General features: G+C 37.0%; 5 protein-coding genes across 12 annotated transcripts; 2 read left to right on the top strand and 3 right to left on the bottom strand.

Moving 5' to 3' along the window:
- Positions 1-2,614: 2,614 nt before the first annotated feature.
- Positions 2,615-5,253, bottom strand: LOC137806706 (uncharacterized). The gene is made up of 2 exons (XM_068606948.1): positions 3,613-5,253; positions 2,615-3,156 (listed from the first exon to the last, which is right to left on the bottom strand). The coding sequence occupies exons 1-2, from the start codon at positions 4,975-4,977 to the stop codon at positions 2,797-2,799; spliced, it is 1,725 nt and encodes a 574-aa protein (XP_068463049.1). The 5' UTR covers positions 4,978-5,253; the 3' UTR covers positions 2,615-2,796.
- A 15,737-nt stretch (positions 5,254-20,990) lies between these two features.
- LOC137806709 (arogenate dehydratase/prephenate dehydratase 1, chloroplastic) lies at positions 20,991-30,888 on the top strand. 6 transcript variants are annotated; one of them, XM_068606955.1, is made up of 12 exons: positions 20,991-21,158; positions 21,425-21,717; positions 23,832-23,902; positions 23,983-24,075; positions 24,176-24,376; positions 24,739-24,819; positions 24,906-25,001; positions 27,819-27,896; positions 27,970-28,059; positions 28,138-28,205; positions 28,712-28,793; positions 30,447-30,888. In XM_068606955.1, the coding sequence occupies exons 2-12, from the start codon at positions 21,444-21,446 to the stop codon at positions 30,501-30,503; spliced, it is 1,191 nt and encodes a 396-aa protein (XP_068463056.1). In that variant the 5' UTR covers positions 20,991-21,158; positions 21,425-21,443; the 3' UTR covers positions 30,504-30,888. The 6 variants fall into 6 exon arrangements, with proteins under 6 accessions (XP_068463056.1, XP_068463054.1, XP_068463053.1 ...); XM_068606953.1 differs by having other exon boundaries at positions 21,019-21,158; positions 28,706-28,793; XM_068606952.1 differs by lacking the exon at positions 20,991-21,158 and having other exon boundaries at positions 21,197-21,717; positions 28,706-28,793.
- A 602-nt stretch (positions 30,889-31,490) lies between these two features.
- On the bottom strand, positions 31,491-34,647 carry LOC137806710 (lactoylglutathione lyase GLX1-like). 3 transcript variants are annotated; one of them, XM_068606959.1, is made up of 9 exons: positions 34,507-34,647; positions 33,963-34,066; positions 33,751-33,875; positions 33,482-33,546; positions 33,185-33,397; positions 32,551-32,598; positions 32,333-32,440; positions 32,069-32,221; positions 31,491-31,751 (listed from the first exon to the last, which is right to left on the bottom strand). In XM_068606959.1, the coding sequence occupies exons 2-9, from the start codon at positions 34,049-34,051 to the stop codon at positions 31,710-31,712; spliced, it is 843 nt and encodes a 280-aa protein (XP_068463060.1). In that variant the 5' UTR covers positions 34,052-34,066; positions 34,507-34,647; the 3' UTR covers positions 31,491-31,709. The 3 variants fall into 3 exon arrangements, with proteins under 3 accessions (XP_068463060.1, XP_068463059.1, XP_068463061.1); XM_068606958.1 differs by having other exon boundaries at positions 34,467-34,553; XM_068606960.1 differs by lacking the exon at positions 34,507-34,647 and adding an exon at positions 34,384-34,454.
- Positions 34,648-48,714: 14,067 nt separating this feature from the next.
- Positions 48,715-49,641, bottom strand: LOC137839134 (uncharacterized). Its single transcript, XM_068648260.1, has one exon. It carries the CDS (start codon positions 49,639-49,641, stop codon positions 48,715-48,717), a length of 927 nt encoding a protein of 308 aa, XP_068504361.1.
- Positions 49,642-56,359: 6,718 nt separating this feature from the next.
- LOC137806711 (5'-adenylylsulfate reductase 3, chloroplastic-like) lies at positions 56,360-58,297 on the top strand. The gene is made up of 4 exons (XM_068606961.1): positions 56,360-56,634; positions 56,713-56,827; positions 56,937-57,762; positions 57,850-58,297. Exons 1-4 carry the CDS (start codon positions 56,424-56,426, stop codon positions 58,078-58,080), a joined length of 1,383 nt encoding a protein of 460 aa, XP_068463062.1. The 5' UTR covers positions 56,360-56,423; the 3' UTR covers positions 58,081-58,297.
- The last annotated feature ends 13,345 nt before the right edge of the window (positions 58,298-71,642 follow it).

A 71,642-nucleotide genomic window follows, 5' to 3' on the forward strand; every position in this document is an offset into this window, starting at 1 on the left:
GTCTTCATATATTTCGCCTTCCAAAACTCTAGTACTCTGAAAAGTTTTTCATGGACAGCTTCCTACAGATCAACATATTCAGCATAAAGGTTTGCAAATATGCTTTATGTGTACACTTTGTTAAAAGCACGAGGAATCTATTCAGCATTTATTTTTTTAATGTTCTAATGTTTTGCATATTTGGAGTTGGGTTCGGCAGATTTTTCTTACTCCTGAGTTCTCTAATAAGGAAGATCTTCTTTCTTTTATTAAGAGTGATGGTAGTTCTTTGGTTAAATTGCTTAAGCTAGTTGTGATAACTTTTTCTATTTATATGATATGGCGTAGCAAAAAGTATGCTAGATTTCAGGATAAGATTAAAGATTTAACTTGTCTCGTGAGAAATTCGTTTAAAGCTTCAATGAAAAATAATATGTTGGATTTCAGCGTCATTAAATTTTTTTTTGTATTAATACTCGTACTGGTAAAGTTCTTCGCCCTTTTCTTGTTAGATGGGATTTCCCTTTGCCAGGGTGGGTTAAAATTAACACTGATGAGGCTACTAGGGGATATCCTGGTCTTGCTACTTGTGGAGGTGTTTTCTATGGGAGTATGAGAGAGTTTATTGGGGAATTCTCTACATTTCTTGATGTTCATAATATTTTGGTTGCTGAGTTTTATGGAGTTATATATGCTCTGGAGGAAGTTCAAAAGATGAGATTTACTAATGTATGACTTGAATGTGATTCTACCTTGGTTTGTGATACGTTTATTGGTAAGACTATTGTTTTGTGGATGCTTCGTAATCTATAAAATACTTGTCTTAATTATTGTGTGAAAATCAGGTTTAGGGTTATTTTTCGTGAAGAAAATGTGTGTGCCGATAAGTTGACTAATTTAGAATTTATTCATAGAGAAATAATAGGTTTTCCATCTAGTATGTTCTTAGAATTTTTTATAAATAAATATAGTCTACTTAGGTATCGTTTTTGTTAATATATGAGTTTTGATCTAGTTCTTCCAAAGTTTTATTGTATTTTTTTTAATATTTTTTTGTGTGATGACATATAATTGTTATTATTTGGAACTAGCGGGAACACAGGCACTTCAGTGCCTGTGTATCCGCATTTTTTATTTCTTTAATATTTTTTATATTTTTCAAAAACAATTTCTCTTAGTAACATTAAAATGAGAAGTTAGTAGTGGAGAGAGAAATTGGGAATTAGGTAGAGAGAAAGTGGAAAGTAGTATATGTGAGTTATGCGTAGTGGAGAATCATAAAATTTGTTTCTTAAATCAATTTTAATAAAAAAAAAATCAATTTAAATCAGAAAAGTAACGTACCAAATTTCCACCCTCCTGCTAAAGTGGTACACAAAATATTACAAATATCTTTAATTTTTTTATTTAATAGGGAAGAAGATCTTTAAAACAGAAAAGTAAGTAATCAATCTCTCCACTCTCTCCAGTTAAATAATAACAAATAAAATAAATTTTAAAATTAAAAAATTATTTTATTAATTTTTGAAATTATAAAATGTCCAAATAACCAAAATAAATTAATACAAAAAATTATTAAGTAAGGATAAAATGGAAAAAAAAATTAAGAGCAGTTAAGAGGGGAATAAGAAATGACACAATGACCATAATACAATAATAAAATTAAATATTAATATAAAGATAAAATAGGAAAAAAAATTAAGAGCAGTTAAGAGGGAAATCCCCTTTATATACAGGTATAGATGTCAACATATATATATATATATATATATATATATATATAATATACTAATAAAAATAATTCATTATATTATAAAATTATAAAATTTATATACATAATATAATTTACATCGATTATGTATATAAATTCTATAACATATATCGAAAATATATATATATATATATATATATAAATAAATTTTATAATATAATATAATTATATATAATAATAATAATATAATATAATTATACATATAATAATAATAATATTAGAAATATATTTATATATTTATAATAAAAAATTATTAATATTAATAACATAAATATTAAAATAATAATAATAAATTTATAAAATAAAATAATAATTACAAATAATAATATTAATTAAAATTAATTTTTAAAATAATGATATTAAAAAAATTAAAAAATTATTAAATAATAATATTATTAATAATAACTACTTTAATCTTATTTGTATCAAATATTTATATTTATAATATTATTAATAATTAATATAGTTATTTATATAAAAAAAATATAACATGATAAAAAAAAATATAGTTATTTATATAAAAATAAATAGATTTATATCCTTGTTTTGTAGCATGGTTTCTGTTAAGCATGCTCTTTAGATATAAAATATGAAAGTTTTGGAATGATTGTACAGCTGTAGTTGAGGGTGATATTTTTTTGGATACCAGTCAAAAGTGGGAAGGCAAGAATGTTATGTTAGTTTTAATATTTGGATTTTTGGCAATACCAGTTTATTTATCCGTCGCCAAGACAATCTGTGATTTCTGGTCGTTCACGCTGAGAGAGGATTGGAAAGCAGAACAGTGGAGAAGAAAAAACCATATAAAGAGCTGCTATGGGCCCTTCCCTACCAACCCAAGCAGTATATGCACAACTAAAAAGGTGAAAGAAAAGAATCAATGCATGTAATGATTCAACGAAGACAGCTAAAACAAAACCGTAAGCAGAGAAATGAAGGCTTTGAACACCATTTCCCCCCACGCCCCAGCTGAGAAAAAAATTAGAAGGATATCATATCTATCTACAAATTGGATGCTAAAAACCACCTAACTAACAATCATTCCTTTACTTAGACTTTCTCACGGACTTGGATTTCTTCATTTTCCCCGATTTATCATCCACACTCGTCCATCTATACCCCGCAGGAATCGCAAAAGGGTCCGAATCCAATGCCACGGAGGAGGAACATCGCTGCTGTTGCTGTTGCTTCACGCTGTTACTTCGTCTCAGCCACGAGGATTGTACGGACGAGGAGGTTCTGTTTTCCGCTTTGTTGTGTTGCTCCTCTCCTCTGATTGCGGCTGCGCCACTGAGCAAATGTCTGGGACTGGAGAATGGAGTGTAGAACTGCTCCAGAGGTTGCAGCTCCACGAACTTTGTGAAAGTAATCACCACCCTCACTGTAGGGACCACCGGTATAGCCACCTGACCCACACCAAAACCACAATTATTATTTACAACGCCAAAGTATTAATCCTCACCATTATTTCACATGTCTCCTACATTTGCATGTGAAAGTATTAATCCTCACAATCTTAGGTGAGTGTTCTGTTAGTGGTGGACAAATCACGGTCAACCCCCGACATTGACTTCCCTATGGACTTTGGCAATAAAGGTAGGGTCATCCAAGACCACGTCATCATCGTGTGGGACCATGCTGTTGTCCTCACATCACTGTTCATTGAAATTATTACTCATAACCCACTACACTGGCCCCACCCAAATTCTAATTCTCAGGGAGGGATTCTTCAAGTCAGGCCCACAAAAAATTACTACTAATAGGCTTAACAACGGTCTAGCCGAAATAGAAACAGGGTTTTAAAATAATTTAATTATAAAAAGACTAAAAAATATGATATTCGCGTCATGACATGCCCTTACCTTAACGGGAAATGTTCCCGGCGGGAACGTCGTCGTGAGTATCTCTCTCAGCCTCCTCACTGCTTTCACCTTATTGGCGAGTATGTCGAGTAACGGCAGAAGCTCCTCCGTCTTCAACGGAAACTGCTCCGTTAGCCACACTGATGGCCGTAGGCTTCTAACGTACTCTTTTTCCTTGGTCTGTGGCATAGTCACGCTTGCCGAAGGCCTTCGCGGAGGTGGGACCGTTACGGACGTTAGGTCGACGCTTTTCCTTCCCATTGGGACCCACTCTCTCTCTTCTCGAACAAAGCTACTGTGTCTTCTCTTGTCTGGCATTGGGCACCCGAAATTGGGATTCTCTGCAACGAGAAAACCGTCGTCGTCTTCGTCAAGTTCCAACGGCAGCACCTGCTCACTTCCTGCCACGTCAGACTCACCGCCAGCAACTTTCCTTGACCGGAAACTGAAAACAACGTTATGCATTTCGTACACCTTCGCCTTCCATTCTCCTACGCTCTCTGTTTTCTCTTGCCTTCGCCAATTCATTCTGCCTACAAGCTCTGCCTTCGTCACGTCCATGCCAGGACGGTAGACGCTAGTCTGCGAGCAGAATCCGGCTACGTCGGACTCGTTCATCGGTCCGCCGGCGTTCTCAAAGGCATCGAAGATTTTGCTGTCGTCGCGGTTAAGAACGAGAAGCGAACCTGGCGGGACATCGTGCGCGTGATCTCCGTCGCCGAGGAAGAGGAAGCTCTGGTCAGCGCGCTGGATTTTGAGACCGTCGAAGCCGGCGAGGGAGGTGTCAGCGCGGAGATTGCCGTCGCGCTTCCAGATTTTGTAGGTGTCGGAGGGGGCGATCTTGCCGACGAAGGGAATGACGGAGCTCTCAAAGTGGAAGGAGATCTCCATGTAGAAGTCGCGCATTCCGCGGAGCACGGATATGACGCGCGGGAGGCGGCGGCGCCACTTGGACCAGGCATTGCGGTGGTGGAGGCGAAGGAGGACAAGCGCAATGTCGGAGGCGCGACGACAGAGAGCCTCCTGCAGAGCGTTCCAGCCAGCGGAGTTCTGGAGTGAGACATCGGCGCCGGCAGTGGCGAGGGCGCGGGCGGCGAAGAGGTCGTTGAGGCGGACGGCGAGGTGGAGAGGCGTTTCTCGGTAAGGAACGTCGCGACGGTCAAGGAAGGCCGAGATCTGATCAGCGATCTTTTCCTGCGAGAGGGAATCAGATTCGGTTTGGATTAGGGAAGGATCGGGGAGACGCGGGAGTGAGGAGATGATTCTGGAGAGAGTGGTGTGATCTGCCAAAACGACGGCGTGGTGGACTGGACTGTGGGCGTAATTTTGGGGTTTTATGCTGGGAGGAGTGTTGGACTTTGCCATGTTAGAAGGATGAATGAAGGCTTAGGAGGTTTATGTTGCGGTTATGATGGTAGCATGGATTATCTGAGAATGAAGGGGTATTATGGTCCCAATGCAACAGGCACGTCTTTTTGTAAAAACCAAACTACTACTCCTCAATTCACTTTATTCAACCCCTCTTCTCGCCCTTTCATATTCCTTTCCCTTTTCCACTCTCACACTCAACTCTCCTTCCAACTTACTTTCCTACCCTCTTCAGTCTATCCTTTCTTTAACCCATTCCAATTTTTGAATGTTAGGCCAAAAGTAGATGAGATTCTTCCCTCATTTTTATTAGGTAAGTTTTTCTTATTTAAAAGACGGTTTCAAATAATTAATTCAATAACTTTTTATTTCTTTTTAAGACACAAATTATATGATTTGAATGTCATTATTTTTCACAATTACACTATATTTATTATAATTAATACTAATATTTTACAATTCCATAACCTTCTACTGTATTATATAAAAATTGATGTTTAAATTGAACTTTTGGACAAACAATTTTTATTACTGGTTGTTTTCTAAACTCTAAAGCAAAGTAATAACATAAAAATTCAAATAACAAAAAATAATAATTTTACTAAAAAACGAAAATTATACATTTTTCTTGAATTCAACAATCTCTTTTGCAAAAATAAAAAACGGTTGTGTCTTGCTTAAAAAAATGGTCATTAAGCGGCATTATCAGATGTCAATTTCATCCACTACCTGAATTTAATTTCTGCTTAGGATCTTTCGTTTGTCCTTGTCCTAATATTTTAATATTAAACAGTTTATAGAGAATCTTATGATGAGAGTAATAAACTATATTAAGAATTATTTGAACAACATTTTTTTTATCTATTAACATTTTTTACAGTGCAGTATATTAAAAATAAACCCCAAAACTTAATTGTGTGATAACTTAATAGTCACATGTGATAGTTTATTATTGACTTCTTCTTTTTAAAAGTTTTCATATTAAGTATTACTCTCTAACTTAATATCTCATCATATTTAAAATAACAATAATCATTTGTTATTACATAAAAAAATATTATTAAAAAAAAAAATACAAAAAAAAAATTATAAAGACTAGACCAAAATCTCTATTTTAACAAAAAGATACATAGGTAGACTATACAAATTCATAAATAGTTCTAATAACAAACTATATGAAAGCCTATTATACCAATGAAATGATTATCTAGGAATAAATCCTAAATTAACCAAATTATCATCACACGCATTCCTTTCATGAAAAATATGAGTAACCCTAAACCTGGTTTTTTCACAGTAATTAAGACAAGTATTTCATCGATTACGAAGCATCCACGAAAAAATAGTTATAGAAGTAAACGCAACACAAACCAAGACAGAATCACATTCAAGTCATACATTAGTAAGTCTCATCTTTTGAGCTTCCTCCATAGCATGTATAACTCCATAAAAGTCAGCAACCATATCAGTCTGAACTTCAAGAAACGCAAAGAAAGCATCAATAAACTTTCATACTTCCACGGAAAATACCTCCACAAGTAGCAAGATCCGGATAGTTTTAACCCAACTTGGTGAAGGAAACTCTCATCTAACAAGAAGAGGATGAAAAACTTTATCAGTACGAGTATTAATACCAAAAAACTTAATCACATTGAAATCCAACATATCATTCTTCATTGAAGCTTTAGACAAATTTCCCACTAGACAAATTAAATCTTTAATTACCGAAATAGCCCTAAAAACATCAATCTTATCCTGAAATCTAGCATAATTCCTCATACACCATATCATCCAAATAGAAAAAGTTATCACGACAAGCTTAATTAATTTAACCAAAGGACTGTCATCACTCTTAATAAAAGAAAGAAGATCATCCTTATTAGAGAAATAAGAAGTAAGAAAAATTTGTCATACCCAACTCCAAATATGCAAAACATTATAACATTTAAAAAATAAATGTTGAATAGATTTCTTGTGCTTTTCACAAAGTGATAGAGCTAGGGTCACTCCCTTGGGTTCGAGGTCAAGGGAAGAAACCTTCAGAAAACATACAAGAGAGAAGATAGGAAATAATTATTTTCTTTCTTTTCATTTCTTTCATCATGGTAGTATTTAAACAAATGATCTAACGCCAATCATTGGCAACCCACAATACTAGGAAACAACAAAACAGAATTGGATTGTGTATCTACACCTATGACTCAGCAGAAAAACAGAATTGCATATGACTCAACATAATTCTCCCTTCACACATAGTCACTTAGGTAAGTGGGTTTCCGGGTCATCCTAATGGGTTTGGACGATTAGGCCTCTGCATTCCTATCATCACCCTCCTCTGGGAAGGCCACCTTGTCCTCTCAAGGTGAAACTTGTGTTGAAGATCATCCCATTTTTCCCAGCTTGTGTCTTCCGGAGCCAAACCAAGCCACTACACCAATACCAAGAGAGAAGGTGGCGAAGTAGAAGTATCCCATTTGCGGTCCAAAATAGCCAAAGGTTGAACCAAGGGATGGTTATCGTGGGTATCCGGTGGTAATGGATCAGTATTGTGAATGAGTAGACCTTTGTGAAGTTTCATCAAAGAGTAATTGAACAAGGGGTATATCTTTGAACCAGAGGATGAATTCAAACGATAAGCAACTGCCCCAATCTATTTTGTGATTTGAAAAGGACCATAAAACCTTTTAGATAATTTATGGTATGTCAAATTAGAAATAGAACTCTAGCGGTAAGGCTGCAATTTGACATAAACTCAGTCTCCTATATTATAGGATATATCTCTCCTTTTGCTATCAGCTTGTAGTTTCGTGGCAGCTTGAACCTTGAGCAAACGGTTCCTTAATTTGAGCAACATTTCTTGTCTAGAAGCCAACAAATTGTCAACAACTTCAATGGAAGATGAACCAAGCAAATAGTTAGGTATGGATGGAGGACTTTTGCCATACATAAGCTCGAAAGGTGTAACTCTAGTAGAGGAATGGACAACAGTATTATAAGACCATTCTGTTAGAATGGATGGCTTTAAACTAGAGGGGGGTGAATTGTTTAAAGAGGATTTTCGCAAACTTTTAAACAAGAATGAAATTATTACAAGAAACAATTGATAAGAAATTCAGTTTGTCAAAACAGCAATTAAAAACAGCAGTACCAGAAAAACAATCGGTTGTTTCACAGAAACAATCGGTTGTTTATACCAGTAAACAACAAACAAAACTGAATTTAAAGAGTTAAGGATAGAGAGATTGCACACAGATGTTTATACTGGTTCACTCCAAACCCAGAGCTACATCCAGTCTTCTCTGAAACCCTGAGGAAATCCACTAAGCAATCACAACTTTGATCATTTACACCACAACCAAGAAAGTGACCTTGAACACCTCAAGACACACACTCTTCTTGGCCAACACACCAACACTAAGATTGCTGATTTTGATCCCCTCAAGAACACACAGCCAATCTCAGCAAACACAGAAACGAAACTTGTTTCACAGAGTACAAGGATTACACTTGTTACGGAAGATAATCTGAAATCAATACAAGCAGAATCCTATTCCACAACTTTGATTAATCACAAACTTTCAGCAATCTCTGCTCTTTGAAAAACTCTTAGCAAAAACTTGTCAAAGATTAATCTTCAAATTTGTTTTTCTGAATTTATTCAAAGATGTATTTTGTTATCAAATCTTAACAAACTCTTAAATTGCATTAAAAGATTGGTCAAAGCATTTAATGACTGGAGCGTAATCAGTTAAATCATTTAAAGCTCAGTCAAAGATAAAACATTTTTTCTGTTATGGTCCCAAAACAAACAATCGGTTGTTTCCTCGAATAAATCGGTTGTTTCCTCGAATCAATCGGTTGTTTCCTCGAATCAATCGGTTGTTTTGGTTTTAACAACTTAACCATTTGAAAAACAGTTTTCAAATCTTTTCTCAAAACATCTAAGTGTAAACAATCGGTTGTTTCGACAAAACAATCGGTTGTTTTAACTTAGTTTAAAAACATTTTACTTTCACAAAGATTGAGAATGCCTATGCTTTAGATTCGATCAAGGGGTGGATTACAACACTCAAACTACCCCAGAACTAGACTATAATAGCACAGCAACAGCAAGCACAGCCAAGGCTTCATCATCCTTCAAAGGGTTTGGATTCTTCAAAGCTTAAACACCACTTGGTTCAACAATCTCCCCCTATTTGATGAAGACAAATCCCTGATGCTTGTGTTGTACCTGATTGAATCTGAAGCAGTTCCTGCAAGATATAGTTTTGAACAAAGCTTAGAACTTCTAATATTTGGTTAGCACATATATAAGATTTAAAGATCAGAGCTAAATATCAGAAACAAAAATTACTCATCCAAACTGTTTTAACAACTAAAAAAAAGAAATTTAAACACAGCATATATATCTCCCCCTATTTGTCTTCACAAATAGACAAAGAGAAGAGATAAAACAAGATATTGTTTTGATTACATCAGAATTAAAGCAGTAACAATAGAAGGAAAGAAAATTTAAAACATCAGATATAACCACCAAAAACAATCGGTTGTTCCGATAATTCAACCGGTTGTTTTTCTTCATTCATCATCATCAACAAACTAAAGATCAAAGATTTGGTTCTGGACAGCTTCAATCTGTTCATCTAGAGTCATGAAGTGTGCATCCATGTTGTCAAACTTGTTGTCAATCCTCTGGAAATTACTAACACAGAGATCATGGAGGTTTCTTTGATTTTCAGCAAAGCTATCAAGCCTATTCATCATTAGTCTTTCAAAAGGAGACACGGTTTGCATCCTTTCTTCTTGATTTCCAGCACCAGCACTTGGTCCAACATCTTGATAATCTTCAGGTGGATCTTCATGTTGAACATCCATATCAACAGGTTCATCTTGTTCAAGATCAGCAGCACCACTAGATGAGGCACCAAGGTCACCATCCTTACTAATCCATTTTCCACCTACTTTGGTAAAACCCATCTTGCTGAGTGATCCATTGTTCAACTCTTGAGTTGACTTGACCAACTCAGAAGTTTCATCTTCAAGGTTCACTTTAAAATAGAGTAGAAATTTAGATACTAAAACAGCATATGGATAGTGATAGTCACTTAATCTCATAGCCTTTTGCATGTTCTCTTTGATGATGTGGATCCAATTGATTTTGATCTTCTTCATGATGCAGAAAATGTATACCAGATCTTCCTCAGTAAGAACAGAATGATTACTCCCCCTTGGAGTAAGAATCCAAGTCACAATGAGAGCAAGCAATCTTTCATCAAGCTTTAGACCTCCAACCGAGCATGTTCTCACTTGAGCATGTTGATTCTTCAAGCAACTTTTGTAGTATTGGATTTTGTTAAAATCCTCCACTACTCCAAGATTTCCTTTGTTGATTCTAAGGCCAAAGAACTTGAGACCAGCAACAGCAGTCCATACTTCATGAGTTATCTCCATTTCTACACCTTTCACATGAGAAACTAGATTGTTTCCCTCAAACTTTAAATTTGTGTAGAACACCCTTACCAAATCTGGATAAATGTTTCCCTTCATCTCCAGGAACTTTCTGAGAGATTGATCCTTGAGCAGCCTTCTTACATTGTCAAGCTTTTGACTTTTCAGCCAATCAAAACATACAACCTTGGGGTTGTTTATCTTTTTGATACTTGTTTCATACCTATACCTCTCAATAAGATCATTGTCTCCAGAAAACCAGCCTTCTAGCCTTCCTCCAGACCTTACAGCCCTGGTTTTGACTCTCTTTGAGGTGGGAGGAGTTGATTCCATGATGGCAGAGAAGAAAACAGAGAAGAGCTCACTTCACAGATTTTTGCAAGAGATGTTGCAATTGGTTGTTCTTGTGAAAGAGATCAGCTGCACCAGATTTTATAGGAAAAAAAAATCAATTAGCATTCAATTTTATTTAGTGGGTACCTGATTTTCAGAGAGAGAGGACTTGACTCTGCTGTGCACAGAAAACGTCAGAAAAAGCTGAGAATCACATGGTCTTCACATGTGATCTTTGACTAGTCATTAAGGCTATTGAATTTCCAAGATTTTGGAATATTTTCCTTTATGACTGTTGTAACTTCTCTCTGAACGTGATCAGCTTTCAACACAGTCTTTGACCAAGATTCTCTCTTTGAATTGATCTGCAACGAATAGAAATTCAAAATATCAATTAAAAAGATTTCTTCACAGTGCTGTCAGACCCAAAACAATCAGTTGTTTCGAAGAAACAATCAGTTGTTTTTCTGCAGGAATTAAAACTGATTTTGAATTTTAACTATGAGCAGAAAGAGTTCAAAGCAGATGACACTAAGCATATAAAAGATTTTTATTCCATGAGAAAGACTTATAAAACACAAATTAAGAACAAGTAAAGGAAAGTCTTATCCTTATGTTAATTCTTCAATGAGCCATGTGCTTTATGATCAAGAAGCCTCTTTTCACTGTTGATGTCCTTTGGACAGATGCATAGCATTGATCCAGCTTCAATGATTGTCTTTTTCTTCCAAGAACTTGATCACATGACTTAGTCCTTCACACTTCTTTAGAATTCCTGCAAAAACATGAATTCAAGCAACAAGATTAGGTCCCTTCACAAATGTGGGTCCAATAGATTTCTTTTTCTCACTTGGAACCTCACATCCTTTCGGAATCCATTTCATGTAGCCTCTAGGAATAGAGAATTTTCTTATATTGCAGAATCTAACTGAATGACCCTTTTTCATGCAATAAAAGCATTTAACAACCGGTTGTTTCGATTTAACAATCGGTTGTTTCACTGGCTTTCTTAAAAAAAAATTTGAAAACTTATCTTGTTGGTTCTGTGGATTGAAACCCAAACCAGCCTTTCCAAAAGCACAGCTTTGAGATGCCAAGACATTCTCAAAGTTAGATTTTTCCTTTGAAAGCTTGTTCACAGTTTCAACAAGGTAGCGAACCTTTTTCTCAAGATTTTCACAATTTTCGCAAATGAGAGTGTCACACTTGCAAGAAACATTTTTGAAATGGTTTTCCAGATTTTTGAAATCATTTTTAGATTTTTCAATCTCATCTTCAAGTGATTTCACTCTCTTTTCTAGCCAACTGTTAAAATCTTTCAATCGGTTGTTTGAAAGAACCAATCGATTAGCTTCATCATGAGTTTCTTGAAAAGCTTCAAGTAATTCACTGTAATTTTGTTCATTCAAGGAAGCACATGAACTTACCTCACTTGAGCTGCAAGATTCATCATCATCTTTAGCAACCAAGCAGATGTTTGCTTTCTCATCTTCACTTGATGAAGAACTTGATGATGACACCTCATTTTCATCCCAAGCTATGTAGGCTCTTTTTGTCTTGCCTTTCTTTTCCTTGTAGCTAGACTTTTTCTCCTTGCTTTTGTTTGGACAGTCTGCCTTTATATGACCTTGCTCACCACAACCAAAACAAGTATAGTTATTGGAATTAAAATCATTGGATTTCTTGTTTCCATACCTTTCTTTGTTGTTGTCTTTGTTGCGGTTTCTCTTTAGGAATTTGCTGAACTTTCTTGACAACAAGCTAAGGTTTTCCTCATCACTTTCATCACTGGATTCTTGTTTTCCTTTGTGCTTGGAAGCTTTTAAGGCTATGCTCCTTGTGTGCTTGTCTTCACTCTCTTGAACATTGAGTCTATTCATCTCTAACTCATGTTCCCTAAGCTTTCCAAACAAAGAAGCAACACTTAATGATGTTAGATCTTTAGATTCGGAAATAGCAGTTCCCTTGGAATGCAATGCTCTATCAAGACATTTCAAGATCTTGATGTTCAGCTCTTCTTTATCAAAGGTCTTGTCAAGACTCATAAGATGATTGATGATGTGCGTGAATCTTTTCTGCACCTCAGCAATTGTTTCTCCTTTAAGCATTCTGAACATCTCATACTCTTGGATTAAAGCATGCTTCTTAGCTCTCTTCACCTCATTTGTTCCTTCATGAGTGACTTCCAAGGTGTCCCACATTTCTTTTGATGATTTGCATTGAGAGACCCTGAAAAACTCATCTGAATTTAAAGCAGAGGTTATAATATTTTTGGCAATGCAATCGAATTTGGCATTTTTGCTTTCTGCATCAGTCCATTGAGACCATGGCTTCTCAATGACAGATCCATCTTTTTCAAACTTTGGGACAAAAGGACCATTTTCAATTGCATCCCAAATTCCTTTATCAAGTGATTCCATAAATATTTTCATTTTCACTTTCCAAAATTGGTAGTTCAAACCACAAAACAGAGGTGGTTTGTTAATTGAAGCACCTTCCCCAAAAGGTAGTCTATCAGCCATTTTAAAAACAGTTTTAGGATCAACTTGAATAACTTTCAAGAACCAAGCTCTTGATGCCAATTGTTAGAATAGATGGCTTTAAACTAGAGGGGGGGGGGTGAATTGTTTAAAGAGGATTTTCACAAACTTTTAAAACAAGAATGAAATTATTACAAGTAACAATTGATAAGAAATTCAGTTTGCCAAAACAGCAATTAAAAACAACAGTACCAGAAAAACAATCAGTTGTTTCACAAAAATAATCGGTTGTTTATACCAGTAAACAACAAACAAAACTGAATTTAAAGAGTTAAGGATAGAGAGATTGCACACAGATGTTTATACTGGTTCGCTCTAAACCCAGAGCTACATCCAGTCTTCTCTGAAACCCTGAGAAAATCCACTAAGCAATCACAACTTTGATCACTTACACAACAACCAAGAAAGTGGCCTTGAACACCTCAAGACACACACTCTTCTTGACCAACACACCAACACTAAGATTGCTGATTTTGATCCCCTCAAGAACACACAGTCAATCTCAGCAAACACAGAAACGAAACTTGTTTCACAGAGTACAAGGATTACACTTGTTACAGAAGATAATCTGAAATCAATACAAGCAGAATCCTATTCCACAACTTTGATTAATCACAAACTTTCAGCAATCTCAGCTCTTTGAAAAACTCAAAAACTCTTAGCAAAAACTTGTCAAAGATTAATCTTCAAATCTGTTTTTCTGAATTTATTCAAAGATGTAGTTTGTTATCAAATCTTAACAAACTCTTAAATTGCATTAAAAGATTGGTCAAAGCATTTAATGACTGGAGCGTAATCAGTTAAATCATTTAAAGCTCAGTCAAAGATAAAACAGTTTTTCTATTATGGTCCCAAAACAAACAATCGGTTGTTTCCTCGAATCAATCAGTTGTTTTGGTTTTAACAGCTTAACCATTTGAAAAACAGTTTTCAAATCTTTTCTCAAAACATCTAAGTGTAAACAATCGGTTGTTTCGACAAAATAATCGGTTGTTTTAACTTAGTTTGAAAACATTTTACTTTCACAAAGATTGATAATGCCTATGCTTTAGATTCGATCAAGGGGTGGATTACAACACTCAAACTACCCCAAAACTAGACTATAACAGCACAACAACAACAAGCACAGTCAAGGCTTCATCATCCTTTAAAGGGTTTGGATTCTTCAAAGCTTGAACACCACTTGGTTCAACACATTCTGCTAGAGAAAGAAATTTGTACTGGTTGGAAGGTTTAGCATAAACAAAGGAAGACAAATACTGCTCAAGTACTCAATTAAGGACCTCCGTTTGACCATCAGTTTCAAGATGGTATGAAGTGCTCATGTTCAGTTTTGTGCCACATATTTTAAACAACTCGCGCCAGAATTGACGGATGAAAATGGGGTCACGGTCTGAGACTAGGCTACGAGGGAAGCCATGGTGTTTGCAAACCAATTCCATAAAAATAGAAGCCACCTTAAAAGCTCCATATTTTGGAGGAAGTGCGCCAAAGTGAGCACCCTTTGAAAAACGATCCACCACAACAATAATAGCAGTATGACCCTGGGATGGTGGTAGGCCAGTGATAAAATCCAAGGAAAAAGGTCTTCCCAAATAGCTGTTGGGATTGGCAGTGGCTGAAGTAAGTCTGCCGATTTCTTGGTCTCATACTTGACTTGTTGGCAAGTGTTACATTGAGAAATGAAGTGTTGAACATCCTTGCGCATGTCAGCCCAGTAAAAACTTTCTTACAACCTATGTAAGGACTTTGCTACCCCCATATGGCCTCACAAAGTAGTCTTGTGGTATTCCTCCATCAGTAATTGTTTAAAGTGATTAGTAGGGTCGAGCCAGATCTTTCCTTTGAAGAAAATGAGGCCATTATGAATTTTATAATTTGTAAAAGAGGTGGGGTTGTGTTGTATTTGTGTGACTAATTTCTGGAAATCGGGGCTATCAATTAAGGATTTGCGCAGGTCCTCCAAGAAGGTGAAATTGCACATGGAAAACACGAAAAATTGACCCTCATTGTGCTTAGAGATGCGAGATAAAACATCTACAACAATATTTCTTTTCCCCACTTTATATTGGATGGAATAATCGTAGCCCAGTAGTTTGGAGAGATACACTTGTTGCTCAAGTGTTTGGATTACTTGAGACATCAATTCCTTCAAGCTTTTATGATCTGTTAGAATGACAAATGGGTGACGCAAAAAATATTGGCGCCACTTGCGCACAACCGTGGTGATCACATGCAGCTCCCTAACATATGTAGAAGCTCGCTGTAATCTAGGACAAAAAGGTTTGCTAAAGAAAGCAATGTGATGTGAATGTTGCATGAGAACAGCCCCCATGGCCAGTCCTGACGCATCGGTTTCCAAAACAAAGGGAACAGTGAAGTCAGGAAGAGCAAGAACCGGGGCCTCTGTCATAGCTTTCTCGAGGCGTTCAAATGCTAATTGTGCATTCAAATTCCACTGAAAACAATCCTTGTGTAGCAAAGCAGTAAGAGGTGAAGCAATAGCTGCATATCCCTTAATAAATTTGCGGTAAAAACTTGTGAGTTCAAGAAATCCTCGAAAGGACTTAATGGTGGTGGGAATGGGCCAATCCAACATGGTATGTATTTTTTTGGCTCAGGTTCCACACCCTTTTGGGATACTATGTGGCCGAGATACTCCAATTGACGTTTACCAAATAGGCACTTGGAATCTTTGAGAAAGAATTGCCCATCTCGCAGTGCCTGATAAAAACACTCAAAGTGGGAAAGGTGTGCTTCGAATGAGCTGCTATATACAAGAATGTCATCGAAGAATACAGCTGCAAACTTGCGAAGGAATGGTTTGAGAAACTCGTCCATGGTTGCCTGAAAAGTGGAAGGGGCGTTACAAAGCCCAAATGGCATGAACCTATATTCGTAGTGGCCTTGGTGGGTGCAGAAAGCTGTCTCAGGGATGTCGTGTTCATCCATAAGGATCTGGTGAAAACCTTGCCTCAAATCAAGTTTAGAAAACCAAGAGGCATTGGCCAATTCATCTAAAAGTTCATCAATTGTCAGTATTGGAAAGTAATGGAAGAGGCCCCGACATCTATATTATTTTGGCCTCCATAATTATTGGTCAAGATTCATCATTTTGCATGTACATATTTTTTTTTAAGATTATGCTTATGCGAGCTGTACTACAACCCATGGGCCAATCATTATGCGAGATGGGTCAACAAAACTAACCCGCAATTTTTATGCATGTCGTTTTATCTCAACTTGCCTTTTGAGGACCAAATGCAAGGTGGGACTAGGGATGTGACCCGCAAAATGTAGGCCATATTGACTCACTCATATAGGAAATGCGGATTGATTTCACTGGCTCGCCCTACATAAGAGTTGGCCTGCAGGCCTTCGGGCAAACCCGCATAAAAAATACTTTTTTAAATTAATGAAAAATAAAATTTCAAATATACATTTTGAATAAATTTATTTTTTGTTTATTAAATTAATTATTTTTCTTGTTTAGATGAATTGGGTAAATGATCTCACAATATTATTATCACAACACATGCGTAACAAGACATGAGTAAAAAGAAATTATTATGGTGTTATGATTTTCAATGAAATTTGGATTTTATCGTACTAATAAATTGACTAATGAAATATTTCATTAAATATATACACATTTTTAAGGTAATACATGTAGACACATGATTACTATTCTAATTGAAAAATAGTATAAAATAATATCTATAATACACACACATACACACAGACGCACACGCACACACACATACACACACACGCACGCGCGCGCGCACACACACACACACACACATATATATATATATATATATATATATATATATATATATATATATATATATATATATATACCGACCAATCCTTGGTCATCGACTCTAGGGAAGACCTCAGACATCGGACATCAGTGCCAGATAGTAAAGATGGGCCACGTAAGGTGGGTCCCACAAGCAATATGAGTTAACGTGAAGTTAACCCCACATACTAAGAAAAAGCCTATGTCACGAGGGATCCATGCACGCGGGGTGTATAACGCATTCGGGTGCGACACAAGTAAACAACCCTTGGAGGCGCCAAGGCCCGTTAGGGTTAGGGTTTCCAAGGGAAGATTGCATGCATGACACGTGAATACTGAGGGCACCCATAGAACAGATGGCCCCGCAACATTGGTGCATGAGTTGGTACCTTGGGGACCATTCTGTTAGTCGTTGCACTCCAGTAAAGGAAAGTTCTATGTGCTAGATTATGCTAAGATTGTGTAATAGCAGCGCAAGGAACCCTAGACATGGGTAACAAAACAAAAGTAAACCCTAGTTACAACCTATATAAAGGGTGCTAAGAACCCTAGCAAGGTACATTGTTTCTAGGACTGAAACTACTTTATTCACTTACTGTTTCTTTGCCCCGGTACTAAAACGGCCGCCAAGGCACCCCTTTGTCTTTGTAGGTGAGTGTTAGGATTGATGGCTATAACAAGAGGGGGGGGGGGTGAATTGTTTACAAAAACTTTTCTCAAATACTTTGCTTAGAATGAAACTTCAACAATCAACTCAGAAAAGCAATTCAGAAAGTCAATCAAATTACCAAACGGAAACAGATAACAAAATTATAATCGGTTAAAATTAGGATTCAACTAGTTGTTTATGACAGCGGAAAATATCAAACAAATATGGAGAGAAGAGATAGAGAGAGTTAAACACAAGGTTTATACTGGTTCACTCTATCCAAGAGCTACATCCATTCCTCAGTCAAACCACTGAGTATTCCACTATGTAACCAATCACAGATTACACACACACCACACAAAGAGGTGACTTTGAATCCCACAAAGCCTACTCACCCTTTTTACACACAGCCAACACCTCAAGCCAGAATCACACTGACTTTACAAGATTTTACAACAATTTTTCAAAGAGTAATATGAAAAATTACAAGAACCTAAATAGGGATATAAAACACCTGAAATCACAGTACACCAGAAACCCTATTGATAAGTTCTTGAATCACAGCAAAGCTCAAAAACAATCTTGCTAATACTTGGTAAAAACACCTTTTCACAAACAGTTGGTAATCTCTCAAATCAGAGTATCAAACTTTTCTATTTTTATCACTTCTCTATCAATCTTTTAACGTTTGAAAGAAGACTAGTTTTATATTACTTGAGAAGCTACCGTTGAAGGTAGATTTGAACAACCAAATCAGTTAAAACAGGTTTTCAAAAAGCTGTTATGAAAACACACATTTAATCGGTTAAAACTGCGATTTAACCGGTTGAATGGTTTTGACAGTTATATAATCGATTCAAAAAACAGTTTCAAAACACCTTTGCCAGCTAAGTGACAAACAACCGATTATCTCAAAACTTTAATCGGTTGTTTTTCCCTTTGCATGGAAAAACACTTAAATCTTTAAAACATATTGGAATAAGCTTTGTTTGAGAATCAAGACTGATCTTACAAAGATTCTAAACTCCAAACCAAAACCTAAACCTAAAACACATCACAACTTCAGGCTTCAAAGAGGATTTGATACATCAAAGCTTCCCATCTTCAACAGTGAGAAGTTCTTCGATCCCAGGATGTTCAATTCTCAGGTGGAGACAGTCAGACTAGAGACTGTCGTTCGAGTCAACCGGCAAGAACAATATATATATATATATATAATACTATATTTAAATTTTATTATAAAAGTGACTAAGGTCTGACTATTAGATTGCATAAGTATTGAAACCTAAACAATTTTTGCATTTCAGAAAGACAACAAACACTACAAAATATTAAAAACTATCAAGCCTTAATGAATTTCGTGAGGGTCTTATGGATTAGAGATTAAAGGGAATTTCTTTCAACCTTTCTTCTTGCACCCCATACTTAAAAAGAAAATACTCAAATTACCCCTAGACATTTTTCATTTAACGTTTTTTCTTCTTTTCATAATGTAGAATTGGGAGACTTTTCATATTATAGATTTTGGAAGTTAAAATGTGTGTTTCATATTTGTTCAATCTAGAATAATTTTATAAATTTTGTATTATGGATTATAAAATTTGAAATGAATAATTTTATAATTTTTTTAGAGTATAAGAGTATACGAAGAAGTTATGGAAATGTAAAAAATATTAACCAAAATATTAAGATATACGAATTATGCGAATCGATACATCACATACTTAGTCTATGTAAACTACTAATTATACAAGACGAACCTAAAACGGACCTAAGTAAATTAATAAGTTAAATATTAGATAGTTTCCTCTAAATTTTTTCTAACAATTTTTCTTATCGGACCGAGCCATCCTAAAAACTCGCTCCATGCCATCTACACAGGACAAATATTACCATCCCTAACTAAAAATACTTGATATTAAAGAAAAAAATGTGTAAATGAAACATAATTAACTATATATAAATGCATAATTAATTATTTAATTGACTAATAGATTATGTCGGTAGACGTAATCAATTATTCTCCGATTAAATATTTATATTTTAGTAATACAATTAATTAAAATAATTACAAATAAAATTAAGAATAAATTTATAAAGTTCTCTCTTTCTTTCTTCATAAATATTGAGGAGTTGAGAATCTCATCGTCCCCCTCCTTTTTTAGCTCTCATATCCGAGCAGACACAAACAAAAACAATCTAGACCTTTCTTTTCTTTTAAAGAGTAGATTAAACACACTAAAGTTCTCTCTTTAATCAGCGTGCTTAATATTTATTTATATATATATATATATTATATATATATATTATATATATTATATATTATATATATATATATATTCTATACCTATATATATATTATATATATATATATATAAATAAATAAATAAATAAATAAAGGGGATTCTCCTCTTAACAACTCTTAATTTTTTTTTCTATTTTATTCTTATATTAATATTTAATTTTATTATTGTATTATGGTCATTATGTCATTTCTTATTCCCTCTTAACTGCTTTTAATTTTTTTTCCATTTTATCCTTACTTAATAATTTATTGTATTAATTTATTTTGGTTATTTGGACATTTTATAATTTCAAAAATTAATAAAATAATTTTTTAATTTTAAAATTTATTTTATTTGTTATTATTTAACTGGAGAATGGAGAGAGTGGAGGGAGTGATTAGTTACTTTTCTATTTTAAAGATCTTCTTCTCTATTAAATAAAAAAATTAACGATATTTATTCTTCATCTTATATTTTATCCGTGTCTTTAAAGTAGAAGTCAAAGATCTTTATTATGGATTTTAATCATAATATCCGTTTTGTAAATCGTTTTTTCTCAAAAAAATTTCTCAAGATATTATAAATATTATCCGTTTTGTAAATCGTTCTTTTTAAAACACTTCTCAAATATTTAAGAAAGAAAGATTATTTAAATTTTTCTTGACTGCACTCCAAAGTAGATTATTAGATGCATTAGAACAATATTCATTACATAATTTTTTTTTTTTTTTTTTATATAGAAACTACATTTCCTGGTATCCTAATATATATTGATTATTACTAAAATTAAAATTGTATTTCCTTATACCGAAATAAAAAATAATTACATAATACAGTAATCCACACATATAGAACTTTTATTCCGTATATTTTATTATTAATTGAAATTAAAATATTTTATAAATTAACAATACATATATTTATGTGTTACTTTAGTAATAAGCTTGTCTACCTATGAGTGCTCAAAAATGGAGATCTACATACTCTACCAATATGTAATACCGTAGAAGATGTGGAGTTACGATTCCTTTAAACACAGATTGTACATTGAATAAGGTTGCTTGTAACATGCGACAATTCAGCTCACCTACCTCTCACTTCGCCAATTGTTTGGTTTGGTTGGTCCTTTTCTAAATTCTCTCACATTTTAATCACCATATGCAACCTTTTTTGTTTTGTTTCAACTGGTGGGAGCACTGCAAAGTTCATATGCTTGTACCATCTGTTTTATTTATTGTGGGGTTACCCAAAATTCTAAGCGCCAACCGTAATTCATTCATTCATTCAGACTACATATTACTTAAACAATGTCATGCTGTGAATCACCCAAACCCACCAACCACCACTCTGATCAACTCTGAACTTCTTTCCCTTCACATTGTAGATTGGGTTCCTTCATTTTGATGGCTCTTAAGGCTGTATCCATCTGGGGTTATTCCAAAGCTCTCTCTCCTCCATTGGGTGTTGGTCTTGCCAATTCTCATTCTACTCCGATTGGGAATCAAAGATATGATTTTGACAAATGTCGCAGATGGGAAAGCTGTTGTTTGGGTGTTTTGGCTCAGACAGCTACCACTGCTGTCGAAGATGAGGAGCCCAATGTCCCCCCTTTGATTGACTCTTCTGGGGCTGCTGATGGTGTTCACCAAATTCACAAGGACATAATCCAGCTTCCTAGTGAGTTATATGATATCACCCCCCTCCCCTCCCCTCCCCCCACACACACACACCATAATTTTTTTTATGTGTTTAACTGGCATTCCGAGAATTCTAGAGTTGTGCTAGTGATTTAAGTTATAAATGTTGCTGATTTCATAACCAAACTTTGCTTTTCAACTAATGTTTCTCCTATTGGTGTTTTGGAGGGATAATTTTGTTACTGGTGCCTTTTGCATTTTTCACTTTTCACTTACAATTTTGTGGTTGATGCTGGAAAGGCAAGACGCTCACAGTATATGCATTTGATATCATCATTGCGCTAGTTTCTTCTTTAGTGCTTGTCCTCTTTCAAGGCCTCCCTTCTTTATTCGGAGAAAAATGGATCATGTTCTTCAAATTCTCCATTCAAATGACTACACAAGAATGTCCTCTCCATTAACAAATGACTTCTATATGTGTTTTGAATTTTAAATAAATAAACATGTTTTGTCGTTTAATTGCAGAATTTTATGGCAAGGCTGCAAGAAACTACTTTATCTAAGTTCCTTCTTTTTTATTAACGCCCCCCAGGGGCCGTCCTATGTTAATGGATTTTATGTTTCTTAAAGGTGTTTTTGTAATTTGCTACGAAAATACTTGCATCTGAATTATCATTTTCTTCTGTCAGATGAATTATTGGTTAAACTTCGTAGATAATAAAGATAACCAACACAAAGGCTAAGCCCCACAAAGTAAAACGCACAAAATCCAAAACTTGCAAAATAGAATTTAGAAAGGAACGGGTATGTAGGTTGAGAAGAGGGAGAACACATGCCATATGTTGGGAATCCCTCCTTAATTTAATGGGAGATTATGACCAATGAATATCAGTAACTCATCTATTGAATATATTCAATGATGGCCATTCAAAAGTTTTTTGAAATTGTAACTCTCTCTTGAATAATCTCTTTATGAAGAAGCCTCTTCTGAGGAAGCAAGTGAGAAGAGTAAAATAGAGAGAAAAAGAGAGACTTTGTATTCCATCCTGGTTGGGTGAGATTGAGTGTTATCATCACAGAGTGAGAGAGGAGCAAATATTGTAAGCCCACTTTCATAGTGGAAGCGTTTTCACTCTAATAGTGAGATTAGAAATCCTAGTAGATGCTAGAGAGACATTGTATTCCATCCTTGTTGGGTGAGATTGAGTGTTATCCTCACAGAGTGAGAGGAACAAATATTGTAATCCCACTTTCATAGTGGAGCCGTTTTCCACGGTGAGATTAGAAATCCTAGTGAGATGCAGGATAGACGTTGTATTCCATTCTTGTTGGATGAGATTGAGTGAGAAGAAACAAATATTGTAATCCTACTTTCATAGTGGAGGCATTTTCTGGTTTTTATTTCTTAAGTTGAGGAAGGTTTTCCCACGTTAAAAATTCTCTGTGTCATTATTCTATTTGCTCTATTTTCTTTGCTTATTTGCTTCCACAAGTGCCCATTTTGTATCTACACCAAAGGGGAGAATTAATTTTGAATTTTCCCAACACCATATACCGAATTTCAATGGCTGTCTCCCATTGAAAAATCTCTTTTTATCACTAGGCTGTTCTTTTATTTGTTTTTTCCAATTCCTGAGTCTAGTTGTTGGAAATGAAAACTACCTGAAAGGGAGATTGTTTGTAAGATATGTAGAAAGGAAATAGACTATGGCATACAACACCAAAATTTCAAACGGCTGCCATTTTCATTGCATCTGATGTCATTTTGGTGATCCGTGACAGACTCAAGGTAGCACAGCCTAAATTCTTGGCTTTGTATGATGGCATCACCGGAGATGGGTTATGACTTTTTGAATGCAGGCATGCACTATATTGTTCCCGCTTGAAATATTATGAATTCTATCAGAGAACCATATATATAATTGAACAATCCTCAGGACTGCCTAATCAATAAATTCTTATAGTGAATTAAATTGCTATATTTTTGTTTAGTACACTTTGAGCCTTGCACACATGCTAGCATATGCATGTGTATGCATGCAGATATTACTGGATGCAATTTATGTTTATGCTAGTTATAGCCGGTAAGTGATGTAATTCCCTTTGGTATTTAATCAACATTTTATCACAATTATGTAATTTCGCTAATTGCAGAGCCATTAACAACAATTGACATTTCTTCTTCTTCTTCAAGCGATGGATCAAAGGTTCGTGTGGCTTATCAGGTATGGTGCTTTAGTCTTTATTTCAAATAAAATATTCATGGCACTATCACCTTTGCTAACTAGCAAGTTTGTTGATACAGGGACTTCCGGGGGCATATAGTGAGGATGCAGCTTTGAAAGCATATCCAAAATGTGAGACTGTGCCGTGTGACAATTTTGAATCTGCATTTAAGGTTGCATTTCTTGTTTTATTATATCTTCGGTGTATGTATTTGATGCATTCAGTTGTAAGCTATAGTTATTGCTGTGATATATTTATATTCTTCTCCACAGGCAGTTGAATTATGGTTAGTGGATAAAGCTGTTCTGCCCATTGAAAATTCTGTTGCTGGAAGCATCCACCGTAATTATGAGTTACTTCTTCGCCATAGGCTGCACATTGTTGGGGAGGTTCAGTTACGTGTTAATCACTGCCTTTTAGGATTGCCCGGTGTGAGAAAGGAGGAGCTCAAAGTTGTTGTCAGTCATCCCCAGGTTGGTTATTACATATAGTTTTTTTTTTCTATTTGCTTAATTGAGGTAAAGAATGAATAAATATGATGCATTATGTTTCCCATTTGAACAAAATGAATGGGATGTGTGATTCTGCCTTAAGATAGCATCAACATCCTAATAGTACAATTTATTGGATTTCATCAATCATGTTTACTCTGCTCTGCTATGTAATAGTGGCTAACCCCAACATGCCAACTTTTAAGTCTTAATTAACTTGGTTTTTGATTGCACAGACTTTTGAGACAGCAGACTGTCTCACCAAATTAAGCTTACCTGTTGCAACAAAATACCTAGCCTTATTCAGAAACTTAAAATTGTTTCAATTACAATTTTACATGCAGGCGTTAGATCAATGTGAGAAAATGCTTAGTGATTTAGGTGTTGTCAAGATTGGTGCACGTGATACTGCTGATGCTGCTCAGGTGTATTATGAATTCTCTTTGTCAAAAAGTAAGTATTGATTAGGTTGTACAGTGGCATGTCCTAACAATTATGTTCTTGAGAACAGACAGTGGCCTCAAATTGTGCAAGAGACACAGGAGCCATTGCAAGTTCCCGAGCTGCAGAAGTATACGGGCTCGACATACTTACAGAAAGAATCCAAGTAAGACTTTATGTATTATGGAAGATTGAGCTGCTAAAGTATATTGCCGTAGCTCTTGTTTTCTTTTATCACAACACCAACTTTAATGCCTGCAAATTGGATGTCATTGGATTAGGAGTTGATGCCTTATTTATAATTTTAAATGTTTGGGCCAATCTATTAAATTGAATGTCGATCATCATGAATAATGGAATTTCTAAAAGTGAAAGTCATCATGCTGTATTTTGCATGGCAAAAGCATTTATATTGTAATTATTTCCTATCGCTTTCTCTTTCCCTTCTGTTCTGATTCGGTGCAAGTTTATATCTTGTTGGACCGAGATGTTGCAAAAAAGAAGCCATATATCTTGTTTGTGCCAATCAGTTGTTTGCTTGAAAACTTGTCTTTGAAATGTCATGGCTTGTGATATGAAAGTTGTTTGTTTTGTCAAGTATGTAAGCTCTAAGCGTGACTGAAAAGCTGCATAGATAGCTAGTGAACTTAGTATAGAATGTGTAAGAAAAGATCAAAGAAATGATGAAAAGAGAAGAATGATACATTCTATAAGCTCGTTTTTTATGAACACACAAGAATAGAACACTTACATAGAGTTTACAGATCACACACGCTCAAACAAGAAAGAGCGAATTACAAAAATGATAAATATGAATTACACAAGCATGTATCAATCCAACTCTTAGCTAAGTTAGATAAGCTCGAGTATATATAAACTAGCTACAACTATATTAAACCACATAACAAAACATAAAGCCTAACTAACTAAACAAAACAATTGTTGAATAACAACTTTAAGCCGACACTTGTGCTATAAAAGTTTGATCAAACACATAAAAGTTTGATGTTGTCATTATACGACTTTCCGCAAACGAATAAGAAACAAGGCATGAATCAACAAATATCCACCCTTGATTTGAGTTTTCTTCCAAATAGTGTTAGCATACGATTGTTACCAACAATCAACATTCAACAAATCTAAACAGTACATGAACTTGCTTCTAGGAATAGGCCAGGTGAACATACCAATTGGATTCAACTCATTCTTTTGTGCAAAGAAAATGATACCCAACATCAATATGCTTGATTCGTTCATGTTGAACTTGATCCTTAGCCAAGTAAATTGCACTAATACTATAAAAAAAATAGCCTTCTTACGTGGAATTCCTATATCAGCCATCAGACCCTGTGTCATCCTTATAGACAAGCCCAACACTAGATGTACCTTTAAGGTACCTAGGAATATGTTTCACCATCCTCCAATGATCCTTTCTAGGATTAACCATATACGTACTCGCCAGACTAACTGCTTAAGAAAGGTCTACCATTGCATACATCAGACTCCCACTGCATTAGTATAAGGAACATGAGTCATATATTCTTTATCAATTCTGAAAGAGTAGTACTACTTATAGATAGATGAATAGACGATGTCAAAGGAATAGCAACTGACTTGACACCACTCATGCCAAAACAGTCCAAGGCCTTCTAAATGTACTTCTATTGACATTGAAAGAGCTTCTTCTCACAATCCTGCTTAATATCCATGTCAAGAATTCTACCAGCAACTCCTAAGTCTTTCTTCTCAAATCTACTAGTTAACAAGGACTTCAACTTCTGAATCTCTACCTTAGGCATAAACGCTATAAGCATTTGTCTACATATAACAAAAGATTAACATGGGAACCATGTTCCTTCAATGATGTTCCCTCCTTCATGCGTAGCCTAAACAATCATTTTTGAGAAACAATGTATTGCGAATGGAATTTGTCATGAACAACTTCTTCAACTTCAACAGCAACCCAAAAATAGATTCTTCATTCACTACCTCATAAAGAACTTCATCTAAGAGAGTCAAGAAGATTAGAGAATGAGCCTTCAACTCTTGAATTCTCATAACAAACTCATCTAGATGTGCAGTCCTACCAGATAGGTGCATCTACACTCCCTGTTCCTTCAACAAAGCACTCATCTTGATGTGCTACAAATTGAAAGAGTTATTTCTTGTAAATGTCTCAATCTTGATCGTTCGAATGTCTTGAAGATTTTATTCATAGCAAATTAAACAAACGTGGATGGTCTTGATTAGCGAAAAACCACCTACAGATGTAGAACATATCAAAATCAAATCTCTGATACCATTTTTGTTGATATCAAAGATCAAGAAGCTCACTAGACACTCTAGTGAATGTAGTATAGAACATGTAAGGAAAGGTGAAAAATACGATGAAAAGAGGTAAAAGAGAAGAATGATATATTCGATATAAATTCATACTTGATGAACAAATACAAGAACAAAGAACACGATGACTACACAAAGTTTACAAATCATACACGCTCAAATAGGAAAAACGAATTACAGAGGTGATCAATATGAATTACACAAGCACATATTAATCAAACTCTTCTGCTCTTGGCTAAGTTAGATAGGCTCAAATATATGTAGACAAGCTACAATTGTAACTAACAATATAATACAATAAAAGAAAGCCTAAGTCATTAAACAAAACAATCATCTAATAATGACTATGAGCAGCTGCATGTGTTACAGACCATCAGTTGCATCAAAGCTAGACGTTGTCATTATATGACTTTCAGCAGATGAAGAAGAGACAAGACATAAATCAATAAGTTCTATATTAGAACTGGATGATGGCAGTTATACATAGAAAATTACATGGATATTCCTTTCTCCATCTTTAGCTATTATTGGATAATATGTTCTGTTGAAGCTACAAAAAACTAGAAGAAAAAAACATGTTTGCTGATTCTGGTGAAGTCAACAAGACTATAGCTTAGCTGATTCATTGTGATTTTGACAGGATGATGATGAGAACATTACTCGTTTCTTGGTCCTTGCAAGGGATCCTATAATTCCAGGAACTGACAAGCCACATAAGGTATAAAAAAAATTTAGTTTTTTACATTGATTTTTTTATAAATGTGCTTATGAGTTCATGACTTCTCTCTCAGACTAGCATTGTTTTTAGTCTAGAAGAAGGTCCTGGTGTGCTGTTCAAAGCCTTGGCAGTTTTTGCTATGAGGGACATTAATTTATCGAAGGTGTGTTAAAGTAATTGATATTGGAGTTTTGAAATTAAGACATGCATTCATTGCTCTTATTTTTTCATGTAAATTCAGATAGAGAGTTGTCCGCTGAAGCAGCGTCCATTAAGGGTTGTGGATGATTCTAATCAAGGGAATTCTAAGTAAGTAAATTCGTTCTGTTCAAGATTTGAGATAGTAAAATTTATGGTGTAATTTCTCTAGTTTAAATGCAAATTGATCAGTGGTTCATCCTTTATCCTGTGAGAGTAATGGGGGTATGGATAGAGTTTACGACTAAAAGACGAGTAGACTAAAAATGAAAGGGTATATGACATGTTGAAATCTCTTTAGAGATTCACATCACTAGATTATCAAGGATGCATTTCAGTAAAAGGCTTTATTAAACACTTGTCCAACTTATTCGTAAGCTCACTATGAAATTTACTGAAATAAGTTAAAAAAAACTTATTTTGAAAAGATTCTCTGTTAACTCTTCCTTGCACTTTATTCTAAATAACATATTTTCGATTTTCGGATTCAAATACTGAAAGGAAAACATTTTCAGACTGGGTTTAGTTTTGCTTCATGAACATGATCAGCGATTCTGTTATTTTGTATACGTGTGTTTACAATCATGGTTTTAGGCATAAAACTTCTCTAGTGACAGGTACTTTGACTACCTCTTCTACATTGATATTGAAGCTTCTATGGCAGAACCTCGTGCGCAGTATGCTTTAGGACAGTTGCAGGTCTGCCCGTTATCTCGTCAACTCCAGTTTAATATTTTGTTTCTTATGGACTCAAATATTTTATATTAATCTTTTGGTTGGAATCTATAAAATTTCTTAATGCAGGTGCACCTGATATAATTATTTAATATTATGTATTTTCTATGTGATAAATAATGAATCTTCCAGCACACTAGTGTTTTAGTAGACAAATTTTGTGAAGAGTACTTTGATTAGATGATTGCAAAGGAAAGAGTAAAAGAAATACTTCAAAGAAATTATTGAAATTTACTACGATTAAATTAATTATACTAACTGGTTAGTGTCAAGAGGCCCCAATCCACGACCAACCAACCCAACATTGATAGTAAATAGCTGAGTCCTTTAAGCATGTTAGTTAAGGTTCAATTCTTGGCCATTTGTATAGAAAAAAGATATGTTAGGATAAGCAAAACTTACTTCAGTAATCTTTATATCTCCAAAAGGATTAGTATCTAATTGTTTATTAGGAGATACCCTTAATGAGCATGCACAAAGGTATGTCAATATACTGATTTGACTTTAAACTAGGGATGACAATGGGGTGAGACAAATGTGAGTTTGTCCCATCCTATTCTCTATTCTTATCGGAGAATGGGTATACTCATACCCGTTCCTTATCGTTCCAAATATTAATTAAATAATTTTTTTATAGAAAATAAAAAAATATCATAGCAAAAGAAACATCATATTATCAAGTATTTATGTCAAAATGATATACTATCTTTTTTTTCCTAATGTCAAATATCAAGAAATAAATTATAAGTGTATAAATATTAAATGGGAGTATCAAATAAGAATTAGATAAATGTCAAGCAATTATAAAAAAAGTAAAAATATCAAATGTATGACTTAAAAGTAAGTTACGAAGTTAAAGATAAAAAAAAAATTAATATAAATATTTTAGATCACCTAATAAATTAAAAGTGTTTTAGTAATTTAAAACTATGAGGATGAGAATAGGTATTGGGATGGATATGGAAACACGGAAGGGGTAGATATGTACATATCTATCCTGTCTCTATATCCAAATTAAAATACCGGGTATTTTTGATACTTATACCTATACCTATACTCAGTCAATGTGAAAATTCTTCGTCAAAATTGGGATGGTGGAGCATTTTACTTTAAACCAGCAAATCATATGTTATATGTGGCTGCGTCAAAAAAGCGTGTTAGTGCCTTGCTACATTATACCACATTCAAACCCATTGATCTGGGTCTATCTAAGTAGTGATGGTAGGATAAAATTCATGTTGTATAGAATAAAATGTTGCAAGCTTTTCTGTGGTGCTTATGGTACAAAATTCACTATCACACATTCGTAATTGTTTGTAGATTAGTGCTTTTATTACTTTCTTGACCCAATGGCATATTCCACAATCCTGATGGGAATGCTTTTTGCTTTTACTTCTCTAACTTTTAAGTCTTTTTCCATATCAGTTGCGTAGTACATTGTTAAAATTCCTTTAACTACTCTATAAATCCATGCATAATCACAAAACCCATACAAAAAGAAAAAAGTATTTAATCAATGTTTTTATCTGTGACTCCATGTTATGAAATGTAGCGTGCAATCAAATGTTAGCTCTAGATGTTGGTAACATCTATTTATTTATTTCATTTCCATTTCAGGAATTTGCTAGGTTTCTTCGAGTTCTTGGTTGTTATCCTATGGATACAGTGTTATAGAAGTTCCGTGGTGTTCATCAGAGGTTGTTGATCTTTAATCAGTGACACGGAGGAGGAACTATCCATGAAAAGCATTGCCCCTTTCACTCTTTCAAAATTCTTTTCATCTCCAAAGGAGGTGATTTGGAGTATATTATCATAGTTTTGACAGTGGAGTGAATGCTGGCAATGTCAACTCTGGCTCCAAAGTATGTATAAATAATAACTCTATTGAATTATTGTGTCAAATTAATGAATGACCCAGCCACCCAAAGTTTTCTTCTTCCATCATCTGCTTCACCAAGGCTTTTGATATTTTTTTATCAGGATTTTAGGGAACAAGATTTCATTACATCCTCCCTTATGTTATTGACTATTTTTGGTAAAACTAAACATATGGTTGTGCTATTTAGGAAATTTGTCGAGATCAGATAATATTGGACCAAGTAATAACTTCTCTTTAAAAAAGGTAGAAGTAGTTAGAATTGAAGTACAGAGATAATTTGATATCTGTTTCCTTACTTTTTATTTATGCAGTTCAAAATCTTGTATTTCATCCTGTAAACAAACAATGCTTAAGATTATTGCCCACACAATGTGTTCTCATTGAATTATCTTATTCTGAAGCTCAATTTCTATAATCAAAATTTCACAGAAAAAAAATCCTATAATACAAATTTTTTAAATGTTACTAGTACTTTCTAATAATTTGTTGAGTTTAATGGATATTAATTTAAAATTTAGAAAGACTTAACAATAATCTTTATTAGAATTAATAAATAATATTAGAAAAAGTTATAGTTCAAGTTATCTATTCCTTATATTATTCGTGTTAAAATAAATTTAAGCTTTATATTTGCCGGTCCAATCAAAACTAAAAATATAATGTTGTCATGTCATCCCCATTAATGAACTTGTTTCTATTCATGGTACCAACCAATTTAAATGGTTATTCAGTTGGACAAATTGATGTGAACTAAGCAAATTTTCTAAACCATTGCACTGTCGTTTTTAAAACACTGTCCTATGTGATAAATTAGTAGATTAATCATAGCAGCATACATAATGAGGTTTCAATTGTGCTTTCAAGTCACTAAAAGAACCCCAAAAAAGCAAACAAACATGTTGATGACTGGTATACTGATACAACACTCTCGCTGAGAAAATTCGAGACAGCTTATTCCTACGAAATAACTAGGACTATTTATTTCCTTTTAAGCTCGCTCTTCACTTCAGTTCCTCCAAGAAATCAACATTGTCAACCAAGACCTACAAATCTCAAACAAAATGAATCATACAACCAAGTACTAATTATTAAAATGACAGAACATTAACAAAAGAGCAGCTGATACCATGTGAATCATAATACCATTGAAGAAAGAAAGGTAATCATAAACTTTTGTCACATAATATAGCACCAGACATTTCATACCACATGCTAAAATTAAACTTGAGGCTAGAAAGCTATAGACGTTGAAGCATTTGTAATGTAGTGCAGCTATTTCACCCTTCAGTTATAACATATGTATATGATTCTACAAGATAACTCATCTACTCAATATGGTGATAGGAGGGGAGAGACTTACAGTTTTCCAACCATCTGGATCTAAAAACGAAGTGGTTTTTGTATTAAGGCCAGGAATTGGCCCTGGTTGCCGTGTAATCTTCCCTCCTACCTCTTGTATAACTTGGCTAACTACCTCAGCACTCTTGTATACATCATCAGTACCAATAGCAATCTGTTACATTAAGAACATGAATTTTGTCATTAAGGAGTACATAAACAGAGAAAAGTGTAGAAAGACAGTTTAGGTCCAAGAAAGTCAGATAACACAACCTGTTAAACTAACCTGTGCATAGGCATTGCCCTTAGAGTATTCAGTGACACCATAATTATACGTCAACTCCAACACAGTTGTCTCGTGCTCCTCTCCATACCCAAGCATAGCTACAGTGTACTGTCGGACATGCAAGTTGCAACATGTTGCAAGTTATTAGAATGGCTTACACATGAAAAATGTTCCAGCGAGCAAGTGCATTGCTAAGGTATAGCAATAAGAAATTTCACCTTGGACTCAGGCTTATCAACCTTCCTCACTACCTTCATGCCCAGAGCCTGTGCAAATGATCCCATAAGAAAATTTCTTAGATCAATAAAATGCATTTGATTAATAAAAATTTAAACCACATTTCATCAAATGCAATTTTATGATTCTATTTTGAGCATCACAAGCAAAAGCTATCAATTGCTACACCAGGTTCATGCAAAATAGAACATCAAGTTTCAGTCTTTCAGCGGTTGCTACAAATTGTAAACCAAAACAATACAGCTGATTTTCCGGTCTTGAAACCCACCAATAAAACAGGTCAAATCTATAAAGAACAGTTGAAATAGATAAGAAGAGTACTTGAAACTTCGGAAAAAAATTTACATGGAACTAACCAAAAGGTTTGACTTGGTTTTTGGTCTACATTAAGAATGCTTCATACTGAATTCTGCTGATTGAATACAGTTATACAGCACACAAACTATAAGTATAACAATTATTTTGCTTATGCACACAAAAAAATAATTAATGGAAAATTTCTCAAAGTTGACAGCCAGTGGATAGTGATTCAGTTGTGCCAAAGACAAAGCCTGAAACAGTTTTGACTACAACAATAGCACTGGACTATATATGGGGAAAACGTTGGAGAGTTACCTTTTCATAAAACTTAATTGAGCGTTCTAAATCTCCAACACGAAGCATTACTTGACAAAATGGGTCATGGACAGTAGGTCTTTGGATAAATCCAAAAGTGTAACCATCTGGATCCTTCGCAAAGGCAATCACAGTAGTCCCACCCTGAACTGGTCCAGGCTCCCTAGTGATGTTTCCTCCCTTGGCCCGTATGAGTTCAACCGATTTGTAAATCTAAAAATTGAAGCAATAAACAGTTCATTTTATTCACTGCATATATAGATACTCAATGTTTTGTAAAGGTGGACTTTGTCTTACATCCTCAGTCGCAATTGCAAAATGTCCAAAGCCATCCCCTATGTCATACGAGGTCACCCCATAATCTGACAATAAGAGTTAGAACAATATAAAAGGCCAAGTTTTGTGGTGTGGTGATATTATAATTGTCATGTAGTGCAACATAAACAATTGATAACCCATTCACAAAGAAAAAACATCAATATTATATCATTGTGCCCAAAATATACATTCAATCAGAGACCACGGTACACATATGCGACAGGGAAAAGATCAGCAGAGTAACATACTATATGTTAATTCAACAACAAAATGGGATTCTTCAGGGCCAAATCCAAGAAAAGCATTGGCATATTTTTCCTCCGGGATATCTCTATGCCTCAAAAGCTTCATTCCAAAGCATTCTGTATAAAACCTGAAAGAACCGTGAGGAAATTTTAAGCGCCCAATTAAACACAAATAATGTAAAAATTAACAAGAACCCATGTCACAAAAAACCAACTTGATGGTGCGATCAAGGTCACCAACACGGTATACAACATGGAGCATGCGACGGTTATCTTTCTTTGGCCATTCCAACAAGTCAGCCATATCCGGTGTCTGATTCTGCAACACAAGCCAGAAACAATTAAACACCATCTCCCAAAAATTTCTACACTTGCTGTGCATAAAAACCAAACTATACAAAAAAAAAAACTAAACACCATCACTCTGCATTAAGAAAAGGTGAATAGATTTGTTGATTTAATTATTAAACATATATATTTTAGCATTTTATAAAAGCAAACAAGAAGTTGGAAAATCTCATTAACGGGTCCAGATCGGTTAGTTTTAGGACTTAACCAAGATGCAAAGTGATGGAGTACCAAACTTATGGCATTGCTACGAGCATAGCACCAAAACCGACAGTAAACTAAACCCACCCAGGTATGATGAGGTTCAAAAGAATTGAACCAAAACAAATTCCTAAAAACGAAGCAAGTGATCTCAACTCAAAAACACAAACCTTAATCAAAGACATGTCCGAAACATTTGTAGTGACTTACCTGTAGATTGTTCTGGGTTTGTCTGTCTGTGATTACAGCAGGAGAAGCGCGTGTTTATGTTATTCACACCAACTACTTTTATATTGCTACTTTTTACATTTAATTACACTTTACTACTTTATTCAACAATTGTTATTATACAAATGTGATTTCTATATTTTGTAAGTGTTATTCTAATTCACTTATTAAATAGTAAAAAGTATTTAACAAAAAATTTCATGTAATATACTATAGTTCTGTTACATCAATACATCCATATCAACATCTCCCTTAAATATTAAATTGACAAATGAATTAAATTACACGATTAAAATGGGAAGCGATCCAATTTAAAACAAATTAATTACACATCTTACTATTTAATTATCACTGTTTTTTAAATTTTACTACTTAAACTTATCTTTTCACAATTTGATCATTTGAGTTTTCTTACACAAAATTTACCGTTATATTTTATTGTTTTACTTTTATGCATTTTACTAATATTTGTAATATTTGTTTTTTGTAAATTAATAATATTGAAGTGGCAAGATGTGTAATTAACATATTCTTGCATAATTAACATAGCATTCTTAACTACAAATGCAAGTGCACGTGTTATAATTATCACGACACTTTCTCATGCTTCATTCTCAACCACACACTGCAAATTTAAACCACGTCTTAAAAAATCACATACACCTGTCAGAACACTTTCCCCTATTCCAATAACATACCAACACTTTATCCTATTCCAATAACATACCAACACTTTATCCTATTCCAACACTCTCATACTCGAAAAACTTATTTGTAACTGATAAAGGATGTAGAGAGAGAAAGAAATTTTGGAAAGAATATTATGATATTCAGTGTGTTGAGATGCATGGTGCCGGAGTATATATACACAGAATACGTAGTTGAAACTGTAACAATAGAAAAACATTCTAACTTCTTAATATTTTCCTCTTAAAGTTATGGTTTTACAATAACCATAAGTTTACAATGAAAGTTAGTAAATGAAGGTCGGAGATTGATTTTGTAAAAGCATACACAACCTGAAACCGAGCAGGAAGAAGGATTAATTTGACAAACTGTATCTAACAAAGTGAATATCCAGTTCAAAGTGTTTTGTACGAGAGTGCATGACAGGATTTGCACACCCAGGTTATCATAAAACAGTTTGGGTTGACCAGTGGATATGTGCAGTTCATGAAGAAGAGAATGAATCCAAATGATTTCAGTGAGAACAACTGCTATGCTTTGGTACTCTGCCTCTGTTCTACTTCTAGAGACAACTTTTTGTTTATGAGAAGACCAAGTAATAATATTGGCTCCAAGATAAACACAATACCTAGTTGTAGATTTGCGATCGTCAATGTCGCGTTCCCATCTGCGTCACTGAATGCAAGAATGTCCATGGATGGACTGCATCTAATAAGCAACCCATGCGAAGTGGTTCCAGTAAGGTATATGAGGATACATTTGACTACTTTCCAATGATGTTCCTGTGGATTTTTCATGAATTGGCAAGCTTTGTTGACAACGTATAGAAGAGCTCGGGACGTGTGACGAGGATGTACTGTAGAGCACCAACAACACAACGGTATAAGGTGGGATCTTGAACAACAGGGGAAGCATCTTTGGAAAGACGAAGCGCATATTGCATCGGAGTGGGAACAGGGAGAGCGTTTGTCATGTGAGTGCGCTGAAGGAGATCATTTATATATCTGGTTTGAGAAAGCAAAATATTGCCATCTTTGAGATGTTGGATTTTGATGCCAAGAAAGTAGTGGAGATGACCCAAGTCTTTTAGTGCAAAGAAGGAACCAAGTCGTTGTATCAGGGCTTGAATTTTAGGTGAGGACCCTGTAATGACAATATCATCTACATAAATTAAAATGAAGATAGTGTAAGATTGATGAAACTTAACAAATAGAGATGTATCACTCTTAGTAGAGGTAAAACCAAATAATTCTAAAGTGGAACGTAGCTTTTCAAACCATGAGTGTGGTGCTTGCTTCAGGCTGTATATAGCTTTCTGTAGCTTGCACGCCGCGGTTGTGTATGTTATATCAAAGAAAAATGCAACATGAAGAGCGAAAATCTAGTTTGTATATGTTATAAGGTCGAAGGAGAGGATAGCATGCACAACTAAAGGTGCGTAAAAGAGTATAGTCGAGTGCACTGTGAAAAAGAAGAGAATGTGGAGATTTGTTACCAAGAACATGGGAGGGTAGAAGATTAATGATGTGAGCAGTTGTCATGAAAGCTTCAACGCAGAATTTGATAGGTAAGGAAGTAGTAGAAAGAAGAGTGATCCCTATATCAGTAATGTGTTTCTGCTTTCTTTCTATAGATCCATTTTGTTTGTGTGTGTGAGGGCATATGAGACGGTGATAGATGCCAAAATTAGTGGTGGAATGTTTGAAACTTATAAATTCTTTTGCGTTATCAGTTTGTATAGCTTTTAGTTTATATCCAGTTTGATTTTCAGCAAAGATCTTAAAACGAGATAAAGCAATAGAAGCATGGGATTTATGTGAGATAAGAAACAACCAGGTATATCGACTATAAGCATCCAGAAACGAAATATAATATCTTGAACCATTGGAAGCACATACAGGTGAAGGTCCCCAAATATCAATGAAAACCAATTGTAATGGTGCAATGTAGTGTGTAGTGGAAGCATGAAAAGGTAGTTGATGTGACTTACCAATCACACAGGCACGACAAAACTGTTTCTTAGAAGTGTATCGTATATTAAAGGATTTTAAAACATGTTGAACAATAGGAAAACTATTGTGGTCGTCTGTTATACCAGAGTTGTAAAGGAGGAACATGCGATTTGTAGGAAGCATGATTAGTAGTGTAAAAGAATGAAGCAGTGGAAGAAGGAAAAACATATAGACCATCCTTAAGGAATCCTTGAAGTAAGATTTGGTGTGTGTCCTGATGTTTAACAAAGCATGAGTGAGGATAAAATTCAAAGTAAACATTATTATCTTTTTATAACCTAGCGCGTGGGGTCCATAACTAGAGTGCGGCCTCTGGCGGGATGACCACCTGGGTGTCTCCTCGTGCACCTGATCTCTGGGGTCACCCGCCTCTGGGAGTGCCCTAGCTGTTAACGTTCCATGCATGCAGCTCACCCCTGAACGTGACCCTTGCAGGCCATATCCTTCTAGTGGCTCTATACTTTGTGTCATGCCTGAACGCGTTGTCCACTCTACACGCATGACCACTCGTGATCTAGGCTTCTCCCTTACTGATAACTGGTGTGTGATCTGGGATCCACTTCTCGTGGCCCATCTCTACTGTTTGGGTTTCCGATGTCCGACCTCTCCACACTGTTTAGTGGCAAGTCGGTACATCCTGATGACCAATGTCTGACCACTCTTGGCTCCTTCGTGCACGTGCTTTGCGGGGTACTGGCTTGCACTACTCGTGGGACCCGCTTACGTGGCACCAACATTACCAGTGGTCAGTCAACGCTCAGGGACCGGTCGGTACACAAGCCCCCAGTCTCGAGCTGTAACTCGTTCAACGAAGAGGCTAAGTCCTTGCCCTGGGTGACCTACATGGCTCTGTGCGACAGGATGTAAATACGGTGCCAAAGTGACGTCTTTCTGGGCCTGTCTTATCTGTGCACACATGTCTTTGATCAACCACTAGGGTTTAATGTCGCTTACGCTTATTTGTTTGCTTTTAAATTCTTGAAAACGCACGCGTCTAATCGCTTGTTACATCATTCTCCGAAACTCTTTGACCGTTTCGCCTTCTTCCTCAACCATTCTCGCGCTTCCTTTACGCATTTCTGCCTTCTCTCGCTATCGACCATAGGTATGAACCCTGATTCCCATTCACACCTGTTTACTGATTCTGGTTTTGGATAACTCCCTGTGTTACTTAATCTTTGCACCGATCACCTTCTGTTTCTGTGTTTCCTTTTATTCAAGAAACCCTAAACTCTAGGAGGTGTTGATTCTTGTTATCATAATGTCGCGTTTGCGCGTTCTTCTTCCGCACATTCGCATGCTTTATCTCTGTATTCCTTCTGAAATTTGTACGCAGGTTTGGTATTGAGCGAAGAAAAATGGGCCAGGCTAACTGATATTCTCACCCGTCTTCACAGGATTTCCAGGGACGTGGGCACCTCTCTCTAGCACGCCCGCGCCTTCGCCATCGCTGCGTCTCCGCCCACTCTCTCCAATCCTGGGGTTTCGGTTCCTCTCACCACCGTCCAACCGTCTCCTATCCTGATGGAGAGCGTCTAGACCAAGGGCCAAGCACACCTACCCAAGGAAGCCAAGGCCCAAGCCAAGGAGAGCGTCTAGACCAAGACCAAGGTGAGCGTCTAGGACGTGAAGGTGAGCGTCTACAACGTGAAGGAGGGAGGCTACCTTTGGAGCTAGACCGTCTAGGACCCCTTACAAGATCAATGGCCAAACATATTCAAACACAAGCAAATGAGGCCACGGATGGAAGAGAGAAGGCTTTGTATATGTTTGCATAAAGGCCCATTGGGGGTACTTAGTAGATAGGATAGTGTAGGAAGCATTTTGGAAGGAAACATTCTAGAATGTAGGGTTTGTGTGGCCGGTCATTGCTTGGCACATGGCTTAGCATTTAGATTTAATTTTTGGTTTTTCTTTTTCTTGTAATTCAGCTTACAAATTACGTCCAAGATAGCCTATAAATAGGAAGGCTATCTCATTGTATTTGACAAGTTTAATTGAGTAATGTTATGCTGCCATTTTTGTGCACTAGCTTTACTTCTCCTAGAAATCTAGGCTATAAACTTCAATCCTTTCACCTTTCTCCCTTGAGCTGGCCGAACCACTCAAACACCACACTCCTCATGCACCTTCAAAGCCAACACAACTCCTAGGAGGGCTTTGTTTCACTCACCCATTGCTTCCGCATCACTTTTTACTACTTTGATTCAAGAAGAACACATGAAATGCCATCATTTGGTATCATGAGCTTTTGGTTCTTCAAGATGAGTAGCTTGGTCTTTTAATTTCAGTTCTTCTTTATTTCATCTTTGTCATTTCAATTCCTTACTTGTCTTGCTGTTTTTATATTTTAAGTTGTTCTTGGTGTGCTTATGGAAGATCCAACCAAAGCACAATTGTTCAATTGATCTTGAACAAATTCTGTGCAGCTTGTGATAGGATTCCTTACACCATTGTGTGGCTGTTTTTCTTTTAGGAAATTGAGTCCTTATTGCTTTCTTATAATTGCTTCATTTTATGCTTTGAGTCTTTATTTTCTGAATCTATAAATGTTGTGTCAAGTCATGTGAATCCATAATTGTCATCAATTCTTAGTAGTCCTATTTTGTTTGGCTTGATTGTTTCTTGTTTTTGGGTCTCTTTATATTGCTTTAATCTGCTGTTATTTTGATCCTTTGGTGCTTTTTATTTTTAGTTTGAGTTCATAATTGTGTCTTAGTTCTTACACAATTTTCATTCTTACATTTCCATTGTGTTAATTTTGGTTATCTTGCTGTTTTCTTCCAGTTTTCCAGAATTCCCCTGTCTCATCTCTCTGTTCTAGGCTGTTTTGTTTTAAAAAAAAATATATTTCCACCCATAGGAAAATTCTGATTTTCTGGAAAATGCAAGTTTAAAGTGTTATAGAAAAGTCAAAAAAAGAATGAGGTCAAAAGAAGCAACAGAAAAAAATGATAAATCTTACAAAATCAGAGTGCAAATCTTGAGCGCTCCAGCTGGCCTAACTGCACACCAAATTTGCAAAAATTATTAAAAAAAAATGGTGCATGCGTTTTAGGTGATTCCAAAGCCAAAATTTAGATAGATCCTGAATTTTCTTGCATCCAAATTTCAGAAACAAATTTTACAATTACAGCTCAGCATAAATCGGGGAACAAACACGTTTTCTGGCCCACAACATTTTCCAGTGGTGCTGTTTTTTTTTATTTGGTCATCTAATCTAGTGCTTTTCTTTAGGAATTCCTTTTGTGTGCCAACTTTTATTGAGTACCTTTAATTGTTTGCTTTAATTTCTTGAATCTCTTTCTAAGTTGTCATATTATAAATCCTTTTGGTAGTACTGTTTTCTTTGAATTAAATTTGTTTCTTGCTTTTGTTTCTTGACCTCTCATTTTGGGTGCTGGAATTTAATTCTCTCTTGGTGCTTATGTGCATGGAAATTGACTTGGTTTAAGGTTAAGCCCTTGTGAATAGGTGCTGGAAATTGGAGAATTAAAGCCAACTTTCTAAGGAGAAGTCAAAGCTAAGGCCGAAACAAGCTTTCTTGAAACAAACACTACAAACATCTAGAAGATCAACAATCAAGACAACAAAGAAAGTGCACTAACCAAAAAGAGGAACAACAAAGGGGGTTTTCTTATCTCCTTTACAACTTGGTTTATTGTTAATTACCTCTTTTAAATTACGTTTTAGACGGTGAGTGTGTCTTCAAGGGCTCAAAGTGTCCAAGAAGCCTCACCTAGGGCCGAATAGCATAGTAATTTTGCTTAGTAATTTGTTGCTTGTTTGAACTTGTTTTTCTTTTGTTTTGGTAGAAACGTTTTGCATGCTTAGTATTGTTTAATTTTGTGCTATACCGACTAGCTTTGCTGCATATCTAGCTTACATAGTTTTCTTGCTTTTTGATTTCTCAACTTCTTGTGTTCTAAGTGTTCTACTAAGAGAAAATTTTGTGTGAAGTCATTGGAGGAAAGTTTTTGGCAAGGAAAAGGCTTGGTACTTAAGTAGTCCATTGTGACTCACCTCCCTTACCTGGAAAACTACCTTCTCTAACTTTCCTAAACTTTCTCCAAGTAAAACACCTATATACACAAAGTTTTAGCCATGTCTTCTTCTTCTCACTCTCCAAAGTCTATAGAAAGTGAAGTAAAATCTTTGAAAACTCTTTTAAAAGAAGTATCCCAAGCGGTACAATTGATATCTTTTAGACAATTGGAGAATGAGAACAAAATCAATGAGTTGGCTAAAGCTCAAGAAGAGAAGTCACAAAAATCACAAAAATAAAAAAAAACTCATGCATCCCATTCTCAAAGTATTGAGTCTCTAGGGGAGGGAAGCCGTAGAATCAATGATTATTACCAACCACCCCCTAGAAGAACTAGGCAAAGGGAACAAGAGGTGCCAAGGGAAACAAGAGTAGACCTACCTCATTTTCATGGAAAGGAAAATGTAGAAGTATATCAAGATTGGGAGATGAAGGTAGAGCAACTTTTTGCTTGCCATAGGGTAAGTGAGGAACGAAAAGTACCCTTAGCCACCCTTAGTTTCCAAGGGAATGCCATGTATTGGTGGACCTCTCTCGAAAGAGATAGACGTCTTCATAGGGAACCTTCCATTACATATTGGAATGACCTTAGGGGAGCCCTAAGACGTCGACATATACCCTCTTACTACCATAGGGAGTTGATGGACAAGCTCCAAAGACTCCAACAAAGAAATATGAGCGTAGAGGAGTATAGACAAAAGATGGAGCTCTATATGATGAGAGCCTCTATTAGAGAGGAAGAGGAAACCACCATAGCTAGGTTCCTTAGTGGCCTATCACTTGAGATAAGAGATAGAGTAGAGCTCTTACCTTATCAAGACTTGAATGATTTGGTTCAACTTTGCATTAAAGTTGAGCAACAAAACTTGCGCAAAACCTCAAGTCAAAAGGTGAGCCCCTATTCTAGCTTTTATCCCAAGAAAGAGTTTAGAAGGGAGGGTAGTACATCCAAGGAAAAACCAAAAGAGCCTACCAAGCCCTTCACCAAAGAAACCTCAACCCCACCCATCCGAGCTAGAGATGTCAAGTGTTTTAAGTGCTATGGTAGGGGGCATGTGCAAGCACAATGTCCAAACCAAAGGACTTTGTTTTTAAAAGGTGTAGACGAGTACACTAGTGGCGAGGATGAGCCTAGTGAGAAAGAGGAAGGGGGAGAGGATGAGAGGGTAGCTCCACTAGAGGGAGAATTACTTATGATTAGGAGAACCCTCAACAATCACCCTAGCACATCCATGGAAACACAAAGGGAGAACATCTTTCATACAAGATGCAATGTTTTAGAAAATATATGTTCCCTCATTGTGGATAGTGGATCTAGTTGTAGTTGTTGTAGTGCTAGGATGGTTGAAAAGCTTAAGCTACAAGTAGTTCCTCACCCAAAACCTTACAAACTTCAATGGCTTAATGAAAATGGGGAACTACATGTAGACAAGCAAGTGGAAATCAAGTTTTCCATAGGGAACTACAAAGACAAAGTTTTATGTGATGTAGTGCCTATGGAAGTTTGCCATATCTTATTAGGGAGACCATGGCAATTTGATAAGAAAACCTTGCATGATGGTCTCACTAACGAGATTTCCTTCACCCATAAGTATAAAAAGTTTGTACTTAGTCCTTTACCACATTCTCAAGTGGTGAAAGACCAAATACAAATGAAACAAAAGAGGGATGAGGAAAAAAAAAAAAGAGCTAGAAAAAGAGAAAATCCTTAGGGATAGAAAGGCGTGGGAGAAGAGTGTTCCTTCCCACAAGGTTGGTCAACAAGAAAAACCTCTTGAAAATGTTTTTGAAAACTTGCTTCTTGTTGAACAACCAAGCCTTATCTTTTGTAAAGGAGCACTTACATGCACTGCCACAAGTAGTGAACTCATGGTTTTACCTCCTCAGGTAGAAAACCTTTTGAGTGAATTTGAAGATCTATTCTCCCAAGAAGGACCCATTGGGCTTCCTCCTCTTAGGGGGATAGAACATCAAATTGACTTTATACCGGGGGCAAGCCTACCAAATAGGCCTGCTTATAGAACCAACCCCGAGGAAACAAAGGAGATAGAATCACAAGTTCAAGACTTGTTGGAGAAGGGTTGGGTTCAAAAGAGCCTAAGCCCTTGTGCTGTACCTGTCTTGTTGGTGCCCAAAAAGGATGGAAAATGGCGTATGTGTTGTGATTGTAGAGCAATCAACAACATCACCATCAAGTATAGGCATCCAATCCCGAGGCTTGATGATATGCTTGATGAATTGCATGGGTCAACTCTATTCTCCAAGATTGACCTTAAAAGTGGATATCACCAAATTCGAATCAAGGAGGGTGATGAGTGGAAAACCGCTTTTAAGACCAAATTTGGATTATATGAGTGGTTGGTGATGCCCTTTGGGCTTACTAACGCTCCAAGCACATTCATGAGGCTTATGAATCACACCTTGAGGGATTGTATAGGTAAATATGTAGTAGTTTACTTTGATGATATCTTAGTATATAGTAAAACCCTAGAAGACCATCTAAGCCACCTTAGGGAAGTTCTTCTAGTCCTTAGGAAAAATAGTCTTTTTGCCAATAGGGATAAGTGTACCTTTTGTGTAGATAGTGTAGTCTTCTTAGGCTTTATAGTAAACAAAAAGGGGGTGCATGTAGATCCCGAGAAAATCAAAGCCATCCGCGAGTGGCCAACTCCACAAAATGTAAGTGAAGTAAGAAGTTTTCATGGGTTAGCTAGCTTCTATAGAAGGTTTGTGCCTAATTTTTCTAGCCTAGCTTCTCCTTTGAATGAACTTGTAAAAAAAGATGTTGCATTTTGTTGGAATGAAAAGCATGAGCAAGCCTTTCAAAGGCTAAAAGCTCAACTCACCAATGCACCCATCCTATCTCTCCCAAATTTTTCCAAAACTTTTGAGATAGAGTGTGATGCATCGGGAGTAGGCATAGGTGCGGTTTTGTTGCAAGGTGGACACCCCATTGCTTATTTTAGTGAAAAACTCCATGGTGCCACCCTCAACTACCCCACCTATGACAAAGAGCTCTATGCTCTTGTGCGAGCCCTAAAGACTTGGGAACACTACCTTGTGTCCAAAGAATTTGTTATTCATAGTGATCACGAGTCTTTAAAATATTTAAAAGGCCAACACAAGCTCAACAAGAGACATGCTAAATGGATGGAATTTCTTGAACAATTTCCTTATGTAATCAAATACAAGAAAGGGAGCACCAATATAGTGGCCGATGCTCTTTCAAGACGGCACACACTCTTTTCAAAACTAGGTGCCCAAATTCTTGGATTTGACCACATAAGAGAGCTTTACCAAGAAGATCAAGAACTCTCATCCATCTATGCCCAATGTCTACATAGAGCACAAGGAGGTTACTATGTGTCCGAGGGATATCTTTTTAAAGAAGGAAAACTTTGCATTCCCCAAGGAACACATAGAAAACTCCTTGTCAAAGAATCACATGAAGGGGGACTCATGGGCCATTTTGGAGTTGATAAGACTCTAGATCTTTTAAAAGCAAAATTTTGTTGGCCACACATGAGGAAAGATGTCCAACGACATTGTTCTAGATGTATCTCATGTTTAAAAGCAAAGTCTAGAACAATGCCGCATGGACTCTACACCCCTTTGCCGATTGCAAATGCTCCTTGGGAAGACATTAGCATGGATTTCATTTTAGGACTTCCTAGGACTGCAAGAGGCCATGACTCTATTTTTGTGGTAGTGGACCGATTTAGCAAAATGTCCCACTTTATTCCATGCCACAAAGTAGATGATGCTCAAAATATTTCTAAACTCTTCTTTAGAGAAGTGGTGAGACTCCATGGTCTCCCTAGAAGTATAGTGTCTGATAGAGATCCCAAGTTTATAAGCCACTTTTGGAAAACTCTTTGGGGTAAACTTGGAACAAGACTACAATTTTCAACTTCTTGTCATCCTCAAACGGATGGGCAAACCGAAGTAGTCAATAGATCTCTTGGAACTATGCTTAGGGCTATCATGAAGGGCAGCCACAAATCTTGGGATGAGTACCTTCCCCACATTGAATTTGCTTACAATAGAGTAGTTCACAAGACTACTAATGCTTCTCCTTTTGAGGTAGTATATGGTTTTAATCCTCTCACGCCCATGGATTTGATACCCCTTCCTAATCCACAAGATTTTGTGCATAAGGAAGGAGTACTCAAAGCTGATTTTGTCAAGAAAATGCATGAGAAGATTAAAATTCAAATACAACAACAAAATGAGAAGTACACAAAATACAACAACAAAGGGAAGAGAGAAATAATTTTTGAGGAAGGAGACTTAGTTTGGCTTCACCTTCGCAAAGATAGATTTCCAAATCAAAGGAAGTCCAAACTAAGTCCCCGAGGTGATGGACCTTTCCAAGTTCTCAAGCGAGTCAACAACAATGCATATAAGTTGGACCTACCTTTTGAATATGGAGTACATGACACTTTTAATGTAATGGATCTTTCTCCATTTGTAGGTACCAATGACAATGACGAGCTGGATTTGAGGACAAATCCTTTCCAAGGGGGAGGGGATGATGGAGGAGGGCCAAGCACACCTACCCAAGGAAGCCAAGGCCCAAGCCAAGGAGAGCGTCTAGACCAAGACCAAGGTGAGCGTCTAGGACGTGAAGGTGAGCGTCTACAACGTGAAGGAGGGAGGCTACCTTTGGAGCTAGACCGTCTAGGACCCCTTACAAGATCAATGGCCAAACATATTCAAACACAAGCAAATGAGGCCACGGATGGAAGAGAGAAGGCTTTGTATATGTTTGCATAAAGGCCCATTGGGGGTACTTAGTAGATAGGATAGTGTAGGAAGCATTTTGGAAGGAAACATTCTAGAATGTAGGGTTTGTGTGGCCGGTCATTGCTTGGCACATGGCTTAGCATTTAGATTTAATTTTTGGTTTTTCTTTTTCTTGTAATTCAGCTTACAAATTACGTCCAAGATAGCCTATAAATAGGAAGGCTATCTCATTGTATTTGACAAGTTTAATTGAGTAATGTTATGCTGCCATTTTTGTGCACTAGCTTTACTTCTCCTAGAAATCTAGGCTATAAACTTCAATCCTTTCACCTTTCTCCCTTGAGCTGGCCGAACCACTCAAACACCACACTCCTCATGCACCTTCAAAGCCAACACAACTCCTAGGAGGGCTTTGTTTCACTCACCCATTGCTTCCGCATCACTTTTTACTACTTTGATTCAAGAAGAACACATGAAATGCCATCATATCCCACTCCCCTGTAAGGGTAAAGCGGTGGTGATTGAGTCAGACGAGGATTCTTCCGAGGGGTCAACCTGCAAAAGACCCAAACCTACGCTGGTGATGGTTTCACATTCTTCCTCTACCGGTTGCTCCACTTCGCCTGGGAACCGTGTGATTGGCCTTCCCCTGCTCCTTCACCTTGGTGGAGCTGGCGCTTCTACTCCTCCTACCCCTGAGCTGCCCCTTGTCCTGCAGCACGTTGTCAAGGGCTTCCAACAAGGTGTGACTGCGGACTTGAATGAGGCCGCTGCGAGGGAGAGACTGGGCTTCAACTTTGGGGCCCTTCTTGCTCAGTTCCACGTTCTACTATCCAGGGCTGAATCGGGGGACTCCTCACTAGCTCGCTCGTTTGCTGCCCGTGAGGCTACTTTGAGAGAGGAGTTGGTTCATCTCTCAAAGCTACTCCACGCCAAGCGCCAAGAGGTTACTGTACTGGAGGCAAGGGTTCTGCCCCTGTGGGTCCGGGTCTTCGAGCTGGAAGAGGCTGATGAGGAGTCTAAGTCTAAGATTATGGGGCTTGAGCAAAGGTCCATCAGTTGCGAAGCGCAGCGGGGTCGACCGGAGGCTGAGCTTCATCAACAAGCTAAAAGGTTTGAAGAAGCGGAGGCTGAGCTGACCGGGGATGTTCTCAATGCTTATGACGAGTGATTCAGATACGCTCTTGCTCAAGTCGCTTATGTGTACCCTGGAATGGATATTACGCCCTTCACTGTATCGAACCTTGTTGAAAACGGAAAGATCGTTCCTAGGGTCTTTCCTTGATTTGTATTTGGTTGATGCACAAACTCCTCATTATCTGTCTGCACCTTTTACTTTCTCGAACACCTGACTATTTATGTTTCTAAATTGTAAGCTGTTTTGTTGACTTACATAATTGCTATGTCACGGTGCCTGGCACCAAGACATTCCTTATAGCGTCTTGTTGCATGTTTCTCTCATCATGAGGAGGTGTTTTAACTGCGAATTGGGTTGTTCCTCCTTGGCGTTCTACGCAAGGAGAACAAACTCTCAACTAACCTCGGCTTCGCTCAAAGGCGCGGAGTATTTATTTGGTGAATTATTTCGTTTTACCTTGGCGCTTTCATTCACGAGGGGAGGTGTTCTCTTACGAACCTACCTCTCTGCTCACAAGACCTCTAGCGCAAGGGAAATTAATTCTTAACTGGCCTCGGCTTCGCTCAAGGGTGAGGAGGATTTAACTAATGACTATTAACTGACCTCAGCTTCCCTCAATGGCAAGGAGGATTTAACTGATATCTATTTCGTTTAACCTTAGCGCTTTCACTCGAGAGGGGAGGTGTTCTCTACGAACCTACCTCTTTGCTCACAAGGCTTCTAACGAGTGGAAAACAAATGTTTAAGTGACCTCAACTTCGCTCAAGGGCGAGGAGGATTTATCTAGCAAACTATTTCGTTCAGCCTTGGCCTTTTCACTCGAGAGGGGAGGTGTTCTCTACGAACCTACCTTTCCGCTCGTGAGGCTTCTAACGCAAGGAAAACAAGTTCTTAACTGAATTGTACATAACTCGAGAAAATATTTCGATCGTGACCTCATTAAAAAACCCTTGTAAGGGAAAAAGAGTGTCCTCTAATACTATGTACAATACTCCTGCTTAACTGAAATAAAACTTGAAGTCAACTACATTCCATGTGCAAGGAATCGAGCCCTGCTTCAGCGCCTCAAGCCTGCGTGCTTTGCCCTGAGGTTCTCTGTTCCTCCAGGAGGATGGGTCCACACGGGAGAGACCAGTCGTGAAACTAATGGGGCTGCTTTCCTTGGTACCTGGTGTTTCTTTCTAAGCCCTTAGCATACTCTGTTTCCCCTGTGTGTAGGACCTTGAAACTGACCCTGTCTCTGTTCTGGGGCCGAACCGATTGCCTAGTCGATCATCACTGGTTACCCCGATTCTGGACTCTACGGTCTTCTCAATTGGGGTTTGCACCATTTGGCCGGGGACGTTGCTTTGGTGTGAAACTTTCTCTCCAATCTCTCTTTCCCCAGAGTTGCCAAATGGATCAGATTTGGTCATGCGGGCGATTTCTGCTACGGTCTCGTCAGGTTTGGAGCGTCTGACCTTAGGCAGGGGGACCTCCTCAGTGTACGGTGGTCCATTGGTGACCATAGATACCCCTCGTCGTGTTTTAAGGTTGTTCTCGTAGCATCGCTTGGCCTCCTTCTAATCTGATTTGATGGTAATCACCTTCCCTGTCAGGTCCGGTAACTTCATCTTCGTGTGCCTTGTCGACGACACCACCCCTAACCTATTCAACGTTGGTTTACCCAACAACATATTATAAGCAGAGAAGGCGTTGATGACAAGGTACCTGATGCTCTCCGTTCGTGACGCAGTGCCATCTATGAAGGTGGTTCTCAACTCCAAGTATCCCCGCAGCTCTACCTGGTCTACTGTGAAACCGTAGAGACAACCGTCATAGGGCCTTAGCATGTCGGGGGATAGTTGTAGTTTGTTGAAAGTCATCCAGAACATTACGTCTACCGAGCTTCCCTGGTCTACCAGCACACGGTGCACCTTCCTTCCTGTGGTTACCACTGAGATTACCACTGGATCATTGTCATGGGGAATAACGTCCTCCAGGTCGGCCTTGGTAAAGACCAGGTCAACGTCGAAGGCGTCATTAGTTCTTTGTGCTTTTACCGACATCATCGTTCGCACGTATCTCCTTCGCTGAGAAGCGGTACAACCTCCACCCGAGAACCCTCCTGCGATGGTGTGGACCTCACCGTGTACGGGGACTTCGTGCCCCGGACCACCCCCTGTTGCCACCACATCCTCGGTCCCCTGTTTTTCTTGCAGATAATCTCTTAGGAGACCGTTCTTCACCAACTCGTCTAGCTGGTGTCCCAGCGTTAAGCAATTGCGTATGGGGTGGCCGTATGCTTGGTGGTACTCACACCAGACATTTTTGTTGGGTCCGGGCCTCTTGTCGGTCTTGGGAGGCACCTTCAGCCTCTCTGCTATGTTCGGGATAGCGACGAGGTCTATCAATTCCACTATGAAGTCCTGCCTTGGCGGCACGTTATCTCTCCCGTGCCCCCTCGTATTACGCCTTTGATAGGGCTGCTGCTTCACAGGGGCCTTCATCTCTGTCGTTGCCTCGTGGACCCTTACGGTTTGAGGACGACCTGTCACGAGCGGCCGCGTGGGGACCACACATGTGCACTTTTCACTAACTTCTTCCTCCGTCGCTATATGGGCCACCGCACGACGCCTTATCTAAGCAAAGGTCTTGGAGTGGTTTCGGATGAGTGACTCGCTGAAGGGTCCCGGCACGATGCCATTCCTAAATGCGTGCACCATCATTTTTTCTTCCGTGAGGTTCAACCTCACCACTTGCGCTCCAAAACGGTGGAGGAACTCCTTCAAAGACTCTCCTTGATACTGTCTTACATCACAGAGGTCAAGGAGACTGACGGGGGGGCTTAATTCATGATGCATTGTGCCCTGAACAACTTTGTGAGTTGCAGGAACGATGTTACATGGCCATTAGGGAGGCTGACAAACCAGTCCATCGCCGTTCCTGCCAAAGTGCTCATGAACAGCTTGCATCGCACCACATCGAAGCCCCCAACCAGCATCATCTGTGTTTGGAAGGCCGTAAGGTGGGCCTCCGAGTCTTCCATCCCGGTGAAGGTCACTTTGGGCCCTAGGAGCGTGGCTGGTATCACTGCATCCACGATCTCTAGTGAGAACGGTGTTGGGAACTCTCTGGGTGGTGTCCCAGACTCCTGATCTGCACCCTCACGCTCAACCGCTTGGGTTTGCAGGTCTCTGCGTAGTTCCTCGTTTGAACGACACAGTTCTTTGCTCGTAGGTTGTGACGCTACCATGTCAACTTGGATGCGTTCTTGGTTTGCTCTTGACGTGGCCATCTCTTCCTGAAGGGCTCGCATTATCTCCATAACCTGTTGCAGGGTGAGGGCCTCACCCCCGTTTGGTGCAACAGGTCATTGCCTCGTACTTCTCATTTCTTTAGTCTTCCTGGTTCTTGCTGGTGTGATAGTGTTTTGTATCGTTCCCCACGGTGGGCACCAAATGTTCCTGCCGGTTGACTCGAAACGCCTTCGTGCGCCTACGTCACTCTCACGCTCAGAGTCCTTGCGTTCGCGTGTGCCTTTTCTGCGACGAACACTTGAAAACACAAAGACAAAGGGCGCCCTAGTGGCCGTTTGCACTCCGACGCTCAAGTCAGTACTAGGGCTAGGAAACACCGAAACTCTATAATCTTGCTACTGTGTGTGTGTTTTAGCGGCGCAAGAGATATCTCTTGTCTAGTTTGTTACCTTGCTATTTATAGACTGAAACTAGGGTTTCCTCTTTACCCGAAATGGGTCTTTCTGATGGGGCGGGCCCAACACTGTTGTTACCTTACTCTTAGGATAACCTAGCGCGTGGGGTCCCTAACTAGAGTGCGGCCTCTGGCGGGATGACCACCTGGGTGTCTCCTCGTGCACCTGATCTCTAGGGTCACCCGCCTCTGGGAGTGCCCTAGCTGTTAACGTTCCATGCATGCAGCTCACCCCTGAACGTGACCCTTGCATGCCATATCCTTCTAGTGGCTCTATACTTTGTGTCACGCCTGAACGCGTCGTCCACTCTACACGCATGACAACTCGTGATTTAGGCTTCTCCCTTACTGATAACTGGTGTGTGATCTGGGATCCACTTCTCGTGGCCCATCTCTACTGTTTAGGTTTCCGATGTCCGACCTCTCCACATTCTTTAGTGGCAAGTTGGTACATCCTGATGACCGATGTTTGACCACTCTTGGCTCCTTGGCGCACGTGCTTTGCGGGGTACTGGCCCGCGCTGCTCGTGGGACCCGCTTACATGGCACCAACATTACCAGTGGTCAGTCTACTTTAGGCAACATTTTTTTACCCGTTGTCATGTAAGCGTGGTCTAAAGTAAAAAATGGTGTAGTGGGAGGATGACATTGAGGCAAGGAACCAGACTATAAGTAACTGATCTTGCTTATGATGATGCAGAAAAGCAGGATTTACGGTAGGTTCTTGATCTTGAGTGTCACATGGAAGAAACTTTGATGGAACCAGAGCCTCAAGAAGATGCATGAGATCAAGACTACGAAGGGTGGCAAAGATTTGTTGTTTTCAGATAAAAAAAAATTAATCTGTGAGTTTAAGTGTAATCGAAGTGGAGAAATGATGTACGGAGGATAAAGTCATGGGTGAGTTTGGTTGCGAAAAAAGAGAGGAAGAAAAGGAAGAAGAAGAAACCGCGGAAGAGGTCATGGAAGAAGAAAAGTTTTGTATACCATGTTAAAGGATATAGAGAGAGAAAAAATATTGGAAAGAATATTATGATATTAAGTTGAAATGCATGGTGCAGGAGTATATATACACATACTACGTAGTTGTACTGTAAGAAACACATTCTAACTGCCTAATAGTAAGAAATGTTAAAGAAAAAATAATTTTTGGTTTAACAAATAACAAAAGAAAAATATATTTTTTCATTAAAAGAAGTGTGATTTATTTTTATTTTGTCTTTTAAATATTATAGTTTACTTAATTTTTTCTGGATAAAAGAAACTTAAAAGTTAAAATCTGAATATTATCTCATTTAATAAAACTGAGAAGAATGTTCATGCATAATGAAATTAACATTAAATAAATTTTTTCATAAATATATTTTTCCATTCGAATTTCCGTAAGTCTTAGTTGTCATTAGCCAGTTCATAATCATGTCTACATTATTGGATTCAAAACTAATTACTACTGACATTTTTGTTATTTTTTAAGTTGTGTAAGTGAGTTTCTTTTCAACTTTTTGTGTCAGTATATATTTTTCTTTAACAGAGTTTCATAGTTTTGTTGTCAATTGTAACAAAGTTAGTTGATTTTGTTGTTTAACTAAAATATTTAGTTTAAAGTATAAGAGAGTAGGTTAAAAATGTAACATTATAAATATGATCATATAGAAAAATACAAATCTAACTGTACTGGTCAGACCTCAGACATCGGCATCAGACATCGACATTGGTGGTCTGGTCGCGTTGATGGGCCACATCAGTGGGCCTCAGAGATAATAATGAGCTATCATCCAGATATAAGAAGAACCTAAATTACAGGAGGGTTCATGCATGTGGTGTGTATAATACGTTCAAGTCTAACACAAGTAAGTATTCCCTGGAAGCGCTAAGGCCCATAAGGGTTAGGGTTTCCAGGGAAAGACTGCATGCATGGCATGTGAATAATTAGGGCACCTATAGAATAGATGGCCTCGCAACGCTGGTACATGAGTTGGTACCCTGACAACCATACTGTTAAGATTTTGCACTCCATAAGAGGAAAGTCCTGTGCAACGGCTGCGCTAAGCTTGTGCAACACGCAACAGGACGCCTTGCTAGTAACCCTAATTCCACTTAAGAAAAGATCCTCGTGGAACAGGGAAGTTGACCTAGATACAACCTATAAAAAGGGTGGTAAGAACCCTAGAGAGATACGCCGTTTCTAAAACTGAAACTGTTTTACATACTTATTGTTTCTTAGCCCAATACTGACTTGATCATCGGAGTGCAATCAACAGGTAGGGCCCCCTCTGTTTCAACGGAGCCACTCTCTATCACCTGAGGAAGAGTGCAGAAACCATCAGAAATAGGAGGAGCCACCATCTGCCTTTGAAGTCAACGGTGACTGAGTCAACCGGCGTATGCCAATATAGTCCCACATTGCTCAGGAGTCGATGCCAATGGCAATTTATATACTCCCTCCTCCCTCAACCCACTGAGGCGCCTTTTAAGGAGAAAACTGTGATGGAGCACCGACCTCCAAAGCGGACAATACCTCGGACGGGGTGATTGACCTTAGCTATGCGCTAAGCTTGTGCAACACGCAACAGGACGCCTTGCTAGTAACCCTAATTCCACTTAAGGAAAGATCCTCGTGGGACAGGGAAGTTAACCTAGATACAACCTATAAAAAAGCTGGTAAGAACCTTAGAGAGGTACGCCATTTCTAAGACTAAAACTGTTTTACATACTTATCATTTCCTAGCCCAGTTGACTTGATCGTCGGAGTGCAATCAACATGTAGGACCCCCTCTGTTTCAACGAAGCCACTCTCTATCACCTGAGGAAGAGAGCAGAAACCACCAGAAATAGGAGGAGCCACCATTTGCCTTTGAAGTCAACGGTGACTGAGTCAACCGGCATATGCCAATATAGTTCCACATTGCTCAGGAGTCGATGCCAATGACAGTTTATATACTGCCTCCTCCCTCAACCCATTGATGCGCCTTTTAAGGACAAAACTGTGATGGAGCACCGACCTCCAAAGGGGACAATACCTCGGATGGGGTGATTGACCCTAGCTATGTTATCTCTTGGACTTGAGGTCGGAACATTAGCGCCCACCGTGGGGCTCCTTAGCCCCTCAGCTAGGGGGAATCCACTTCCCTTAGACCTCGACTGGGGAGCTTGTTCCCGTATGCCAATATAGTCCCACATCGCTCAAGAGTCGAGGCTAAGGGCAGTTTATATACCCTCTCCTCCCTCAATCCCCTGACGTGCCTTTTAAGGTGATATGAGTTGGATTGACACTTAACAAGAAACAACACTTTAAGGAGGCTTAAGGACAAATCAATGGAGGACAATGCCATCCAAATGAAGAGCCAAACTCATATACATCATGAGTGCCATGTCCTTATCACAAACACTTGGCGGAATTGAAAGGAAAGCAAGAACAAAACAAGAACACAAATAGAAGAACAATTGAAATGTATAAACTGAAAAACTGGACAGAATTGAATCAAGAAATGAATCTACCGATTTAAATCATCAAAGGAACAAGATAAACCAGATAGAAACTTAAAACAGCACCTAGAACAAGAATAAACCTTAGAAATTGAAGAACAAGCTAAACTACCGATTGGAAATGAAAATGGAGATAAAGAAAATGAAACTTAAGTGATTGAAGATCGCTGGAATGGAATTTGGAGTTGCTCACGCCACTTGGTGATGGAGTTCCAAGATGAGTGAAGGAAGCCGCCACTTGAAGCTCTCCAAAAGCTCACAAGATGAGACTAAGCTAAGAGATCAAAATCTCACACCATTCTCTCTCCAAATGAGTAGAGTTTCTCTATATCAATTATCCAATTCTGAATTTACAAGAGCTCAACCTCTCTATTTATAATAGAAGAGGGCTGAAATGAAACACAAATGAAACTCAAAGTTCCCTCCAAATTCAAGTGCAAATTGGTGCCACCTAGTCATGAAGTAAGTGTGACCCACTTCCTATTTTCAACACCTCCTAAAATGCATCTACACCCCCCTTAACTATTCACACTTTTTATTTTAATATTCACACCTCCTACAACTATACAAAATTAATTCAAATGATGCTCATTTATTTAATGCGTGGCCTTGGGCTTCTTGGGCTTTGGCCTTCTTGGACTTGAGCTTTGGGCTTGGGCCTCATCTTTTGCAAAGACTAATAAGAAGAACTTTAAATGCTTTGGCCCTTGTCCATTTCTTCTATTGAACTGTGACGAAACACCGACCTCCAAAGCAGACAATACCTCGAATGCGGTGATTGACCCTAACTATGCTATCTCTTGGGCTTGAAGTCGGAAGACTAACCTTATAAATAGTTTTTTTACAGACACAAACTACTTTGTCTTAATAAATAAAAGAAATTAAGAATGTGTGATACAAATGTAACATTGATATGCAAAATCTTAGTATATATATATATATATATATATATATATATATATATATATATATATATATATAACTGAGAAGAAGAAAAAAAGAAATGAGAGAAAATGTCACCTCATAGTAAATAATTTTGAGCTAACAAACTAATTAAGACAAGACATCATTAAATAACTAATTTTGATCTAACAAGCTAATTAAGACAAGAAATCACTAACTAACTCACTAGACAAATTAATTTTAGAAAGTAGTTTATTAGTTTCTTAAATGATAAATTAATCATTAATTTAATTAAAGACTCATTTAAAATCTAAATTGACAAGAAACTAAAATGTTAATATTAAAAATTAATTTAGAAACTATTTTATAATTATTAGATATCAATATAAAATAGCATCTAACATAATCAATATAATGATTAATTATTTTTTTATTAGTATAGATATTTAATTATTTTTCTCTAGTATGTGTGAAATTAATGTATATTGTCTTTGATTAATATTTTTGTCACTAATCCTATAGGATGAATATGAATATCTTAATTTTTTTTTGTTGGATATAAGCAAAAGGAAAAACAAGATGAACTCTACAAATTATTGCAACAATGGTGAATCATGAAGCAAGAACAATTTTCCGCTATATAAGTCTAATTTATCGGGTCTAGTTTGATTATCTCTAGGTTATTAATTAGTAAAAACGTTGACAAAATACTAGGTAACGTAAATGAGTATATGTGTGTATTAGAGTGGCAATAGAATAGAGAAGATTAGTAACTAGGTGAACACGTGTGTTAAAATACTAGTCTCATAAATATCCAAAAAGTTATCGATCATAAACTATCGTTCATCAAATTAATTTATAAATGAAGAAAATTTATAGATGAGTTGATGCATGGATAAGAAATGATTTTATAAGGGAAAAGGAAGAAGACGTGGTAGTATTGAATCTGAATATTGCATGAAGAAGGCGATCTGACGGAAGCGATGAGGCCACAGCTGGCTATCATCCATTCAACGCATGCCACTTAAGCATCCAAACGCACGTCCACATTCAATGAACCTTAATGGTCGCTTCTTAATTTGTTTTTGTTTTCCTTTCTTCCTGCTGCTATATATATATATATATATACCAACATAACTCTCCTCTTCTTTAACCTTTTCTCACAACACTTCTCCTTTTATTTCCCGTTATGGCCCTCGCTTTCACTTCTTCAATTTCCACACCCTCCTTCACCTTTCCATCATCACACCCTACTAACATTCCTTCAACTGGATCCATTACCATTTCAGAGAGGCCCAATGGACCCACCGTTAATCTGAGACGGAGTTTCCTAAAGCCCGTTAACGCCCAACCGGATTCCCTTGTTCCTCTCGCAGCAGCAACAACCTTCTTTGCTTCCGGTACGTATTCTGTTAATCAATTCATTCCAAATTCATCATGCACATGCAACTAATGTAGCCACCTTGTTCCATTATCAGAGACGAAAGATCAAGATCTTCACCCGATAGCCACTCATCTCGACAATGCCTCACCTCTTCAAATCATGGACCGAGCCCTCGCCACATTCGGCTCCGACATTGCCATTGCATTCAGGTAACTAACCCCACCCTCCTCACGGATTCAGTTAATTGTTAAAAAGAATTGATATTTTGATTATTGTTTATGCATTGGCGTTAAAAAATTAATGTTGGTGGCTCTGCAGTGGTGCTGAAGATGTTGCTTTGATCGAGTATGCAAAGTTGACGGGTCGAGCCTTCAGGGTTTTCAGCCTGGACACTGGGAGACTGAACCCGGAAACTTATCAATTATTTGATGCGGTTGAGAAGCATTATGGGATCCGCATTGAGTACATGTTCCCTGATGCTGTTGAGGTTCAGGCATTGGTGAGGAGTAAGGGGTTGTTCTCTTTCTATGAGGATGGTCACCAAGAGTGTTGCAGGGTGAGGAAGGTGAGGCCTTTGAGGAGGGCCCTCAAGGGTCTCAGAGCATGGATAACTGGTCAGAGGAAAGATCAGTCACCTGGAACTAGGTCCGAAATACCGGTTGTTCAGGTTGATCCGGTTTTTGAGGGAATGGATGGTGGAATTGGCAGCTTGGTGAAGTGGAACCCGGTTGCAAATGTGAAGGGCAATGATATTTGGAACTTCCTCAGGGCCATGAATGTGCCTGTGAATTCCTTGCATTCCCAGGGTTATGTTTCAATTGGGTGTGAGCCATGCACTAGGCCTGTTTTACCTGGACAACATGAAAGGGAAGGGAGGTGGTGGTGGGAGGATGCCAAGGCTAAGGAATGTGGCCTTCACAAAGGAAATTTAAAGCAGCAGGAGGAAGGTGCTGCTCACCTTGAAGGAAATGGAAATGGGGTATCCCAATCCCATGCAAATGGTGCTGCCACTGTGCCTGACATTTTCAACAGCCAGAATGTAGTTAACTTGAGCAGGACTGGAATTGAGAATTTGGCGAAATTGGAGGACCGGAAAGAACCATGGGTTGTTGTGCTTTATGCACCATGGTGCCCCTATTGCCAGGTAAACTCAACTTCTTGTATTCTGTTAAGGTGAGTTGAATTGAAATATTTGTTATCTAATGGGATTTTATATGATGAATTGCAACAGGCTATGGAGGAATCTTATGTTGAATTGGCGCAGAAGTTAGAAGGGTCAGGGGTGAAGGTTGGGAAATTTAGAGCGGATGGAGAGCAGAAAGAATTTGCAAGGCGTGAACTGGAATTAGGAAGCTTCCCTACAATACTATTTTTCCCAAAGCATTCGTCTCGGCCAATAAAGTATCCCTCAGAAAACAGAGATGTTGATTCCTTGATGGCTTTTTTGAATGCCTTAAGATGAGGATTATCAAGAAATTTCTTGGTTGTTGGGTTGCAATTCAACCCTGCCTATATAAGCTTTGAATAGTTTTAGACCATCTTGCGTGGTTGTGTTGTAGTAGTCATACAACATACACCTTCCCATCTCAACATCAACATATCTTCTAATACTCCCTCTTATTATCCTAAATTTCACGTCTCTCATAATACAGAATGTCTTTCCGACACATTCCTATTTTTGTTGGTGTGTCAGAAATAAAGTCTCAAACTATATTTAAAATTATTTAAATTTGATTTTTTTAACAGTATGATTAGACCGTAAAAAATCTTTCAAATATATTATTCATATATATATATATATATATATATATTGGTTATTAATTAACTTAAAATATAAAACATTATATTTAAATACCTTAAAAGAATAAATTCGGTTTAATTCTTAATTTCAAACTAAAAGATCCGAACTAAATCAATTGGTCGAGAAAAAAATATATACAATAAATGAATAATCGATTTAATTTTTTTATTCATTCAATTTTAAACTAGTTGAATGTCAATAATATGGTAAATTATATTTTGAATCGTAAAAAGTTTCGCATAATGAATAGTAAGATTCATAAACTTTAAAAAAATATAACATAAAATATATAATAATATAATTAATAATCACAATCATATTAAAAAAAATATTCTATAGATTAAGTTAATATTATAATAGTTAGATTGAATTGGGTTATATAGCCCAATTTTTGAAAAAAATATATATTTGGATTGGTTGTTGAAGGAGAATAAGAAATAAAGAGACAAAATTAGGGTTGTCTCTGCACACGTGTCTTTTCATTCTACTTCGATATAGTATTACTGCTATTTTTGTCTTTTTTACACGTGCCTCTTCATTTTCCATGGATAATGTTACTTCTACTTGATAAGTGTCATATTTCAGTAATAATTTATATTAAAAGACAAGAACTTATGAATATTTATTGATAAAATCACTATAATTTAACCCCAAATATATGAATTTAAACATTTTTACATATTTTGTGATTATAATATAAATAAGAACAATTTATTCTCAAATTTGTGTTAATTTCAGGGTTCTAGGTGAAAATGGAGATGAAAGGGCTAAAGAATAATAGACAAGATGAAAAGGAAAAGTTGGAACATTGAAAACTCGCCACACTTGCTCAAGCCAGATCACTTTAGAGAAACTCGCCCAAGACTCGCTCAAGGCTCACCCAAGTGAGTTCACTCCAGTGAAGTTGGACTTTTTCTATCAAACTCACCCAAGCAAGTAATAACTTGCATAGGCGAGAAGACACTTAACCTAAGCCCAACTAGGTTAAATATGAGGCGTGGTGGCATAACCCTAGACATCATTTGGAGAATAAAAGGAGATAGAAAACCCTATAGGAGGTAACCTTCAAGGAGAAACATCCTGGATCTTTTTTTCTTGCTTCCCATGCTTGTAATGGCCAACATGAATGGATAATTATTCCCTTTGGGATTGAGAGTAATTTGTTCAAACTCTTATGTATTGAGGTGACATTTATCTATAATATTTCAATTCTTGATTTATGATTGATATTATCATTTTATTCTCAAAGCTTGAATTTTTCTTGATTTTAATCCTTAGATATGACTGGAAAGTATTTCTAAGAATCTGACCTAAATGATAATACTTAACATATTTGAATGTTAGGAATAGATTTGAAATGTTAATTGCTTTATAACATTTGTTCGTAATGATAAGGAGCTTTATAAATATGCAAGGAATCGATATTTAGGAGACTCTTTTAATAATTTTGTACGCGAGGAATTGATATGAATGATTTTTATATGTTCATCAATATCATTAGAGACTGAATATTATAATCTTTTTGTAAAAGTACAGACGAGTGAGAAGGATGAACCTCAACCCCAATTTTTCCAATTGAATCACACAAATATTTTACTTTGCTTCATTTACATTCTTGCAATTCATCATACACAATAAACTTTCAACAAACTTTACATATTGTTTTCTATTTAGTGAATATTATACTTGAGAATTCAATTGTTCATTGTGGGTTCGATATGTTGATCAAGAGTGATCAAGTGCTTTGAAGAATCCAAATCCAAAGTGTTTGATGAAAGGCTGGTGTTGCTGTTGTGTTTGGGAGGGATCTGGATAGAATAGAATGTGATCCACTCCTTTGTTGAATCTAAAACTGATGTGATTTAAAATTGCTTTGAAATCAAGTGTTTTTCCAACTAAGTGAAAAACAACCTGTTGTTTTGTTGAATCAACTGGTTGTTTTACTCTTAGGAGTTTTGAAAAGATTGAAAACTGTTTTAGTTTGGTTGACTTAACTGTCAAACCAAACAATTGGTTGTTTTGTGGTTTCAACCGATTGTTTCTTTGAAAATCCTAACAAAATTCAGTTTTGGTTGTTGAATGTGCTTTAAATGATTTTCAACTGAATACGCTCCTTTATTAATTGCTTTGACCAATCTTTGGAAAATATAAATGGTTTGTTTATGTTTTCAAACAAAAGAGAGAAACAGATTTGAGTTTTTCAGTTGTGACAAAATTGATTCTAAGATTTGAAAATTCACATCAAGCTTTGGGTTTTCAAAGAGAGTGGAATAGGATTGCAATTGTATTGATTTCAGTTTGTACTGTGAACAAGTGTAATCTCTTCTCAACCTACTATATTTCTGGTGTTGTTTTGCCAAGGAGTGTTGTGTGTTATTGAGGTGGTCAAGATTAATACTCTTGGTGTGTTTTGCCAAAAGGGGTGTGTTTCTTGAAGGGTTCAAGGTCACTACTTTGGTGGTTTGTGTGTTGTAATCTGGTTTGATTGCTTAGTGAATTACCTAGTGGTTTTATGGGGACTGGATGTAGCTTTTGGCTTAAGAGTGAACCAATATAAACTGTTGGTGTATCTCTCTCTCACCCTGAACTCATTTAATTCTGTTTTTTAAGCTTTACTGGTATAAACAGCTGATTGTTTCGAAGAAACAACCGATTGCTTTTTTGTTGCTTTGCTGTTTAATTGCTTATATTTTTGGCTAACTTGATTCTTGTTTTGGATTCACACAAAGAATTTTGTTAAATCTAAAAAAGTTTTCAAAAACCTCTCAAACAATTCACCCCCCCCCCCCTCTCTTGTTTAAGGCCATATATTCTAACACGATATTCATCATTAGGGACAAATTTATTACTTCTGATATGGTACACTTGTCGTAAAATAGTCATCACTACTGCAACTGCCTCTTCATTTTCGCATGGGCGTTGCTTGATAATCGGAATAAGGAAAAGCACAAGTTGGTATGCATCTCCAATGCCATCCCTCCTCTTAGCCTCCCACTTCTCCCACAAATCGCTTCTTCATCATTCGATCTTGCTGTCTTTCTCCATGTGTCACTACGTTTGGGCCATTGGAAGAGAAGAGGGAAGTTATAGTTGAAGAAGAAGCAATTTCGTGGTTAAAAAAAAGTTAGGGTTTTTAACAAACCCAAATGCACTGCACGATACAAAAGCTATTCGTGATTCTTTGATTTTTTGAACAATTCACACTTGTATCGTGCGATACAAGAGTTCTTCTAGCCAATAATGATGTCTTTCAACTAGAGCATTTAGTTTAGCCAAAAACAGTGGTTTCTAGTCAAATTTGTATTCCTCTTTGATTAGGCCACCTTATTTCCATTATATACATTAATGCTCTCCCCCCTTCTCTATGTATTTGGTATTGTTTTGAGTTATATTCCCAAATTAATTATAATCTCACATATTCAGTCAATCTCCATGATTAACGCTCTCCCCTCTTTATGAGAAGTAAATGGGATCTTTTTCATTAACTCCAGAGATCGACATTAGGACCGTTTCGTCGCATGATTGGGCTCGACCCATGACCTCACAGCCCTTAGCCTCAGGCGTAAGCCAATGAGGTTAATAAGTTCATAAATATTAACTCCAGATATCAGCATTAAGATCGTTTCACTACATGATTGTTCTCGACCCATGACCTCACAACACTCTAGTCTCAAGCATACTCCAATGAGACTAATCAGTTCATAACCATTAACTCAAGAAATCAACATTAATGATTGGGATTGACCCATGACCTCACAACCTCTCGGCTTCAAGCATAAGCCAATGAGGTTGATAAGTTCATAACCATTAACTCTAGAGATCAACATTAAGACTCTTTCACCACATGATTGGGCTCGACGCATGACCTCACAACCCTCCAACCTCATGTATAAGTCAATGAGGTTGATATTCATAATCATTAACTTCAGATATCGATATTAAGACTATTTCACCACATGATTGGGCTCAACCCATGACCTTGTTAAACATGAGGTTGAACATGAGAGCTTTGATGTTTCAAATCCATGATGAAGCTTGAAGCTGTGCCGCTCTTTGTTTTGGGTTTAGTCTAGGGTGTTTAGAATCTTTGTAAGATCTTTCCTAGTCCCTTGCACAAAGCTTGCTTAATCTATTTTATTAAAGAAAAGTGTTTTTCTAAGCAAAGAGAAAAACAACCGGTTGAATTATCGAAATAATAGGTTGTTTGTCAATTGGCTTGTTTGGAGGTTTTAAAACTGTTTTTGACTTGGTTATGTAACTAACTAACCAATTCAATCGGTTAAAATGACTTTTCAACCGGTTGATTGTAACATTTCATAACAACTTTTTGAAAACTTGTTAATCTGTTTTGGATGTGAATCAAAACTATTTTGGCAATAAATGTTGTCGTAAACGAATAGTTTTGTGCTATAAATATAGCCTCTCTTTCCAAACAAAATAAACAAGTTTTATATCAAACAAAGTGAGATTGAGATTGATTTGAAAGAAGTTTTTCAAAAGTTTTGCAAGATTGTTGTTAAGTTGTGCACTGGTACAAGGTCTGATCATAGGAGTTTCCTGATTTTTGTAATCTCAGGTGTTTTCTATTTCTTTCATGATTCTTGTAATTTTACTTTCATAAACTTGTAAGTGTGTGTGAAATCCTGTAAAGTCAGTGGGTGTTCTGACTAGAGGTGATGGAAGAGGGCCAAGCACAACTTCACAAGAAAGACAAAAGCCAAGACATGAGCATCCAAAACCAAACCAAGAGCGTCTAGAGCTAAGGGAGGAGTGTCTAGGCCAAAGGGGAGGAGCGTCTAGCTCACGGTGGAGAGCGTCTAGGCCAATGAAAGGAGCGTCTAGGACCAAACTGCTAAGCCCATGGCCAAGCGAATCCATGCAGATTTGTTTATGCTACATGAAGGCCCATTAGGGGTAGCTTAGTATTAGTTGTGGTGTAAATAGCATAAACTTGATTCCATGAGACTTGACCTAGATTTGCTAAAGATTTGGTCACTTTCTAGAAGGATTCTCCACATGGTCATGTGCTCCATGTGATGTAAATTTGCATTTCATTTTGATTAGCATTAGGATTGCATTATGGTCCTCTTTAGCCTATAAAAAGAGGAGCCTACACCTTGTATTTTAAAGTTTATTGTGAGTAAAGTTATGCTGCCATTTTGTGCCAAGCTTTGCTTCTCCCTAGAATTCTAGGCTCTAAACTTCACATCCTTCACCTTTCCTTGGGCTGGCCGAACCTCCCAATATTCATACACATCATGCACCTTCAAGATCAACATCACTCTTAGGAGGATCTTGCACACACACATCCATTGCTTCCACACCATCTCTTACATGATTCAAGAAGACCTTCATGAAATTTACCATCATTTGGTATCACGAGCTTGGGTTCTTCAAGATGAGTTGCTTTTGGTCTTTTCATTTCTAGTTCTTCTTTATTTCATGTTGTTCATCTTATTTCCATAATTGTCTTGCTGTTTTTTGCATTTTAATTTGTTTTGGTGTGCTATTTGGAAGATCCAACCGAAGCACTTTTGTTCAATTGATCTTGAACAATTTCTTGTGCAAATTGTGATAGGATTCCATACACCTTTGAGTTGCTGTTTTCTTTTAGGCTTTTGAGTCTTTATTGCACTTTTAATTTGGTTCATATTATGCTTTTGAGTCTTTAATTTCTGAATCCATATATGTTTTGTCAAGTCATGTTCATCCACAATGTCAACAATTCTTAGTAGTCCTTTATTTGGCTTGATTGTTTCTTGATTTTGGGTATCTTTATTTGCTTTGAATCTGCTGTTCTTTGATCTTTTGGTGCCTTTTTAATTTTAGTTTGAGTTCATATTGTGTTTAGATCCTACACAATTCTATTTCACAAATTCCATTGTGTTTAAATTTTGGTATCTTGTTGTTTTTGTTTCCAATTTTCCAGAATCCCCTGTTTCACATTCTCTGTGCTGGCTGTTTTGTTCCAGAAAAATATTTCCACTCATGAGAAAATTTTGATTCTCTGGAATATGCAAGTTTGAAGTGTTATAGAAAGGACAAAAAAAGAATTAGTTCAAAAGAATCAACAGAAAAAAAATGATAAATCTTTTAAAATCAGTGTGCAAATCTGAGGCGCTACAGCTGGCGTAACTGAACACCAAAATTGCTAAATTTATTATAAAAAAAAATGGTGCATGCGTTTTGAGTGATTCCAAAGCCAGATTTTAGCTAAGATCTTGAATATCTTGCATATCAAATTTCAGAATCATATCTTAAAAACACAGCTCAGCATAAATTGGGGAAAAACACGTTTCTGGCCCACAACATTTTCCAGTGGTGCTATTTTTTATTTTGTAATCTAATTCTAGTGCTATTCTTAGGATTCTTTTGTGTGCCTACCTTTATTTTGAGTACCTTTTATTTGCTTGCTTAATATTTCTTGGACCTCTTTCTAGTTGTCACAATCTCACTCCATTTGTGTGGTACTGTTTTCTTCAATTAAATTGTTTCTTGCTTTTATTCTTTGGCCTCTAATTTGGTGCTGGAATTTATTCTCCTTTGGTGCTTAATTGAATGGAAACTTGACTTGGGTAAGGTCTAGTCTTTTGATAGGTGCTGGAATTGGAGAATTAAGACCTTCATTCTAAGGGGAAACAAAGACAAGGCAGAATCAAACACTTTCCCAAAACACCACAAACACTTGGAAGGCCCAACAAGCAAAGACAACCAAAGAAGTGCCAATAGCAAAAAGAGGATCAACAAAGGGAATTTTCTTAATTTTTTTGCAACTTAGTTTGTGTTAATTACTTCTTAATTACGTACTTAGACGGTGAGTGTGTCTTCAAGGGCTCAAAGTGTCCAAGAAGCCTCACCTAGGGCCGACTAGTGTAGAGTTTTCTAATTAGCAATTGTTAATTGTTTTTTATTGCTTTTCTATTGCTTAATTAGTTTCGCTTTTGCAATTGTGTTTCTTTGTTAAGCTTTGTTAATCCTTGCTTGGTTAATTAGTTAGCTTGCATTATTTTCTTGCATTAAAATCTGATTTCTCAACTTAATTGTGTTCTAAGTGGTTTACTAAGAGAAAGCTTTGTGTGAAGACATTGGGGGATAGTTTTTGGCTAAGGCAAAGGCTTGGTATTTAAGTAGTCCATTGTGACTCACCTCCCTTACCTGGAAAACTACCTTCTTTGACTTTCCTAAGTTTTCTCAAGGTAAAATACTTGTATACACAAAGCTTTAGCCATGTCTTCTTCTTCTCATTCTACAAAGTCTATTGGAAGTGAATTAAAATCTTTAAAAACTCTTTTGAAAGAAGTTTCACAAACTGTGCAATCAATTGCATATAGATAATTGGAGAGTGAGACTAAACTTAATGTTTTGACTAAAGCAAAGGATGAGAAGTCTCACATTCTAAAAAAATTACCTTCTCATGCATATATCTCTAAAAATCATGATTCTTTTGGGGAGGGAAGCATTAGAGTAAATGATTATTATCAAGCACCCCCTAGAAGACATAGAAGAGATAGAAAAGAACAAGAAAACCCAAGAGAGGTTAGGGTAGACCAACCCCATTTCCATGGAAAAGAAAATATAGAAGCTTGCCTAGATTGGGAAATGAGGGTAGAAAAATTGTTTGCTTCCCATAAAGAAAGAAAGGAAAGAAAAACACAAAAGAAGAGAGGGGAAGTCGAAAGGGAAGCTAAAGAAAAAGAAGAAAAAGAAAAGCATGAGAAGACCCTTGAAGAACAAAAGGCGTGGGAGAAGAGTGTTCCTTCCCACAAGGTCATTCAACAAGACCAAATATTTAAAAATACCTTTGAAAATATGTGTCTTGTTGAACAACCTCAAAGCCTTTCCTTTTGTAAAGGAACACTTGCAAGCCTAAGTGAAAAAGAAGAGTCTTTAAAAAAAGCTTGCATAGATAAAAATGAAATAGTTTGTTTTTCATATGTGCTAGGATATCACCAAGTGAATGTCAAGTTTTTTATAAGCATCTACAAAAACAAATTTTTATGTGAAGTAGGGCCTAAAGAAACTTGTCATGTCTTATTGAGACAACCATTGCAAAATGTACAAATCCTTATAAACAATGGTTGTCACAACGAGACTATCCTTAGACATAACAGAAAAAGTCTTCATGAAGGAGAACTCATGGGACAAATTAGAGTTGATAAAACTCTAGAGCTTTTAAAAGGAAAACTTTTGTCCCCCATGAGAAAAGAAGTTCAAAGACATTACCTTAGGTACAATTCTTGTTTTCAAACTACGCCCAAGGCAATGTCTCATAAACTCTATACTCCTTCACCTTTTGCAAATGATCCTTGGGAAGATATAAATTTCATATTAAAACTCCCTAGGACAACAAAAGGTTGTGATTCAATCTTCATGGTTATGGATAAACTCTTCTCTAGAGAAGTGATACATCTTCATGGTTTATCCTCAAGCATAGTGTTGAATAGAGTTCCAAATTTCGCAAACCATGATTTGAGGACTTCCTTTGGAAAACTTGCAACTAAGTTGCACACTTTAAATTCTTATCATCCTCAAACGCATGGTCAAAATACAATTGAAAATCTAGCTCTTTCTACTATGCCTAGAATAATCATAAAGGACAAACACAAGTCTAGAGGTGAGCATACATACCATAAAGTAGTTCACAAAACTACTTGTATTTCTACTTTTGAGGTTATATGTGGGCTAAATCATCTTTCTCCTTTTAAGTTGTTACCATCTCCTATAGGATTTATGCCTAAAGAGAAAGTAACCACAAATGCACATTTCAAAATGCATAAGATGATTAGAGAACACATACAACAATCAAAAGAGAAACATTGTCCAAAGTTGCCAACACCAAAAGAAAAACAAAAATGGCAACATAGTAAAATTGATTTTCAAACTAACACCTATGCTTTATTTGATGATTTCTATAGGTGGACGTTTGATCCAGGAGGACAAGCTTTGGCGAAGCAAGAGGCTGTTATCCGAGATCAAGTCTGTAGATATGAGGATAGATCTTCTCAAGAAGGAGGAGATGATGGACACCATCCAGCCACACTCATCCCCCTAGTTGAAGAAAAAGCTTTGGATTTGAGGACAAATCCTTTTCAAGAGGGAGGGGATGATGGAAGAGGGCCAAGCACAACTTCACAAGAAAGACAAAAGCCAAGACATGAGCATCCAAAACCAAACCAAGAGCGTCTAGAGCTAAGGGATGAGCGTCTAGGCCAAAGGGGAGGAGCGTCTAGCTCACGGTGGAGAGCGTCTAGGCCAATGAAATGAGCGTTTAGGACCAAACTGCTAAGCCCATGGCCAAGCGAATCCATGCAGATTTGTTTATGCTACATGAAGGCCCATTAAGGGTAGCTTAGTATTAGTTGTGGTGTAAATAGCATAAACTTGATTCCATGAGACTTGACCTAGATTTGCTAAAGATTTGGTCACTTTCTAGAAGGATTCTCCACATGGCCATGTGCTCCATGTGATGTAAATTTGCATTTCATTTTGATTAGCATTAGGGTTGCATTATGGTCCTCTTTAGCCTATAAAAAGAGGAGCCTACACCTTGTATTTTAAAGTTTATTGTGAGTAAAGTTATGCTGCCATTTTGTGCCAAGCTTTGCGTCTCCCTAGAATTCTAGGCTCTAAACTTCACATCCTTCACCTTTCCTTGGGCTGGCCGAACCTCCCAATATTCATACACATCATGCACCTTCAAGATCAACATCACTCTTAGGAGGATCTTGCACACACACATCCATTGCTTCCGCACCATCTCTTACATGATTCAAGAAGACCTTCATGAAATTTGCCATCAAGAGGTGTGTGTGCAAAGAGGGTGAGTGGTTCTTGTGGTTTCAAGAGCACCTCTTTGTGGCTGTGTTGGTGTAATCTGTGAGTGATTACTAGTGGAACCCAGTGGTTGTTCTGGGAACTGAATATAGCTCAAGGTTGAGTGAACCAGTATAAAATTGGTTGTGTAAATCTCTCTCTCACTCACTCCTTATAACTATTTGTTTTAAATATGTTTTTCTTGCTACCATAAACAACCGGTTAAACGTATTTTCAACCGATTGAAATTCTGCAAACGGATTTTAATCATTGTTTGATTGCTTTATTTGTGATTGGCATCAAGAGCTAGGTTCTTGAAAAATATTCAAGTTCTATTTTTCTGAAAACTGTTTTACATGGCTGACAAGTTGCCTTTTGGGGAAGGTGCTTCCATAAACAAACCACCACTGTTTTTGTGGTGTAAATTACCAGTTTTGGAAGGTAAGGATGAAGATCTTTATGCATTCCACTGATAAATGTATTTGGGAAACAATTGAAAATTGTCCTTTTATACCTCAAGTTAAAAGAGATGAGGTTTTAATTAATAAACCTTCATCTGAATGGACTGAGGCTTAAAGCAAGAAAGCAAAGTTTGACTGGATTGCTAAAAATATAATAACATCTGCTTTGAGTTGTGATGAATTTTCCAGTGTATCACAATGTAATTCAACAAAGGAAATGTGAGACATTCTTGAAGTCACACATGAAGGGACAAATGATGTCAAGAGGCCTAGAAAGCATGCTCTTATCCAAGAGTATGAGCTCTTTAGAATGCATAAAGGGGAGACCATATGTGATGTGCAGAAAAGGTTCTCTCACATAGTAAATCATTTGATGAGTCTTGGTAAGTCTTTTGATAAAGAGGAGCTAAGCATCAAGATCTTGAAGTGTCTTGATAGAACATGGCAACCAAAGGTCACTGCCATTTTAGAATCAAAAGTTTTGACATCAATGACGACTGCTTCCTTGTTTGGTAAGCTAAGGGAGCATGAACTTGAGATGAATAGGCTGGTTGTCCAAGAGAGTGAGGACAAACACAACAAAGGCATTCCACTCAGAGCTTGCAATCATAAACAACAACAAGAATCAAATGAGAGTGATAAAGACACCATGAGTCTGCTGTCAAGAAAGTTCAGCAAGTTCTTGAAGAAGAAAAGTCAAGCTTAAAAAAGGTATAGCTCTAAAAAGCCTAGTGATTTTAATCTTAACAAGTACACTTTCTATGGTTGTGGTGAACAGGGTCATATTAAAGTAGAGCAAATTTCAAAAATGAGAAAAGGGGAAAAGCCAAGAAGGCATATGTTGCATGGGATGACAATGAGGTACCATCCTCTAGCACTTCTGATAATAAAAAAGCAAACTTGCGCCTGAAAGCATCTATATCAAGTAGCATGAGTTCATCCTCTTCAATCAAAGGTAACAATTATTATCAATTGCTTGAAGCTTTTAATGAAACTCGTGCAAAGGCTAACCGATTGGCTCTTTCTCACAACCAGTTGAAAGGTCTAAAAACTGGTTGGAAAATAGAGTCAAGTCACTGGAAGAAGAGTTGAGAAAAACAAAGGAAGATTTTGAAAACCTTGATTTGATTTACAAGAACTCAACTTGCAATTGTGACTCAAAGTTTTGTGAAAATTGTGAAAATCTTGAAAGAAAGATTCATTATCTTTTGAAAACCATGGATTAACTTACAACTGGAAAATCCAACTTTGAAGATGTTCTTGCATCTCAAAATTGTATTTTTGGAAAAACTGGTTTAGGTTTTTATCCACAAAGAAAAAGGAAATGGAATTTCAAAACCTTTTTCATTTGTACCTGAAAAACAATCAGTTAAAAGGTCGATTCAACCGGTTGTTACATGTTTCTATTGTATCAAGAAAGATCATTCAGTTAGGTTCTACAAGTTTCGAAAGTCTCTTGTTCCTAAAGGAATCTTTAAATGGATTCCAAGATGCTTTGATGGTTCTAAAGATAAGTTTAACACAAAGGGTCCCAAGTTCTTTAAGGGATCAAATTTGTGATTTAACAAGTTTTGTTTTGCGAATTTTTTACTCTACTTGAAGGGTCAGAAAGATCAGGATCTCAAGAAGATTTGTTTGCAAGTCAAAGCCTTGTCCTGATTCTATGTATTGCTTACATTTGTGTACCTTAAATCTGAAGGATAATTCTTTGTTCTTCTCATTGTTGAACATTAGTTTTTAAATCCAATTATGTATTTTTTTTCTCTATGCCTATACTTGGATTATGATTAGCTTATATTTCTTCTGCTCTTTATACAAATCTGTATGCCTTATAAACCTAGATGTTTGTATATAGCATGGCTGTTAAAAATATGATTTTCTCAAATTTTTTCATCAGTGCAGAAATTCAACCGATTGTTTCTTCGAAAGAACCGATTGTTTTCACTCTGTTAGCACTGGGCAAATCTGTTTTTAATTTCTAAGCTCTGATTTCTAATTCTGTTCAAACCCAGTGATATTTATGGTCAACAATGTCTTAATTACATCTTTGAATACAAAATATCTCTGCAATAACTGTTGTTTATGAATCAGATTCCTCTTAATCTTGGAAATTAAAACTGCTTTTAAAGTTTGGTCAAATCAACATGTGATTTTCTGTACTTTCTGTTTTGACTAACACAAAATGCTTTATGGTTCAGATTTGATTCTCTTTTCTGTTTTGAAAACAACCCACATAATGCCAACTTTGACCAAAGGTTATGGCTATATAAGTGATGCAATTAGTTGTTGTTTTCATACAAACAATTTATTGTTATTCTTTTTCCTCTGCTCTAAGTTTCCTCTGCAATGTGCTAAGTTCTTCTCTGATTTGAGGTATGGCTACAACTCCTCCATCTGCTAAAAGGATGAAACAAGAGTTGTAAGGAGTGGTGTGAAGCTAGAAGGATGGTTCTCAGGAGAATCTGAACTCATCAACAAATACCTACATGAAACAAGTAGGAAAATTGTTAACACACTCAAGCTTGTCTCCTTCACTTGGATGAAGCAACAAAATTTGACTGCTGTGAGAAGCCTCCTCAAGGAGTAAAGATTAAAGAGATTTCTTGAGCTCACTGGAAACATTTATCCAGACTTGGTGAAGGTATTTTATACTAACTTTCACTTTAATGGTGACTCCACTTGTCTCTCGTGTGAAGGTGTAGACATGGTTATCACCAATGAAGTGTGGATTGTTGTGACTAGATTGAAGTTCTCTGGATAAGAATCAACAGAGGCAATCTAGGGGTTTTTGAAGAATTCAAAAAGACGCAATTCTACAAGATTTGTCTCAAGAATCCCCTCTCCAAAGTAAGAAACTTTTTTGTTGGAGGGTTAAAGCTTGATGAAAGGCTCACAACCTTCATTGTGTCATGGATCATCACACCAAGGGGGAGCAATCACTCCAATCTC

This window comes from Phaseolus vulgaris, chromosome 3, assembly GCF_000499845.2.
Source record: "Phaseolus vulgaris cultivar G19833 chromosome 3, P. vulgaris v2.0, whole genome shotgun sequence".
NCBI lineage: Eukaryota > Viridiplantae > Streptophyta > Magnoliopsida > Fabales > Fabaceae > Phaseolus > Phaseolus vulgaris.

Bases quoted from the DNA above. Each gene is read 5' to 3' on its own strand.
- LOC137806711 (XM_068606961.1), top strand. From the start codon at position 56,424: ATGGCCCTCGCTTTCACTTCTTCAATTTCCACACCCTCCTTCACCTTT. The intron at 56,635-56,712 runs GTACGTATTCTG...TTCCATTATCAG, and splicing joins AACAACCTTCTTTGCTTCCG to AGACGAAAGATCAAGATCTT. The intron at 57,763-57,849 runs GTAAACTCAACT...GAATTGCAACAG, and splicing joins CATGGTGCCCCTATTGCCAG to GCTATGGAGGAATCTTATGT.
- LOC137806710 (XM_068606958.1), bottom strand. The intron at 33,547-33,750 runs GTATGTTACTCT...TCTTATTGTCAG, and splicing joins TGTTGTTGAATTAACATATA to ATTATGGGGTGACCTCGTAT. The intron at 33,398-33,481 runs GTAAGACAAAGT...TTCAATTTTTAG, and splicing joins TTGCAATTGCGACTGAGGAT to ATTTACAAATCGGTTGAACT.
- LOC137839134 (XM_068648260.1), bottom strand. From the start codon at position 49,641: ATGAAGGCCCCTGTGAAGCAGCAGCCCTATCAAAGGCGTAATACGAGG.
- LOC137806706 (XM_068606948.1), bottom strand. From the start codon at position 4,977: ATGGCAAAGTCCAACACTCCTCCCAGCATAAAACCCCAAAATTACGCC. The intron at 3,157-3,612 runs GTAAGGGCATGT...GGTGTGGGTCAG, and splicing joins CGGGAACATTTCCCGTTAAG to GTGGCTATACCGGTGGTCCC.
- LOC137806709 (XM_068606953.1), top strand. From the start codon at position 21,444: ATGGCTCTTAAGGCTGTATCCATCTGGGGTTATTCCAAAGCTCTCTCT. The intron at 28,206-28,705 runs GTAAGTAAATTC...AAACTTCTCTAG, and splicing joins TCTAATCAAGGGAATTCTAA to TGACAGGTACTTTGACTACC. The intron at 28,794-30,446 runs GTCTGCCCGTTA...TTTCCATTTCAG, and splicing joins ATGCTTTAGGACAGTTGCAG to GAATTTGCTAGGTTTCTTCG.